Below are 52,500 nucleotides of genomic sequence, written 5' to 3' on the forward strand. Positions count from 1 at the left end.
TTACACTGTTACATCACAAGTAAAAATTTTCATTTCCAGAATATAAAATAAAGTATAGTTTGGTTATAACTATGTCAAAACTATTTGATGGAAATTAAAGGAACGGATATGTTCATCTAAGGATACACAATTTTAGGTAGTTTACAGTAGATTTCTAATCCTCAAGTGAATTTAATTGTTAGTTTTTTGTAAACTTAATTTTTTAAAAGCCTAACAAGGGAGAAGGGCCCTGCCGATGGCCCTTTATTTTTCCAGGGTCTTCAAGAGTGGTGAATGGAAGAAAGGTATTCTCAAAACAAGAGACCTAACATGAATGCATACAGCAGAGAAATCCTCTGCTAAAAGCATCCCAAGGGCCAGATGATGGTGTTGAAAAAGGTGATAGATTAAGTCTGCAACCCAGGGAGGCAACAAAAAAGATTTGAACTCAGATCACAAAGAACCACATTAAATACTACAAGGAATCTTGTCAAATATATAATTCCATGTGACCACCACCTCAGACTGGCATTTTAATTATCGACCCTTGCATAATAAAAATCAAAATTAATCTCAGCATGATTTGAACTCAGCAGACAAAGAGTCAGTATAAATACCACAAGGTATTAAGTCCAACGTTTTAACGACTCTATTAATTGATCTTTTTCTTCTTTCAATCAATGAAATTTTTTAAACTGTTTTTTTTTAAATTTTAATATTAATCTTTGAATATAAATGGAATTGTTCTGGTGATTTCATTTCTATTTTATATCTTGAAGCAAACAAGAAGAATTGTTTAAATATTAAACAATTTGGTGACAACATACATTTTCTCTCTCAGCACATCTTTATCCTACATCAACATTTTAATGTGCAATGCATTAAATATGTTTTCTCACCATCTTCAATATTATTTACAAGATGGATGGCTTCTGAGAATTATTTCACATTGTCTGCAATTATTATAAACTCTATCACAAAACCAATAACAAAGTCCCAAAAATGCCCCTAAAGACATGTCAGATAATAACAACTTATGGGTGGGGTCATGGATAGAATGTCTGACCATAGGGTTACTAGATAAGAATTAACTTTCAGTTAAACATCAACAACAGAAACCATAATTTTAATTCATTTTAAACAAATATATTTGTTACATTTCAAATATTCAGTTTATAAAAATAATTTTAATATTTCAACTTTATAAATTGTATTTTGACGTTATGAAAGTTAAACATTGTATTAAATTTAAAAAGATTATATTTTTGATATATTTTTATAAATTACATTTAAATATTGTATTTGAAGGAATAATTTATGTTATATTTTGGTAAATTTAGAAATATTCTTGGAGATTCCTGTGGAATTATCAACTTGGTTGAGAAATAGAATAGTAATGTTTTTTTTTGTTTTTTTTAAAGTGTAGATTTGTGGATGAGAAAGACATGAATAATAATTGAAGAGGGGGTGTGACATTTATAGAGAGATAGGTTAACAGATTAGATGGTGGTGGTCATGGTGGTGGAGAGATTTCAAGTTATGTATGTAATGTGTGGCTGATGTGTTTTATTCCTTTAGTTATTGAACCATGGCCATGCTTGAGCATTGCCTTCATGCATTTAACTGATCATATTAGCACCAGTATTTCTTTTTTAAGTCTGGTACATATTTTAACTATTTGTGGATCAGCTAGGTTAGGAAATGAAGTTGATGTTTTAATTAAACAGCAAGTACTAACACATTTTTAGCATGATTAAATGATGGAAAGAATATATATATATATATAAAGTGAGAGATAGAGAGATACACACTTGCATACATACATATATACACACACTCTTCACATTTGTGCTTATTTCCTCCTACCGTTTTATAAACTATAAAAAATGTGTCCAGGATTTCAAATACTTTTACAAGAAGAGAAAGTTCATATTTTCTTGAACAATCTCAAAAATATTTGATGAATTCTAAAGAAAGAAAATGTAAATTCTATTTAAGGACAAAAAGTTTTAGATTTTATGTTTCATGGAAAATTCAAAATTTGTAAATCAATTTTACAGAAATAGAAGCAAAGAAATCAAATAGATACGTAATTGTGTCTCTATTTTTGTCACACCAACATTGCTTGGCAACCAATGTTGGTGTGTTTACATCCCTGTAACTTAGAAGTTCATCAAAAGAGACCAATAGAATAAGTACTAGGCTTACAAAGAATAAATCCTGGGATCCATTTGTTTGACTAAAGGCAGTGCTCCAGTATGACCACAGTCAAATGAGTGAAACAAGTACAAGAGTAAAAGAATATATATATATATATATATATATATATATATATATATATATATATATATATATATATATATACACACACACACACACATAATGCATACATGTTAATGTAAAAGAGGGGAAATAAAATGTTGAAGTTGATATTTAAAAGGGGACAGTGAATATGAGAGAAAGAGAGAGAGAGAGAGAGATGTAAGTAAAAGAAGAGAAGGACATATGAAGGATACAAAATAGGAAAGGTAGGGTTGTCATCATCATCATCATCATCATTATTATTATTATTATTACTATTACATTAGTATTGTTGTTGTAATTGTTTTTTTAATTTTATTTATTATTATTATTATTATTATTGTTATTATTATTATTATTATTATTATTATTATTATTATTATTATTATTTGGGCGGTGAGCTGGCAGAATCGTTAGCACGCTGGGCCAAATGCTTGCCAGTATTTTGTTTGCCGCTACGTTCTGAGTTCAAATTCCACCAAGGTCGACTTTGCCTTTCATCCTTTTGGGGTCGATTCAATAAGTACCAGTTATGCACTGGGGTCAATGTAATTTACTAGTCCCCTAACCCCAAATTTCAGGCCTTGTGCCTATAGCAAGAAAGGATTATTATTATTATTATTATTATTTACCAAAACTGCTGCTACTGCTACTACTACTACTATTACTACTACAAAGAGCTGGCAGAACTGTCAGGATGCAAAGCAAAATGTTGAGCAGCATTTTGTTCATCTTTACATTCTGAATTCAAATTCCACCAAGGTTGACTTAGCCTTTCATCCTTTTGGGATTGATAAATTAAGTACTAGCTGAGTACTGGGGTCAGTGTAATAGACTGGCCCCTTCCTTGAACTTGCTGGCCTTGTGCCAAAACTTGAAATCATTTTCATTGCATTAAAAAAAATAAAAGAAATCATTATTATTATTATTATCATCATCATTATTATTATTATTATTATTATTATTATTATTATTATTATTATTATTATTATTATTATTATTATTATTATTATTATTATTATTAATTAATTAATTAATGTGATGAACAAGCAGAATCGTTACAAAATGCTTTGCATCATTTCTTACAAGTTTACGTTTTGAGTTCAAATTCTGCCAAGGTGGACTTTGCCTCTTGTCCTTTTGGGATTGATAAAATAAGAACCAGTTAGGGGCTGGGGTCAATGCAATTGACTAGCCCCCACACCTAAAATTTCAGGATTATTATTATTATCTTCAAAATATCACCAAAAAATAAGATTGGGTCATGGCTGTAGGGTTAAGGAATTCACTTCAAAACCTTGTGGTCTCGGGTTCAGTCCCACTTTGCAGCACCTTAAAGTAACTTCTGCTAATGTTCCCGGTTGACCCAAGCCTTGCAAGTGCATTTCATACATGGAACTGATAAATCCTATGGTATATATATGTGTGTGTGTATATTCATGTGTGCATATCTACATTTGTACTTGTATGTGTATGCATGTGTGTGTGTGTGCGTGTGTGTGTGTGCGTGCACACATGTCTGCCCATGTCCCCTTGTCTTGTCATCAGCTGCTAATTATAAACAAATGTCCCGTCACACAAACAGTGTCGTTTGTTTGCAGTGTTCCACCAGAAAACATATCCAACCATTGTGTTGTTCATGTTTGAAGAACTTGGTGAAATACTCTCTTGCTTGTAACCAGGTGAGGATTGGTGACCTTCATCGAGTGTAGTCATACACTTGACTGAGTGGGACTCACAAGAACCTGGCAAGAAACAAAACAAAATTATCAGAGGGAAAATAGAGAAGAGAAAATACATCATCTGATGTATTATAAAGGTTTTGACATCCATTTTCCCAAACTGGCATGGGTAGGACAGTTGAAGAGGAAGCAGTGAGCCAGAGGACATTGGTGAGCTCCAATGAAAGATTTGGCAAGATTTCTACAGTTGGATGATCTTCCTAACACCAAATGCACATACACACATGTGTGTGTGTGTGTGTATGAATGTATAAACATGGGTTTACTTATGTTTGATTGTACATCTGATTTTGCATGCTAGCATGGGTTAGATGAATATATTATTGCAGCATTGTTTTACAGACAGACAGCCTTCCTATTGCTCACCCAAAACCATTTTGCAACAACAAAAGTTCTTATTTCCCATGTCTTCCAAGGAGGGGGTGATTGGTTGACAGATGTGTCTGCTTGGAGCAACTTAAAACAGATTGCAAACATAAACAAATGCACAGACACCTACACACACACACATACTCAGCTCGAGTTCACTGCTTCCTGTAGCAGAAACAGCTGGAAGCTAATGGAAGTGATTACATAACTCATCTTCTTTTGTTGTTCATTGATTCATATCTATAAACATACATATATACATACACAGACACAAACATTTATACATGGGTATGTGAAGGTATATTCATATAATTACATGTGTGTCTATGTATATGTGTATGTATGTGTATATATATATACATGTGTGTGTGTGTGTGTGTGTGTGAGTGTATAATATATATTAATATACACATATACATATATATAATATATATATATTAATATTTAGCAGAAGTAACAGAGTGACCCAAGATCCAAAAAGTTTCGTTTATTAGCATTTATCAAACTAGTTCTTTGGAGGTAAATTCCCAAACCACCAAAGAACTAGTTCGTTGAGTCCCTACTGCCATGCCCCTATTACCCCTACCCCTATCTTTCATCTCTCAAGCTCTCTCTCTCTTCTTTTTACTCTGCTATCTTATTGTTGTGACAAGGTATATGTGAAACCAAGAGATTGAGGAGAACCTTTACTTTTGTCAAGGACATGGCAATCGTCTCTAGTGACGGTGCCATAAGATGCACCCAGTGCACATTGTGCAGTGGTTGGTGTCAGGAAGAGCATCCAGCTGTAGAAAGAAAACCAGAAAATGTAACTTCAGGCAAGACATTCTTTTAACCATCCAACCCATTCCAGCATGGAAAGTGGGGGTAAAATGATGATGATCATATACATACGGACATATGGATGTATAAATATACATATGTGCATCTTTGTGTATATATTATACATATTCTTTCATATATATGTATGTGTATATAAATACATATACAATTAGATTAAAGTCTAATATAATTATTATCAGAGTTTTTGTAGGTTTTTCTTCCCCCAAAATAAACCAAGTAGAATGGCACAAGTGAAACATAAACACTAATTCCAATTTAATTTTACAGTTGAAATATTTGCAATTATCTGGTTTTCTCTTTATAAACTTTGTTGTCAACAACAACACCAATAACAACAACATAGCCTTATCCAGCTTTTTCCAAAAATATGTTCTTGTTTAGTCCATGTATATTCAAAGAGCTGACATCCTGAAGAAGGTCACTTTTACTTTTCATTCCTCCTGGGGTCAATAAAGTAACAGTCATTATTTTATAGACCAAGGAGGAGGTGGAGGATCATTCTGATGATGATGAGTCACTAGAATGACATTAATCACCCCACTAATATTTCCTAATCCACCTCATTAAACCCCCAATACTTCATAATAAACTACACCAAGTTATATCTCCTCACCTAACACAAAACAAAACACACTTCCCCTGCCAAACCCCTTTTTCATACAAACACATCTTTCTCATTGCTATCCAAACATTGTCCCTTATATTAGAGATAATTTAGATGAACCTACCTTTCATTAATTAAGCTTATTCATTAACCAATCTTTATCTCAATCAGGAACAAATAATAATGATCCTCTCAACATGCTGTGTATCAGTGTGATTATATGAAAGCCCATCTTTTGATAAGCTTTCCAAGTTTAATCAATGTTGTCTATGATAATTGTGTGGATTATATTGGAATGTTGAGAGATTTACAGCATTTGTCAGGTTAAGAACCAGTTTCAACTCCAGCTTTATTGATATCTCTTAATCCAGGTAAATATGATGGAAACCAAGCCAACCATGACGGTCCCATCATTTGCAGTGCATATAATTCTTATTCCTGATTTGTAGGGATGTGGTATTTCATTATGCAACCATAAATTACTGTAAAATATAATATTAAATCGTTTTATAAGTCAACACCACATTCTACTGTGTTAGCAGTGTTTTTCATATTATTCTATTGATATTCCATAGAAATTATAGTTGGCTCTGATTTTTAGCTAAACCGTTTCGTATTGAGATGTCAGATGTAAACAAGCAATGAGATAAACAACAAGAACAAACAACAAATGTTTTTGTCTTTGATCTCATTGTTTGTTTCCGTGTGACGTTTAGATATGAAATGTTGTAGCAGGAAATCAGTCCTGGCTATAATTTCTATTGATAATATCTGTAGAAATAACCTCAACAAAATATTTATATTCCTTCTTACTACAGAACTTTTCACCATCACTTATATTCAGTCAATAAAGATAATGGTGTATTTATATCTTCAAGTTGTATTTCTAAAATGATTATTCCATTGAAAATAGTTTAAATGTTTAACTTCACTGTCAAATAATCAATTTTTTAAAATATATTTAATGAAATGTGTGTTTTCCTTGAAATTGTTTGAACGAATCAAGTAAATATTATTTTATCAAAAGCTTTTCACAAAACTAATAAAGTTTTCATTCTATTTCAGCTTTGTTGTAAAAAATTTGTGAATTTTGAAGAGATAAATTGTATTCGAAAGGAAGAAGACAAAATCAGGAGAAAAGAATATATTTAACAGAACAAGATAATAATTTTATATTCATAAAACGGAGAAGATTAACGAAGAAAACAAAATGTTGGCTCTCATTCCTGCCACAGACTGTGATATAACATCGATTTATAGGGAAACTACACCAATTTTTTCCCAAATATTACATACACAAAACACAAAAAAAACCAGAAGAACAGGAAACAAAAGACACAAAGAAATCTGAAGAATGGGAAATGTCCATGTTACCAACTTTTTTTCATATTGTGACATGTTACCGAACAATAATCAAAATAGACCACATCAATACGTTTATAGATTATGTAAAAGATGAATGTAATCACATGGACTCCATGGGTTTAGATGGATCTTGTATTTTACGTAAAATCAAACGTAAAATGCAAAGATTTCTGAAATATGCAAAACAAAATAATGATTTTGTTCACCAAAACCTTGATTGGTTTCAACAAAGACTCTTTGACATTTATGTCACCTGTAACCCATACAACCACCAAAAATAGCAATAAAATATCGTCCTCTTTGCTCAGTTGTGACCAGAGAAGCAAAGATTGAGGAATCTGGAGAAGAATGTGACAAACTCACAATATCCAATATTATTGTAATACAGGGGGGAGTGATTACCTATTCCCACCATTGTATGACAATATGTTGTGTGACAAGAGACGGTGACAGAAATGATGTCCATTGTCCATCTTCTGTCACCAGTTTCACCAGAATTGGTCAAGACATGGTTCTAGCAACCCTCCCCTTCCAAGAAATGATTCTCATTATCAGCCCCACAATTTTCGAGATTAAAAAGATACAGTTGGGGTTGTATATGGTGAGTTACTTGGAACATTCTACACTTATAGGTGTAGAAATGTTTGGTAAGACAGTTTACCAAATTGATTGGGAGAGTAGTAGAATTATAGACCAATTCATTACCAAAGAAACACCTACAGATATTGCTGTAGGGGTCCACAATATACTTTTAATTACATTTTCCAGTATTAACATAGTAATCTGTTACAATATGGATGGCCAACAGTTATGGGAGGTAGAGACCCATTCTCTGCACCTCCCAAGTAAAATCTCTCTCTACCAAAGCTATTTCTATGTCCTCCAGGGACAAATTATTTACAGGATTTCGGCTAAAGGTGGTGTGACAAAGAGGGACATTGGCAGGAAATGCCACTCTATTTCTGTTGGTAAAGATACCATTTTGGTAACAGATTATTTTGGCAAACCACATGCCATTCAAATAAATAAAGACTTTTGGCCCAAACTGTCATACAACCACCAGTTACATACCCCCAGCTTGAAAGACTATATTGATATTAAGGATTTCTACAACATTACAAATATTCTACCTATGTCTACATCTTCTATATTAATAATTTACAAAAACAAGAAAGCTAAACTATTCACTGATAATGGGGAAATAATTAACCAAAATAATTTAGTTTTCCTTGAGCTTCCTTCTTTCTCTTGTAGAATAAACGCAAACAGATTCCTGGTATTTTATCGTGAAATGAAAAGATTTCAGTGTATCACCTGTCCTGAACTAAGAAAAGGCCCTTTAATAAAGGTCCAAACTGATTACATGAAAATATGTCATATTGTATCAAATAAGTGTTTAGCTGTGACCACCACTAAAAACAAAAATGAGATCCATATCCTTTTGATCAACGAAGATAAAGTTGACATTGACAAAAGAATTTCTCTGGGACATTCTAATGTCGCCATTGCTGCAACTCCAATTAATTTTGTAGTCGTAGATGGAAGGGAAAATAAAATGGTATTTTATTCCACATGTGGTGAAGAACTTTTTCAAAAATACCTTCCATTCTATGGCTACCCTCATCACATCTACTCTGATAATGTTTATTTTTATGTCCTCTTCAAGAGACACTCTATTCTGATATGTTATGATATATATGGAGAAATGAAATGGCAGTGGCAACTGCCTTTCCCTGTTCACTCTCACATTGCTGTTTTCCAAGGGACTGTTTATCTACCGGACACTCAACTCAACAGGGTCCTTCTTTACAAGTATCAGGACCGGCCGTCTGGCTGTTGTTTACACCTGAAAAATCCTTATATCAGAAATCTAAATCTACGACTCAAAGAAAAGGAGAAAGACAAAAAACTTGTCATTGGCGAAATATGTAATCTGGCGAATGGACAGTTGGTGGTGTCTGACATCAACCATGATTGCTTGTTATACATTTCTAATGAAGGAGACATTGTGTCGGGATTATCTCTGCCGTCTCCAGCTACGGATATATGTCGATGGGATTCTAATCATATAGGTGTCACATTACCCCTACAGAAACAATTAAGGGTCATTGGAAACCTATCAAAGACAGTGAGAAGTGTATCATTAAGGCAGCCTTATGTACGGGTGTGTAAGATGGGTGAAGGTGAAATTGTTTGTTATTGTGATAAACCATCACATTTAGATATTTTAGCCATCAATTATGATAATCAAGTTGAAACAATTAAGACAATTAATATCCCTTTTCTAGTAAAAGCATTAGCAATAGAAAATGAAACACAAAAGCTATTAATTGTTACTAAGAGAAAAGCTTTTCAGTACAACACTAGAAGAGGTGGTGGTGGTCATGGCATTCGTCAGATGGTCCCCAGTGTTTTAATGTCCCAAGTGAAACGTCCCCCCAATCTCTACGGTGGATCTATTGACCAAATGTTTGTGTATCTTGTAGACAGCAGCCGTATGTTTGCTATAAACGATCATAATTTGTTGGTTAATGATCTCGTTACAAATAATCAACTTAATTATTATATCGACCTGGTAGATGTATTTTCCAGAAACATTTCTCTCAGTGAAATGTTGTCTTCCTCTTTATATCTACAGGATCTGACAGTTTCTGATAAAGGCAGACGTATTCCTCTCCCTCAACATTTGGGAAACGAAGGACCAGTGAGGATTAAATCTTTGGTTATAACTGAAAATAATCTGATTGCAGGATGGGACAGGAAGAATAGAAACATGAAGATATTCACATTGGATGGTCAACTTTTGGATTCAATCAAATCGAATGTTTATCAGAATATTAAAATGTGTCGATGGCAGTCAAACAAACTGGTCATTACGAATTTGGATCATTATTATGATGATGATGTTGATTACGATGATAAATACCAACTGTTGACATTAAAAGTGGAATTTCCATTGTCGTTGGTAATTTACCAAACGAGAAATAAATATAAATGTGTGGCTTCTTTATCAAACAATCAACTGGTTTTTAGTAAATGGGGAGATGGAAGTCATTTGTATTTTGTGGATATGGATGAAATACATTCGAGTGTGGAGGAAATAAAACAAATAGACATACCTGAACCATTAATATGGAGAGACGAATATGGAAATTATTATTCTAATGACATCAAGGATATTAAAGTTACTGCTGAAGATGTCATCATTGTCTTCCACAGAAGATTCATCATTTTCTTCAACAGTGATGGTCAATATTTACATTCAGTCAGACACTATATGTGGTGTTATTTTGGTTATGACATGATGACAATTGATGACAGTTTTTTGTACATTCATGGTGAATGGGAGAAACATTTAGGTTCATCTCGATATAAAAACATCTTCTGTTTGACCCAGGATGGGGAATACAAGAGAATATTTTTAAATGAAAGAATTTATAAAGATGGAGTAGAATTCTCCAGTATAGACTGTAAAGGACCAAGGTTTGTTGGAAGCCCCTGGAGGGGAAGGAATGAATTGTATGTTGAAGGGTTGTTTATGGTGAATCGAGAAAGGTTCCCGGTTGCTCGTTTACAAACAGACGAATTTCCTGTTCAAGTAAAAGATTTTGATATTTCTGATGAAGGAAAGACAGTTGTGTGTGAAAAAGCCAATAATGGAAATGTTAAAATATTTGATGAAGACGGGGAGCTGCTATGTCACAGAAATGTGGCAAGTTTAGTTGGTGGTGTGTGTTTTACACAAGGAAAACACATAATGGCCACGGTTCCCAAAAGAAAAGAAATATTTCAACTGAATGGAAAAGATTTGAAGAACTCTAAAGCTTAGACAAGTCTCATCCCTTATGGTGTAATATGGAGAAAAGTGGGGGGTATTTACTGGTGTCAACATATTGAATTGATTGAATGTCATTGCATAAAGATTGATGGGGACCAAGTGAAGGTTCTGGAATCTGTGTCGTTATTAAATCTTGATTCTGGTCTTTGTTTCCCTTCCATTACATCTCAGACAAACAAGGAAATATTCAGTAATGAATTAATTAATAAATTGGAATACAGAGGAGGAGATGGAGATGGAGGAAGAAGAGGTGAATCAGGTGAAATAATTAATAAAGGTAGATTAAAGGTGAGATGTGGTAATTACATAGCGGAGATTAATAATTCAGGAATTGATGAAATATCAGTGAGGAGACTTCCATATAGAACAGCAATGGTCCCTTTTTCCATTCCTGCATTCGAGGAACCTGTTTGTTATGATTATAGGGACATTAGGGACCAGAACAGTAAACTAATTAAGTTAGATGAGAATGTGAGTGTGTTGATGTTTCGAGAAAGTTTCACATTAATCAGAACAACAACAACAACAGTGGACATACTTCAACATGAACAACAAGAAGAACCACTGGACATTTGTCGGTGGACAGATGAATGTTTCATTGTCGCCTTTGGGAGAGAAATGAGGGTCTTCAACAGGGATCTCTGTCGTTTAAAAACCATCAGAACTGAGAAATACTACAACAGGATTTATAAATACAAGGACAATCAACTCGTGTGTGGTGGTCATTATATTAGAGACATGACTCAAGAAGAGAGAGAAGAGAAATACAGAAGAATATGGGAGAACAACAAGGATTACTATTATTGGAAAGACCCCGACATCTTTGACTCTTATTATGTGGATGTGGTTGATATGGAAGATGGGAAATGTAAAGATGAAGTGTGTTGGGGGGAGATGGGGAGAAAGGGAAGGTTTGAGGGAGATGAAGGGGTGGATGATGTGGGAGTCACATCTTTTGGTGATGTTGTTGTTGTGAGGAGGGAGGAGTTTGGATGGTGGAAAGATTTGTGTTTTGTGGAATGGTTCAGGGAAAAGTCTTTGGTGAGGAGGATAAGAACAGAAGGAAGATATATTAGTGAGGAATATTATATTCCAAGACCTCATTTAACCATAAATGGTGAATGTGTTTATATAAGAGATAGAAGAAACAATATTTACAAAATACCTGGACATATTGAAGAGGAAACATCTGAAGATGAAGAAATCCTGATATTTGAAGATAATCCAAAATATTTACTCCTCAGTTGGGATGAAAATGAAGTCTTTGAAGTTCTTGGTTTGGATGTTTCAGAAAATTCTTTGATGGTTTTTGGAATTATTCTTGGACTTCAATCTTTTGCTTTTTTCTATTTTGACAAATAAATATTTCCAGAAATATTAAACTTCATCTTCATTATTATTATTATTATTGTAAATGGGTTCACCTGGGAATCGAACCTGCATCGCATACATTGCATTCTACACATTCCTCATGTGTGTGTATATATGTATATATGTGTGTTTATATACAAGTGAGTGTGTATATATATGTGTGTGTTTATATATGCATATGTGTTTATATATATATGTGTGTGTGTATATATGTATGTGTTTATATATACATGTTTGTGTGAGTGTGTATATATGTATATATGTGTGTGTGTGTATATGCATGTTTGTGTGTGTATAACCGCCGACACTGTTTCCCTTCAAAATGGGGGGAGTTTATCCTGTTCAGGCTTTATTATTAGCATTATTCTGCGATTGAGAATTTAAAATCACTTCTTTAACTTTCTAAGACATCTCAAAGCTTCTGAAAGCAACCTTCGTTTGTTTGTTTACGTTCATCGTAATTTGAATTTATATACATACAATATATATACATATATATATATATACACACGTATATATATATATGTATATATATGTATGTATACGCATGCATGTATGTATAATGTATGTCTGGTGGCAAACCAGTGACTTTCGTATCATTCATTCTCCATTGAAAAGCAGACGACCGAAAGCAACAACGGAAACATCAGCAGCAGCAGCAGACGACAACCGCCACCACCACCACCACCACAACCACCCCCACCGCCTGCTACCACCACCACCAGCGCCGTCGAATCCTCCACCACCACCACCTCCATCGCCGACTGCCACGACGATGACGACGACTACACCCACCACCACCGACGCCGCCGATTGCCACTACCATCATCATCATCATCATCATCACCACCACCGCCGCCGACTACCCCCACCACCGTCGCACCCACCACCACCACCACCATCACCGTTGTGTGTGCGTGTGTGCAGTCTGCATCTGACAGTTTTTAACGTTTAATAATAAGATTGTTGTTGTTGTTGCAGTGACCTTTCAACTGCACACACGCACAAACATTGCCTTTCCTCCTCGCAGGGTTGTTGTTGTTGTTGTTGGGGTTCATACAAAATAGAAGGACACTTTAAGAAGCATTTATTAAAAGCTTTCCCATAGCTGGTCATTTTCCATGCTAGAAATAGAAACCAAGTCACTTCAAATTCACTTTATTTTTCATATAAAATTTGAAGGACAGTTAAGACCCTTTTTATAAATGAAGTCGGCCTGTATAAAATCTCATTTCATGCTAGAAAGAGCTACCAAAACCGTCACATTTTAGTTTTATAACAAATAAAAATCGAAGGACAATTTACAAAGCATCCATGTCAAATATTCTTCTATAGATGGCCTAACATAATGCTAGAAATAACAGCCAAATACTCTTAAATGTGTATCGTTTTTCATAAAAAAGTGAAGGACACTTTCAGAAGCAACTCTAAAAATATTGTCCTGGGGCGGTTTAAGTGTAATCTTAATATATAAATCTGAAATTGTGTGTTTGTGTGAAGCCTTTTTGAAAGTTTATAGAAATCCACATTTTCCACTTTTTCGTAAAAAATTTTACATCAATGGAATTTTCTCGATCTGAACTTTCCAGTGCAGTAATTAGATTTTTTAAATTCCGTTTACTTTGTGTGATTTAAGGGAGATTTGGCTGTTGTTTCTAGCAACTTTTATATTTCATCGCTGCTACCTGGAACGCCATTCTTACACACGCGCTCAACATAAAAATATAGAGAGTAAGAGTAAAAGAGGGAGAGAGAGAGAGAGAGAAAGTGATACATACAACGTCATAGATTAAACTTTCATCTCAGTATTCTTTACCTATTTTTCATAACATAGATACATAAAAACACACACAACCACACATACATGACCTGTGACAACAACATACACATTGCTCTCAATCTCTATCCATTTCTCCTCCTCTTCCTCTCTCGCTCTCTCAAACGTATACACGTGCAAGTAAACACAGTCATTCACATCGTGGTATATTTACAAAACATTGATGGCATAACTACAGAGTTGTATCCCCCAACTTTGGAAGGTCATAACTTTCATAAAAATGAATATTTATTTATGAAATTTTCTATGCATATATTATTTATTATGTCGATTCCAAATATACAAAAATTTTCGGTGAAAGTGTTTTGGAAGGGGGTGGGGTACAATATTCGGAAATTCCACTTAAATTCCTCTTAACCTCCAGGAAAATGAATATTTTTTCATAAAATTTTGTACAAATGTACCTTGATGTATGTACATTTCAAGCATGTAGGAATTTTGAAGGAAACAACTGCAGGTTATTTTTGAGAAGTGTTCCCCACTCGGTGGTGTTTCGGAGCAAGTCGTCCATATTTGTTTCATTTTTCTCTATTATGTGCTTATGTGCATCCTTAGATTTCTAATGAAGTAATAGGCAGTGAAGAGAAGCAGTCATAAGAAAACTTTTAACTACCCCTATTCCTTTCTCTCCCCCTCTCTACCTCTTCCTCTCTCGCTCTCTCAAAAGCATACACGTGCAAGTACACAATCATTCAGTAAAATATAACTCATGTTCGTCAATGTTTTGTAAATTTACCACGATTTTCACTAGGGTGTTAGGGTTAGGGTTTTAGGGTCAGGGTTAGGGTTTAGGATTAGGGTTAGGGTTTAGGGTTAGTGTTAGGATTAGGTTTAGGATTAGGGTTGGGTAATCGTGCGGATGTTAATCTGAAAAATTACAGATATGTGAAAAGTATCGACCCTGCCATCTATTATAACTTTTGTTGTTCTGTTTAATATATACATAGATTATGCCTCCAAAGAAGAGAGTTTGCTGGGGAAAGACAGCAACCGGTTTAAAATGACAGCAACAGACTGCAGTAATGCACCACATTCCAGAAGCTATTTTGAACATAATGCAAAATGGTGCATCAACATCTTCTGCCCAATCTGATAGAATTCTGGCAAAACTGTGTAGCAACAGATCGCCAGCAATTGCTTCATCAGAAATTGCCGTCCTAGCTCCTGCTAAAAGGGATTACCCTGCTATGTATAATCAGGGCAGCACAAAAAGTTGTTTTGCACAAGCATTTCTATAGCCAATTACACGGATGAAATTTACGTATGCTTAATAATTTTACGCAAAACAGCCTTCAGACTTTCCCTATTAATTTCATCGTCTTTTGAATTATGAACATATTTACATCATAAGGGTTTTTTCGTTGTAAGGCTTTCTGTTTTTAGTTGATTTTCAGCTAGCAAGACTTATCGTAGATGGCGTAATAAGTCACACCCGGACAAGGTCGGGTTATACTGCTAGTATATTATAAAAGTATGCATCTATGAGTTTTATGCGTTTAAAAAACATAGCAAAGACATGTGTGTGTATATGTGGGTTTATATCAATATACATGTGTATAAATGTTCCTTTATGGTGTATATGCTTCTTCCCTAAGAACTGGCAGAAAAATGGATATTCTTCATGGAATTTCCTACAAATATGCTTCACATGCTGTAGATTCCGATTAATATGGGCATTTATTGGAAAAACCATTTTTTTTTCTTTCATAACAAAAGGCGAATCTTGTGAATTTTCTAAAACTGCTTTTCCCACCCAGGGACAAACGGTTTTCACAATGAATTCCGATTGAATCGGAATCTAAACCATCCGAAGAATATTTGTAGAAAATTTCATTAAAAAAATACCCATTTTCATGAAAGTTATGAAGGGGAAAAATGTCGTAGAAGTTTCATTAGAAAATATCCATTTTCCGGGAAGTTATGAGGAAACAAAGTCGATGGGGTGTACATCTGTACTTATGCCCCAAAGTCAGTGGGGCACAATTCTGTTGTTATGCCGAAATATTTATAAAAGAGGATGTATATAAAATTGTGTAGAAACGTATGTGTGTATATATATGTTTGTGTATAAATTATACATGTATATGATTAAGTTTCAAAAAGAAATATCACAAGATATTAGAATATTTAATGTATTGGATAATTTCCGACTCTATTCTATAGGATTGCCGATACATTAATATAGACGTAAATATATAACCTAAAATTATATACACAGGAAAGCAGAATATTATATATGCATACATATTTATATATACACTCAGATATATATACACCTGCAGACATATACATACAATTATACATTCTTATACAAAGCTTTCTTGCACACACATAAGCATTCAGTCCCACTGAGTGGCACCTTGAGCAAGTGTCTTCTACGATAGCCTTGGCTCGACCAAAGCCTTCTGAGAGGATTTGGTAGACGGAAACTGAAAGAAGCCCGTTGTATGTTTGCGTTTGGCCCCGAACATCGTAACTTAGCGATTCGGCAAAAGTCACCGATACAATAAGTACAAAGAATAAATCCGGGATCAGTCTGTCCGTCTAGAGGTGGTGCTCCAGCATGAACAACAAGAAGAACCACTGGACATTTGTCGGTGGACAGATGAATGTTTCATTGTCGCCTTTGGGAGAGAAATGAGGGTCTTCAACAGGGATCTCTGTCGTTTAAAAACCATCAGAACTGAGAAATACTACAACAGGATTTATAAATACAAGGACAATCAACTCGTGTGTGGTGGTCATTATATTAGAGACATGACTCAAGAAGAGAGAGAAGAGAAATACAGAAGAATATGGGAGAACAACAAGGATTACTATTATTGGAAAGACCCCGACATCTTTGACTCTTATTATGTGGATGTGGTTGATATGGAAGATGGGAAATGTAAAGATGAAGTGTGTTGGGGGGAGATGGGGAGAAAGGGAAGGTTTGAGGGAGATGAAGGGGTGGATGATGTGGGAGTCACATCTTTTGGTGATGTTGTTGTTGTGAGGAGGGAGGAGTTTGGATGGTGGAAAGATTTGTGTTTTGTGGAATGGTTCAGGGAAAAGTCTTTGGTGAGGAGGATAAGAACAGAAGGAAGATATATTAGTGAGGAATATTATATTCCAAGACCTCATTTAACCATAAATGGTGAATGTGTTTATATAAGAGATAGAAGAAACAATATTTACAAAATACCTGGACATATTGAAGAGGAAACATCTGAAGATGAAGAAATCCTGATATTTGAAGATAATCCAAAATATTTACTCCTCAGTTGGGATGAAAATGAAGTCTTTGAAGTTCTTGGTTTGGATGTTTCAGAAAATTCTTTGATGGTTTTTGGAATTATTCTTGGACTTCAATCTTTTGCTTTTTTCTATTTTGACAAATAAATATTTCCAGAAATATTAAACTTCATCTTCATTATTATTATTATTATTGTAAATGGGTTCACCTGGGAATCGAACCTGCATCGCATACATTGCATTCTACACATTCCTCATGTGTGTGTATATATGTATATATGTGTGTTTATATACAAGTGAGTGTGTATATATATGTGTGTGTTTATATATGCATATGTGTTTATATATATATGTGTGTGTGTATATATGTATGTGTTTATATATACATGTTTGTGTGAGTGTGTATATATGTATATATGTGTGTGTGTGTATATGCATGTTTGTGTGTGTATAACCGCCGACACTGTTTCCCTTCAAAATGGGGGGAGTTTATCCTGTTCAGGCTTTATTATTAGCATTATTCTGCGATTGAGAATTTAAAATCACTTCTTTAACTTTCTAAGACATCTCAAAGCTTCTGAAAGCAACCTTCGTTTGTTTGTTTACGTTCATCGTAATTTGAATTTATATACATACAATATATATACATATATATATATATACACACGTATATATATATATGTATATATATGTATGTATACGCATGCATGTATGTATAATGTATGTCTGGTGGCAAACCAGTGACTTTCGTATCATTCATTCTCCATTGAAAAGCAGACGACCGAAAGCAACAACGGAAACATCAGCAGCAGCAGCAGACGACAACCGCCACCACCACCACCACCACAACCACCCCCACCGCCTGCTACCACCACCACCAGCGCCGTCGAATCCTCCACCACCACCACCTCCATCGCCGACTGCCACGACGATGACGACGACTACACCCACCACCACCGACGCCGCCGATTGCCACTACCATCATCATCATCATCATCATCACCACCACCGCCGCCGACTACCCCCACCACCGTCGCACCCACCACCACCACCACCATCACCGTTGTGTGTGCGTGTGTGCAGTCTGCATCTGACAGTTTTTAACGTTTAATAATAAGATTGTTGTTGTTGTTGCAGTGACCTTTCAACTGCACACACGCACAAACATTGCCTTTCCTCCTCGCAGGGTTGTTGTTGTTGTTGTTGGGGTTCATCATACAAAATAGAAGGACACTTTAAGAAGCATTTATTAAAAGCTTTCCCATAGCTGGTCATTTTCCATGCTAGAAATAGAAACCAAGTCACTTCAAATTCACTTTATTTTTCATATAAAATTTGAAGGACAGTTAAGACCCTTTTTATAAATGAAGTCGGCCTGTATAAAATCTCATTTCATGCTAGAAAGAGCTACCAAAACCGTCACATTTTAGTTTTATAACAAATAAAAATCGAAGGACAATTTACAAAGCATCCATGTCAAATATTCTTCTATAGATGGCCTAACATAATGCTAGAAATAACAGCCAAATACTCTTAAATGTGTATCGTTTTTCATAAAAAAGTGAAGGACACTTTCAGAAGCAACTCTAAAAATATTGTCCTGGGGCGGTTTAAGTGTAATCTTAATATATAAATCTGAAATTGTGTGTTTGTGTGAAGCCTTTTTGAAAGTTTATAGAAATCCACATTTTCCACTTTTTCGTAAAAAATTTTACATCAATGGAATTTTCTCGATCTGAACTTTCCAGTGCAGTAATTAGATTTTTTAAATTCCGTTTACTTTGTGTGATTTAAGGGAGATTTGGCTGTTGTTTCTAGCAACTTTTATATTTCATCGCTGCTACCTGGAACGCCATTCTTACACACGCGCTCAACATAAAAATATAGAGAGTAAGAGTAAAAGAGGGAGAGAGAGAGAGAGAGAAAGTGATACATACAACGTCATAGATTAAACTTTCATCTCAGTATTCTTTACCTATTTTTCATAACATAGATACATAAAAACACACACAACCACACATACATGACCTGTGACAACAACATACACATTGCTCTCAATCTCTATCCATTTCTCCTCCTCTTCCTCTCTCGCTCTCTCAAACGTATACACGTGCAAGTAAACACAGTCATTCACATCGTGGTATATTTACAAAACATTGATGGCATAACTACAGAGTTGTATCCCCCAACTTTGGAAGGTCATAACTTTCATAAAAATGAATATTTATTTATGAAATTTTCTATGCATATATTATTTATTATGTCGATTCCAAATATACAAAAATTTTCGGTGAAAGTGTTTTGGAAGGGGGTGGGGTACAATATTCGGAAATTCCACTTAAATTCCTCTTAACCTCCAGGAAAATGAATATTTTTTCATAAAATTTTGTACAAATGTACCTTGATGTATGTACATTTCAAGCATGTAGGAATTTTGAAGGAAACAACTGCAGGTTATTTTTGAGAAGTGTTCCCCACTCGGTGGTGTTTCGGAGCAAGTCGTCCATATTTGTTTCATTTTTCTCTATTATGTGCTTATGTGCATCCTTAGATTTCTAATGAAGTAATAGGCAGTGAAGAGAAGCAGTCATAAGAAAACTTTTAACTACCCCTATTCCTTTCTCTCCCCCTCTCTACCTCTTCCTCTCTCGCTCTCTCAAAAGCATACACGTGCAAGTACACAATCATTCAGTAAAATATAACTCATGTTCGTCAATGTTTTGTAAATTTACCACGATTTTCACTAGGGTGTTAGGGTTAGGGTTTTAGGGTCAGGGTTAGGGTTTAGGATTAGGGTTAGGGTTTAGGGTTAGTGTTAGGATTAGGTTTAGGATTAGGGTTGGGTAATCGTGCGGATGTTAATCTGAAAAATTACAGATATGTGAAAAGTATCGACCCTGCCATCTATTATAACTTTTGTTGTTCTGTTTAATATATACATAGATTATGCCTCCAAAGAAGAGAGTTTGCTGGGGAAAGACAGCAACCGGTTTAAAATGACAGCAACAGACTGCAGTAATGCACCACATTCCAGAAGCTATTTTGAACATAATGCAAAATGGTGCATCAACATCTTCTGCCCAATCTGATAGAATTCTGGCAAAACTGTGTAGCAACAGATCGCCAGCAATTGCTTCATCAGAAATTGCCGTCCTAGCTCCTGCTAAAAGGGATTACCCTGCTATGTATAATCAGGGCAGCACAAAAAGTTGTTTTGCACAAGCATTTCTATAGCCAATTACACGGATGAAATTTACGTATGCTTAATAATTTTACGCAAAACAGCCTTCAGACTTTCCCTATTAATTTCATCGTCTTTTGAATTATGAACATATTTACATCATAAGGGTTTTTTCGTTGTAAGGCTTTCTGTTTTTAGTTGATTTTCAGCTAGCAAGACTTATCGTAGATGGCGTAATAAGTCACACCCGGACAAGGTCGGGTTATACTGCTAGTATATTATAAAAGTATGCATCTATGAGTTTTATGCGTTTAAAAAACATAGCAAAGACATGTGTGTGTATATGTGGGTTTATATCAATATACATGTGTATAAATGTTCCTTTATGGTGTATATGCTTCTTCCCTAAGAACTGGCAGAAAAATGGATATTCTTCATGGAATTTCCTACAAATATGCTTCACATGCTGTAGATTCCGATTAATATGGGCATTTATTGGAAAAACCATTTTTTTTTCTTTCATAACAAAAGGCGAATCTTGTGAATTTTCTAAAACTGCTTTTCCCACCCAGGGACAAACGGTTTTCACAATGAATTCCGATTGAATCGGAATCTAAACCATCCGAAGAATATTTGTAGAAAATTTCATTAAAAAAATACCCATTTTCATGAAAGTTATGAAGGGGAAAAATGTCGTAGAAGTTTCATTAGAAAATATCCATTTTCCGGGAAGTTATGAGGAAACAAAGTCGATGGGGTGTACATCTGTACTTATGCCCCAAAGTCAGTGGGGCACAATTCTGTTGTTATGCCGAAATATTTATAAAAGAGGATGTATATAAAATTGTGTAGAAACGTATGTGTGTATATATATGTTTGTGTATAAATTATACATGTATATGATTAAGTTTCAAAAAGAAATATCACAAGATATTAGAATATTTAATGTATTGGATAATTTCCGACTCTATTCTATAGGATTGCCGATACATTAATATAGACGTAAATATATAACCTAAAATTATATACACAGGAAAGCAGAATATTATATATGCATACATATTTATATATACACTCAGATATATATACACCTGCAGACATATACATACAATTATACATTCTTATACAAAGCTTTCTTGCACACACATAAGCATTCAGTCCCACTGAGTGGCACCTTGAGCAAGTGTCTTCTACGATAGCCTTGGCTCGACCAAAGCCTTCTGAGAGGATTTGGTAGACGGAAACTGAAAGAAGCCCGTTGTATGTTTGCGTTTGGCCCCGAACATCGTAACTTAGCGATTCGGCAAAAGTCACCGATACAATAAGTACAAAGAATAAATCCGGGATCAGTCTGTCCGTCTAGAGGTGGTGCTCCAGCATGGCCGTAGTCAAATGATTGAAACAGGTAAAAGAAAAAAAAAGAATACCTTATGATATGCATAGAGAAATGGTAAGGGGAGGAATGAAATCCATCTGTGGCCACCCATGCTTAAGGACATTTGATGATATTTCTGGTCTGGCATCACACAAACTGCCCAGTCTGGAGTCTCCGCCGCATCCCGTTCAAATGTGTCTGTCCGTTGCCTAGCAACAACAATTTGAATAAAAAAAAAAGAAAACGCGGGAAAAAAAAGGCGGAAAATCCGAGCTTATTTTTAAGCTCTGTCTAAATGATTTATTTTCGGTAAAACAGACATTGTCAGCATTTTTGTGAATTAAGAAATGTTCAAAGAAATAAAATGTGTCACAATTAAGTCATAATTAGGAATTATAATGAATTTACACCTGAAAAAAACAAAGGAAAAAACCTTGATATGAACGGAAGACGAGTGAAGTAAAGAAATGACTGCTGCATTTGGGTGTGTGTATATGTATGTATTTATGTATGTATTTATGTGTACGTTGGCTGGTAAATATATATAAGTGTGTATGAATATTTCTATATAGTGAGAGAGACAGATAGTGGAGAGAGTGATGTATATACATACTAGCAGAAGTGCCCGGCGTTGCTCGGGGCTTAATTGTTGTAAAGTATTGTTGATTCTACTCAATTATGATTATTGAGGGAAAGATTGCTATAATTTGAAAACCAACCAATCAATTTGCAACTGGACAGAAAGCCTTGCCTAGAGCATTGCAGCACTCTGAGAAGTGGGTAACAATAGAATGTGAGGTGGCCCTGAAAAAGCTGTTTTATTGTTCTCACAATTGTAACAATGTCTTAGCAATGCAGATGACTTAAGACACGCACGTACTGTATCAGCTGTATTCCCCTTGGGAATAACTGGCAGTGTTTGCCTGAAGTCCCCTGAAAGAAGAAGTGTTATGCCTCCCATGGGAACTGTAGAGTCTTTGATGTCTCTCAGAGATCTATGTAGCGCCACAAGAGCACCTCTGTGGGCCATTGTACATTCATCCCAAACGATAAGCTTGCATCGTCTGAACACTTCTGCCTGATCTGAGCTGTTACTGATGTTGCAAATTGGTGTGTCCGTCTTCGCTAAGTCAAGCGGAAGGTTGAAAGTGGAGTGAGCTGTCCTGCCGCCTGGCAACAAAGTAGCTGCAATTCCAGATGATGCCACAGCTAAGGCAATGCCTTGTGTTCGCCTAATCTCAGCCAATATTAATTTTGTGACAAAAGTTTTGCCAGTTCCTGCAGGAGCGTCGAGGAAGAAAATCCCACCAGCTTTGTCCCGGACAGAATTAATAACGGAGTTGTAAGCGAACTTCTGTTCTGGAAGGAGCTTTGGCTCATTGTTCGCTATGTACTGGGCAAGTTCGTCAACATTATAACATGTCTCACGCAGCAAATCGGAAGACAGTGTGTTTGGGCGTTCCCGGTTTGTTGAAGGTAGTCCATACACTGGCAACGCACTCCCGCCCATATTGAGAACAGTATCTTTGATTTCAAGCAGCGCTCTGTTGTAAATGAGGTGACTGTACTCGACGTCGATTGATGGATTTAGCAAGTGAACCTGATGCAGGAAATCTTCAGACATGTAATTTTTGTAGGTCAGCCATAAAGAGGCGGGATCACCCAAGTCGCACCATAGGAGTAGAATAGCGAAAAGCGATCTTAGTCTTTTAGGGGATTTTAACAAAACGCCCTCCGCCATAGTGGCGGCCCATTGTGAATCGTCCTCCAAAAGTCCGCGCCTGAAGCAGGCTTCGCGGAAAGTGTCACATAATTCACTGTCAACAGTTCTTATGTCTTGAAAGCTTTGTGGGCCGACAACGTCATGAAGGAGAAGGCGAAGGTGAAAACACTCATGCTGGTGGGGAGGCCCAGTGTACACTCTTCCTAGACAACTGTTAAACTTGACTTCCTACGCACCCAAGTGTTCTTTGACCACACATAGTAGGACGGAACCGGAGGGTATAAAAGCGTTTTGGCAAAGCCTAAAAAAAAACAGTCAAACTTGTTTCTTTTCGATTGGCCGCCAATTGAGCAGCAGTCTGTTCAGTAAAATAAGTCCGCTGGCCGTTTTCCAAATGAACCGCGAGTTGTATGATGGCGGGGTTCCTTTGGTGAAGCGGAAACCCGAATATCCGCCAAAAAGCTTCACCACTGCTGATATATCGACCTGCCAAGTACTGCGACACCTCGTCCATGCTATTGTCCTTTTGAAGGCCGAACATGGCAGCATCCGAACCCTTGTTAACATAAGTACTGAATGACAGATCTCCACATTTATATGAGCGTTGAAAATTGTCATCAGTAATGGACAGTATGGGACCACCCATCTATTATCAACTTGATGACCCCGTAAGGTTATAGTGAATCCCCCATTCTCAGGCCGCCTTCGTCTGTACAGTGGATATCCATCACCAGCGGTCTGGGTCTCGTCCACGAAACTCTTTGGGTATCGTTTAGTGCACACATGGTCTTTGTGGCATAAGGAGAATTTTTGAAAACCGGGACCGCACGGACCATGCACCATGTGTGCCTTGACAATTTCGTACAGCTGTCGGTCAACAGTGGGGTTTGGGATTTGTGCTTTGATGATTTCATCTATAAGTGTAGGGTCTATTTTGGTGACCAACCAAACCAAAATGAGTGCGTGTGGCAATCCTCTCTTCTGCCACTCAACAGTATACATGTGACACTTAACAGGGCCAAACACCTGCCCTTTTTTGATGAAATCAATTAGCGTAGTCAGCTTCTGCTTGAAAATCCTGGCAATAAGATCATGCCGATGGCAGTACTGCTGGTGTGGGAGAAGTTCCCGTGTTACCTCAACCCACTTGGGGTTACATGTAAACGTGATGAATAAATCAGGGCGTCCATAGTGCCGAACGAAAGTCATAGCGTCTTGTGTTCGCTCGTGCATGTATCGTGGCCCCCCTGTATATGTTGAGAGGAGAATGCACATTTTGCCGATGTGTCTTGGGTCAGCGTCATTATTGATGCCATCACGCAAATGGATGTAGGAATCTGATCGCAGCTTCTTCTAAGTGACAGGTATTTGCATGTACCTGTGTATTTGTATGTAAGTGTATAGGTGGCATTTCATGTGCGGAATAAAAGGTGAAAGTTGTTATAGAAAGAGGAAATGACATTGTGTTACAGGGGAAAATATTTATTTGACTCTCTTTTTCTTTCGTTTCTCTGTTAGGGTTTAGTTCCCGCCAATTAGAATGAGGTCATTGGTAACCATAGGTACATATATATGTGTGTATTTACGTATGATTGGCAGTGTGTCTGTTTATTTGACTCTCACTCCCCTTCGTTTCTTTGTCTTTTTTCTTGGATCGTTGGTAAGCGTTCATAAGAGAAAGTAGCAATTGAAACGATGTGTAAGAGGAATAGAAATAGTTAATTTTAGAGGGGCAAAGTAATTATGTATGTAGTTTTAGTATCTGTCATCACAGTATCGAAATGTGATTGTTTCAGTTTTGATAGTTTTCTTTTTCTCCTTCCTTTCTTTTTGCATTTGTTGTTGGAATTTTCGTAAAGCTTCATAAGAGAAAGTAGGAGTTGAAAGGATTTGTATTAGAAAGAGGAAATTCGATTTTATTAGGGAGAAAATGTTTACCTCCGTAGTTTTACGGATTTTATTCATTATTAGGAAAGTTTTGGAGTGAAAAAATGACGCAGTGACCTAACTTATTGTATTTAGAATATTAATTGCGATTGTTTAATCGAAGAAATTTTGAATTGTGTAAATGTATTAATTTTAAACATACACACACACAGAGAAAATTTGCCTTTTATAGTATAGATATACACACATACATATCTATGAGAAGTGGGGGTGGGGTAACGATGAATGCAGCCAGAGGCTGGTGTGCATCTATGTGGGTGTGGAAGACAAAAGCCCCCTACGCCGAAATCCCTACGGACAAAAGCCTCGGAGTTAAAGTGGGAAAGTGGACAAAAGCCCCACGATTATATTTTTCCATTATTTTTTTTTACTTTTATTCACCTTTTACTTGTTTCAGTTATTAGACTGCAGCCATGCTGGGGCACCACCTTGAACAATCTTGATTCAAATGTAACAACTCCAGAATTTTTTCTAATCGTTTTCAACCAGCGAATGAAGTTAAGCCTAGAAGGTATCTCCACATGCTAGAAACAACAGCCAAATCTCTTCAATTTTTTAAATAAATCCCTCGGTCTTGTTTCAGTCGTTGGACTGCGGCCATGCTCCCCCTCCCCAAAAGTCCACCTTTTTTTTTTCAAATTTTTTTTTTCTTTTTCGACACCCCCCTCCTTTTCGGCATCAGGGAATACGAATCTACAAAAAAATTGGCAAAAATCGGCATTCTTCAATTACCACCAACACCATTTCCTTCATTTTTTTTAGGAATTTCTTTTTTTCAAAATATGCAGAAAAATACGGAGATTATGATTCGGACAAAAATTTCAAAACATTTCTGTATTTACGGTTACGGCTTTAGGGTTAGGGTTGCGGTTGGGGCTTAGGATTAGGGTTTTAGGGTTAGTGTTGGGAAAAAAAGTCAAAATTGAAGAATTTGGTGGGGAAGGGGGGAAAATTTAACAATGCCGATTTTTGGCAATTTTCCGGAACCTCTGTATCCCAAAACGGGGGTTTCTGGCAAAAAAAAAATTCAAAATTAAACAAAATTGGGAGGAAATGGTGGGGCGGACGGGCGGAAGTTTTCCTCATTTTTTTTTACAACCGTAATTTCCGTTTTTGTTTCGTGATATAATAAAAATATATATATTTGTAAGATTTGGCTGTTATTTCTAGCATATGGAGAGACCTTGTAGGCTTAACTTTATGTCCTCGTTGAAAATCACCTAAAAAAGATTCGGGGGTATTCAACTAAAGTTTCTAAACACGAGAAAATGACCAAAAAATACAACCATAGGGCTTTTGTCCGAGGCCCTTTTTTCCTAGGGGGCTTTTGTCCGGATCCCACAAGACGTGTACGTCTATCTGCTTGTGGTCATATTTGTGTATCTATGACATATGTATAACAAGGTATAATGAAAACATTTTAGGATTCTATTCTAGGACTCAACCAACTAGAAAATACACAGTTTATATTATATATCCATACTTGTTTCACTCATTGGACTGCGGTCATCCTGGGACGCTACATTGAACGGTTTTACAAATGTAATTTAACTGCTATTTTTAGCGTACTTTGTTTGTCTCACAGTCTTCATTTCAGGCCTTTATTTAATTACGTTTATGAAATGACAATTAAAAGTCTTATTCAAACAAGAATTGAAATTTAAGATGCAATCCTGACCTTGTAGAAATAGAAGCTTAATCTGCCTCAAATTACTGCCAACTGGGTATATCTATCTATCTATCTATCTATCTATCTATCTATCTATCTATCTATCTATCTATCTATCTATCTACCTGTCAATCTGTCTGTCTCCCTGTCTATCTATCTGTCTGTCCATCTATCTACCTATCTGTCTCCCTGTCTATCTATCTATCTATCTGTCTGTCTCCCTGTCTCTGTATCTATCTATCAAGCGCGACCCAAAAGTCTGTTTTGGGGTTCAGTACGGTCTCTGGTATGCAAGAGTTTTTCAGGATTTCCATGCATTCGGCTATGCATAGTTTGCAGTGTACGGACTCAGACGGTGGAGGATTTTCCATGATACCGAGTATGGAATTCCATCTTCCTCCAGTTGCCAGATATGACTGGCCAGCGATGTCACATACCTCTTTTCGGAACCCCGAAGGAGGATCTATGGTTGGAAAGACGTTTCTTAAAGGAACTTCCCGTGCATCCAATGTGTTTCCTTGGATGCGTGCAGCTAGTGTCGTGCCTACTGTTGCTGTTGTTGCGTTTTTAGTTTTCGATGTTGCTGCTGTCGTTGGTGCAGCTATTGTTGCTGCTGGGGCTGCTGATGGCGTCGCTTCTGGTTCAGGAGCTGTTGATGGTGGTGGTGGTCGCATGGGTAGTATTACTACATGCGTTGGCATTTTCAAGTCTGCCGATGTTGCTGCTGCTGCTGTTGTTGGTGGTGGTGCTGTCATCGTCGATGATGTTGGTGTTGGCAAAGGTGGGGTGGTGGTGGCGACGTTATTGCTGGACGTGTAGGGGGCGGTGTTGATGATACCATTGTAGCAGTAACAGACCAAACTATATTGGCTGCACCAACAGCAGCAGCAGTGTCCATAGCAGAGGCACCGGCATGGACATGAATAATGGTAGACGTGTCGACGAAAACGACCCCGCCTCCCAGCCTCCACCGGAGATGAGAACAATAATAACATTTTCGGTTACACCATTGGCAACAGTAGTAATGTCGACCACCACCCCCTCCACATCCGACTATAACAGCAATAATATCACCAACGCCACCACTACCGCCACCTTCGCCCAACACCAACACCAACGGCCCCACCAACATCATCAACGACAACACTGGCAACATCGTCGACCCCTGGCAACATCATCATCCTCAACAGCAATAGTGTAAGGGAGGAGCAGCACTGTTGCTATATTTCTGGTAGTGCAACTGCAGGAGAAATACCTCGCCAAAGACAAGCCTCTGTACTTAGATTTTGTTGACTCAGAGAACGTCTTTGACAGGGTCCTCCAACCCCTTATCTGGTGGTCAGTACGAAAGCTAGGGAAAGGCACGTGGTTGGTGAGAGCTGTACAAGCCTTGTTAAAGGGCTGCTACCAGTAAGGTGATGGTGGGCAATGAGTACAGCAAAGAATTCAGGGTACAAGTAAGGGTTCATCAAGGAGTGGTCCTCAGCCCCCGTCTTGTTCATCATAGTCCTCCAGGCAATAACAGAGCAAGTTAAAGCAGGCTGCCCCCTGGGAGCTCCTCTATGCTAAGGACCTTGCTCTTATAGCTGAATCATCTGAATTAGGTCTAGAATCAAAGGGACTTAGAGTTAACCTAGCAAACACCAAAGTCGTAGTAAGTAGGAAGGCATACAAATCATAAATCCCTAGAAACTTCATAAGATGCACCGAGGGTAAGCTTTGGACATATAAAAGGTGCAGCAATAGCAGAGGAAGGTTAACTGGGAAACTAGCTTTTGTATGTGGAAGATGAATGGGTACAATAAACGCTGAAAATATGCAAGGGGGGGGGGGGCATGCTAGAAGTTGTAGATAGCTTCCGTTATCTGGGTGACCAAGTTAGTAGTGGAGTTGGATGCTCCGAGAGTGTAACTATGAGAATAAGATTAGGCTGGGAAAAGTTCAGAGAGTTCCTACCTCTGTTGGCAACAAAGGGCCTCTCTCTCTCTCTCTCTCAGAGTGAAATACAGATTCTATGATGTCTGTGTGTGAACAGCTATGCTACATGGCAGTGAAACATGCACTGAGACAGCTGAGGACATGCGTAGGCTTGAAAGAAATGAAGCCAGTATGCTTCGCTGGATGTGCAATGTCAGTGACCATGTTTGACAGAGTGTAAGCATCTTGAGAGAAAAGCTGGGCATAAGAGGCATCAGATGTGGTGTGCAAGGGAGACGACTGCACTGGTATGGTCATGTCATGCATATGGACGAGGACAGATATGTAGAGAAGTGCCGATCTCTAACTGTGGAGGGAACCTGTGGTAGAGGTAGACCCAGGAAGATATGGGACAAAGTGGTGACGCATAATCTTTGAACTTTGAGCCTCACAGAGGCAATGATTAGTGACGGAGACCTTTGGTGATATGCTAGGCTTGAGAAGAGCCGTCAAGCCAAGTCATGGCTGGTGTTGGTGTCATGTAACTGGGACCGATGTCAGTGGCGTGTAAAGAGCAATGTTCGAGCATTGGGCCTCACGGAGTCCAAACGGCTGAGGTCCTTTGGAGAGTTGGGCCTCGTGGAAGCAATGACTGAGACTTTGGCATTATGTTCTGCTAGAGAAGAAGACCCAGCAAAATCACAGTTATGGCTGAGGCAGGTGTCATGCAAAATGCAATCATGCTGGTGGCACATTAAAGCACCCACTACACTCTCGGAGTGGTTGGTGTTAGGAAGGGCATCCAGCTGTAGAAAACTATGCCAAATCAGACTTCCAGCTTACCAACACTGGTCAAACCATCCAACCCATGCCAGCATGGACAACGGACTTTAAATGATGATGACATCTCATACTGAATATATACGACGCAGTAAATATTTTCTGCAGATATATTCCTGGAATTAGCGCACCAAAACGAAGACTTTTGAATTTTACCATTAAGCTGTAATTAGCAGAACCATATGCACGCGCACCCATGGCGGTGGGCAACTCTGTATACGATTCTGATGATTACGGTTACATTACAAATCAGGCTGATGAGGAATAGACAAATGGTAAGAATTTGTGAAATCCGAAACCTGGTTCCTGTTTAATAATGATTTTTAAGGTTATTTTAGATGTCTTGCCCGCTCACGTTTTTGGTATGCTGCTATATTTCATGCTGAGAACAATTTAGGTCTTAATAGACACAAGATGTGATCTATTTCTAGCGCATTAATTGTCCACGTTAGTGGTCGACGTTATTTTTTAAAATGTACCTTAATCCCCTGAGATTGCAGATAATATTTCTGAATCTCTTTGATTCTTTAGATGTGCTGGCCTCCTGATAATTAATCGATATTAATTAATATATGACTAATTACCAGATTTTATAATTATATATATATATAGATATATGTGTGTGTGTATTTTATTAAAATTATTAATTTTTATAATAATTATTACCTATAATGTTTTTATTCCCATACTGTCCACTTGATATGATCAGTATTTTAAATAACGATCTAATCCTTATATATATATATATATATATATATATGACGGGCTTCTTTTCAGTTTCCATCTACCAAGCCCACTGACAAGGCTTTGGTCAACCTAAAGTTATAATAGAAGACATTCTGTGTTCAGTGGGATTGAACCCAGAGCCATGTGGGTGGGAAGCAAGCTTCTTAACACACAGCCACGCTGTGCCTATTATTTATACATATGTGTGTATATGTATATATAGACACATACATACACATATGGCATAAATATACACTACACTGCAAGCAGAAGCACACACACACAAATCAAATATATTATATATATATATATATATATATATATATATATATATATATATATATATATATATATATATATATATATATATATATACATATAGGGTGTGTGTGCGTGTATTTAATATAAAGATATATATTATATATCTATCTACACACAGATAAATGTATGTACGTTTATATATGTGTCTGTATTTGTTTTTCTAAGTATTTTTCTTTTTGTAATTGTAGTGGGAACCTAGCACACTCACAAACACACAAACATACATATATATGGGCATATATACATATATATACACCTAAACACACACATGCCTGGCATTCACTGTTATAATTGGTGTCAAGGACTTACGATTTGTCTAGGTGATCAAATACATAGCAGATCGTGTGCTAGTTTCAGACACACACACACGCACACACACACACACACACTCGAGTCGTTAACGCCCACTTTTTCCTGCATACAAATAGGCCTTGTGACTTGTGATTTTTACATTTCTGCTACTCTTTGCTACGAACTGAACTCAGAGACGAAGACTTCAGGCTGAGATTCAAACACAATTATTGACTTTGGTAAGTCATCTTTTGATAATTATTTTCATTAACAATTTAGTAACGCATTTACTTTGTTAAATATGCATTAGACCTATTTCAAACATAAATATACTGTTTTATAGAAAATTATTTTATTTTCAAGCAGTAAATTATACACGAGAAGCTGTTAAACTTTGCCAGGATTTGAACCCAGAATAAATACCTTAGGATAACTGCAGTATTACTTTTTTAGTCTGGTAAATAATTTAACTGTATCTAATTGTCGAACTGCTAGCTTTGGAAATATACCAGATATTTTAATTGAATTGTTAGTACTAAGACATTTACAGTATGTTTGAAAGACGGGAACTATGTCTATCTATCTATCTATCTATCTATCTATTATATGATTGAAAAAATTGGAGTCAACAAGAAGAAGCATGGTTGAACATTTATTTTCATTCACTACAATTGTTTCTGTGCAATGTAGTTCTCCAGGTATGCAGGTATTTGATTATACAACCGTTTCCCTGCATTACGCAACCACATTGTTCTGGGTTCAGTCCCACTGCGTGGCACCTTGGGCAAGTGTCTTCAACTATAGCCTCGGGCCAACCAAAGCCTTGCGAATGGATTTCGTAGACGGAAACTGAAAGAAGCCCATCATACATATAAAAGAATACGTATATTCATGCACACAGTTACATTCACATTTGTATTTAGTTTCTCATATCATTATATAGACTATATCAAATATGTATTTGATACAGTCTATATATATTTTCACAGGAGACAAAAGATTTCTCATCATTTTTGTTCTACTGCCTCCTCAACTATTTCTTTCTTTCTCTGTGGAAGACATTGACAGGGGTTACGCATGTACAGAGAAAGGGATCTTTCAGATTTAAAATACCCTAAACACACTGTATATCGTCACATGGATACTTTTTCAGCTCCATTAGTTGTTCAGAGCCCAAAAAAGGGTATTAAATACATGCATACACATGACTATCAACATCATCGTTTTTAATGGTCACTTTTCTCTGCTCCCATCGGTCAATTGAGACTTCATTGAGGCAGTTTTTCTATGGACAGATGCTCTATTTCCAAGCAAGCTAATATTTTCTCTAGCCTAGCAAACTACAGACAGCCAAACTGTTAGCTTTGGTTACTAATCACCAGACACAATACAAAACAACTACATACTTACTCGTATACATCCAACACACACACACACACACACGCATGCATTATTCCTACGCATATACATTCAAATATTTGTTATACATTCAAATACTCTTAGTCACAGCCACCCACACACAACATAGTGGTGTGAGAAGAGGGTTGTGTAATGGGATGGGAAAGGCCAGTGTGGTGGTGGTGGTGGTGGTGGAGTAGCGAGGCAGTGTGACGTGGAGGAAGGATTTGCTACGGGAGGGTAAGGTTTGTTTTTTTCACCTTAAACTGTTTCTCGTGATTTTAATTTCTCATGTCTTTTACTTTTAGACACCATTATCTTTCATTATATTATTGCTCCCAACAGGAATTCATTACATATTTATTGAGCTCTGTCTTAACACATCTCAGGGTTTACTCTTAACGTTTTTGACAAAATTTTGTATTTTAGAAGTTATTTCGTCAGAACTTACAGAGTGACAATGGACAAATTTGTGTTTGATAAGCACCAATACACGAAACTCTCGGCTTTTGACTTACTCTCTAACTTCTGCCGATGATATATATGCATATTATACATATATTGTAAAGAAAATCTCATCAAGCAAGCAAACCAATGAAAGAGCCTCTGCCTGGTCGTTTGACACGCTAAAAATAGCAGCCAACGTATGCCCCTACCCCACTATCCCCTGGAAAAGTACAGGACAAGTTATTACACCTGGAAAAGTATAGGACAAACTATTACTTCAAATAAAGAATAAGAAACTTTTTACTAAAAATATTGCAGCTAAAATTAAAATTTTGAATATTAAAACTTATTTTATTATAGTTTACAAATAACACTATACTTATTTAATTAGAATTTGGCTAATTTATCTCCTTAAATACAGAAAAGAGTGACTAATTAGACAAACATACAAATTAACTGAACAGTTTTGTACAATAAATTTAAAAGATGAGAATTGTAAAGAGTGATAAATTAGAAGAACTGGCATTCTTTGCCAAAATATTTTAAGTAAAAAGTTTCTTATTCTTTACTTTACTTGAAGTAATAGTTTGTCCTATACTTTTACAGGTGTAATAACTGTCTTGTACTTTTCCGAGTTTATAATCTTAAGAATATTACTTTTCAAGCTTGCATTTTCCCATGTAATGATATGTGTGTGTGTGTGTGTGTGTGTGTGTGTGTGTGTGTATAATCATAAGATTTACAATTTTACCAACAAATCTTCAGGTTCTTATTCAAAATATTCTCAACTTAATTTTACATCACCTTAAAACTAAGCGTTAAATTAAACATTAAAAATTAAAAAATTGAACTTTACAAAATTAAGAATTATAAATCATAGATTATAAATTATAAATATAAATTAGCATACATTTGTCAAACTTAGAAAGTCAAGTATAGAATGTCAAATATAAAATATAAAATTATACATCAGAATAAAGGTGTCTGTGATTAAATGTGAAAAATAATGTGAAAAATAAATATACATCTCCTCTCTTGATAAAGTCAGGATCTCATTCCAAATGTGTGTGTCTATATATATGTGTATGTATGTGTATATATATATATATATATATATATATATACTTATTAATAATTAGCAGAAGTATCTACCTTTCATCTCTCAAACTCTCTCTCTCTTCTTTTTACTCTGCTATCTTATTGCTGTGACAAAGAATGGCAGTAAATCTCTTCTCTTCACCATTCTTCCAATGAAACTAGGGATGTTACTGGACCTCCCTAAGTCTCTCCCCATCACTCAACCCCTCCTTTCCATATATTTATTACCCTCATCCCAAGGTATATGTGAAACCCAGAGATTGAGGGGAACCTTTACTTTTGTCAAGGACATGGCAATCGTCTCTAGTGACGGTGCCATAAGATGCACCCAGTGCACATTGTGCAGTGGTTGGTGTCAGGAAGAGCATCCAGCTGTAGAAAGAAAACCAGAAAATGTAACTTCAGGCAAGATATTCTTTGAACCATCCAACCCATTCCAGCATGGAAAGTGGGGGTAAAATGATGATGATCATATACATACGGACATATGGATGTATAAATATACATATGTGCATCTTTGTGTATATATTATACATATTCTTTCATATATATGTATGTGTATATAAATACATATACAATTAGATTAAAGTCTAATATAATTATTATGAGAGTTTTTGTAGGTTTTTCTTCCCCCAAAATAAACCAAGTAGAATGGCACAAGTGAAACATAAACATTAATTCCAATTTAATTTTACAGTTGAAATATTTGCAATTATCTGGTTTTCTCTTTATAAACTTTGTTGTCAACAACAACACCAATAACAACAACATAGCCTTATCCAGCTTTTTCCAAAAATATGTTCTTGTTTAGTCCATGTATATTCAAAGAGCTGACATCCTGAAGAAGGTCACTTTTACTTTTCATTCCTCCTGGGGTCAATAAAGTAACAGTCATTATTTCATAGACCAAGGACGGGGTGGAGGATCATTCTGATGATGATGAGTCACCAGAATGACATTAATCACCCCCACCAATATTTCCTAATCCACCTCATTAAACCCCCAATACTTCATAATAAACTACACCAAGTTATATCTCCTCACCTAACACAAAACAAAACACACTTCCCCTGCCAAACCCCTTTTTCATACTAACACATCTTTCTCATTGCTATCCAAACATTGTCCCTTATATTAGAGATAATTTAGATGAACCTACCTTTCATTAATTAAGCTTATTCATTAACCAATCTTTATTATCTCACTCAGGAACAAATAATAACGATCCTCTCAACATGCTGTGTATCAGTGTGATTATATGAAAGCCCATCTTTTGATAAGCTTTCCAAGTTTAATCAATGTTGTCTATGATAATTGTGTGGATTATATTGGAATGTTGAGAGATTTACAGCATTTGTCAGGTTAAGAACCAGTTTCAACTCCAGTTTTATTGATATCTCTTAATCCAGGTAAATATGATGGAAACCAAGCCAACCATGACGGTCCCATAATTTGCAGTGCATATAATTCTTATTCCTGATTTGTAGGGATGTGGTATTTCATTATGCAACCATAAATTACTGTAAAATATAATATTAAATCGTTTTATAAGTCAACACCACATTCTACTGTGTTAGCAGTGTTTTTCATATTATTCTATTGATATTCCATAGAAATTATAGTTGGCTCTGATTTTTAGCTAAACCGTTTCGTATTGAGATGTCAGATGTAAACAAGCAATGAGATAAACAACAAGAACAAACAACAAATGTTTTTGTCTTTGATCTCATTGTTTGTTTCCGTGTGACATTTAGATATGAAATGTTGTAGCAGGAAATCAGTCCTGGCTATAATTTCTATCGATAATATCTGTAGAAATAACCTCAACAAAATGTTTATATTCCTTCTTACTACAAAACTTTTCACCATCACTTATATTCAGTCAATAAAGATAATGGTGTATTTATATCTTCAAGTTCTATTTCTAAAATGATTATTCCATTGAAAATAGTTTAAATGTTTAACTTCACTGTCAAATAATCAATTTTTTAAAATATATTTAATGAAATGTGTGTTTTCCTTGAAATTGTTTGAACGAATCAAGTAAATATTATTTTATCAAAAGCTTTTCACAAAACTAATAAAGTTTTCATTCTATTTCAGCTTTGTTGTAAAAAATTTGTGAATTTTGAAGAGATAAATTGTATTCGAAAGGAAGAAGACAAAATCAAGAGAAAAGAATATATTTAACAGAAAAAGATAATAATTTCATATTCATAAAATGGAGAAGATTAACGAAGAAAACAAAATGTTGGCTCTCATTCCTGCCACAGTCTGTGATACAACATCGGTTTATAAGGAAACTACACCAATTCTTTCCCAAATATTACATACACAAAACACAAAGAAAACAGAAGAACAGGAAACAAAAGACACAAAGAAATCTGAAGAATGGGAAATGTCCATGTTACCAAATTTTTTTCATATTGTGACATGTTACCGAACAATAATCAAATCAGACCACATCAATACGTTTATAGATTATGTAAAAGATGAATGTAATCACATGGACTCCATGGGTTTAGATGGATCTTGTATTTTACGTAAAATCAAATGTAAAATGCAAAGATTTCTGAAATATGCAAAACAAAATAATGATTTTGTTCACCAAAACCTTGATTGGTTTCAACAAAGACTCTTTGACATTTATGTCACCTGTAACCCATACAACCACAAAACCATTCAACCACCAAAAATAGCAATAAAATATCGTCCTCTTTGCCCAGTTGTGACCAGAGAAGCAAAGATCGATGAATCTGGAGAAGAATTTGAGAGAAGCATAATATCCAATATTATTGTAATACAGGGGGGAGTGATTACCTATTCCCACCATTGTATGACAATATGTTGTGTGACAAGAGACGGTGACAGAAATGATGTCCATTGTCCATCTTCTGTCACCAGTTTCACCAGAATTGGTCAAGACATGGTTCTAGCAACCCTCCCCTTCCAAGAAATGATTCTCATTATCAGCCCCACAATTTTCGAGATTAAAAAGATACAGTTGGGGTTGTATATGGTGAGTTACTTGGAACATTCTACACTTATAGGTGTAGAAATGTTTGGTAAGACAGTTTACCAAATTGATTGGGAGAGTAGTAGAATTATAGACCAATTCATTACCAAAGAAACACCTACAGATATTGCTGTAGGGGTCCACAATATACTTTTAATTACATTTTCCAGTATTAACAGAGTAATCTGTTACAATATGGATGGCCAACAGTTATGGGAGGTAGAGACCCATTCTCTGCACCTCCCAAGTAAAATCTCTCTCTACCAAAGCTATTTCTATGTCCTCCAGGGACAAATTATTTACAGGATTTCGGCTAAAGGTGGTGTGACAAAGAGGGACATTGGCAGGAAATGCCACTCTATTTCTGTTGGTAAAGATACCATTTTGGTAACAGATTATTTTGGCAAACCACATGCCATTCAAATAAATAAAGACTTTTGGCCCAAACTGTCATATAACCACCAGCAACACACCCCCAGTTTTAAAGACTATATTTATATTGAGGATTGCTACAATATTACTAATATTCTACCGATGTCAACATCTTCTATATTAATAACCTATAAGAATAATAAAGCTATATTATTCACTGAGACTGGAGAAATAATTAACCAAAATAATTCAACTTTCCTTGAGATTCCTTCTTGCTTTTGTAGACTCAACTCAAACAGAATTTTAGTGTTTTATCATGAAAAGAAAGAACTTCAGTATATCACCTGTCCTGAACTAAGCAAAGGCCCTTTAATAAAGGTCCACACTGGTTACAGGAAAATATGTCATATTGTATCAAATAAGTGTTTAGCTGTGACCACCACTAAAAACAAAAATGAGATCCATATCCTTTTGATCAACGAAGATAAAGTTGACATTGACAAAAGAATTTCTCTGGGACATTCTAATGTCGCCATTGCTGCAACTCCAATTAATTTTGTAGTCGTAGATGGAAGGGAAAATAAAATGGTATTTTATTCGACATGTGGTGAAGAACTTTTTCAAAAATACCTTCCATTCTATGGCTACCCTCATCACATCTACTCTGATAATGTTTATTTTTATGTCCTCTTCAAGAGACACTCTATTCTGATATGTTATGATATATATGGAGAAATGAAATGGCAGTGGCAACTGCCTTTCCCTGTTCACTCTCACATTGCTGTTTTCCAAGGGACTGTTTATCTACCGGACACTCAACTCAACAGGGTCCTTCTTTACAAGTATCAGGACCGGTCGTCTGGCTGTTGTTTACACCTGAAAAATCCTTATATCAGAAATCTAAATCTACGACTCAAAGAAAAGGAGAAAGACAAAAAACTTGTCATTGGCGAAATATGTAATCTGGCGAATGGACAGTTGGTGGTGTCCGACATCAACCATGATTGCTTGTTATACATTTCTAATGAAGGAGACATTGTGTCGGGATTATCTCTGCCGTCTCCAGCTACGGATATATGTCGATGGGATTCTAATCAAATAGGTGTCACATTACCCCTACAGAAACAATTAAGGGTCATTGGAAACCTATCAAAGACAGTGAGAAGTGTATCATTAGGGCAGCCTTATGTACGGGTGTGTAAGATGGGTGAAGGTGAAATTGTTTGTTATTGTGATAAACCATCCCATTTAGATATTTTAGCCATCAATTATTATAATCAAGTTGAAACAATTAAGACAATTAATATCCCTTTTTTTGTGAAATCATTATCAATAGACAAGAAAACAGAAAAGCTATTAATTGTTACTAAGAGAAAAGCTTTTCAGTACAACACTAGAATAGGTGGTGGTGGTCATGGCATTCGTCAGATGGTCCCCAGTGTTTTAATGTCCCAAGTGAAACGTCCCCTCAATCTTTACGGTGGATCTATTGACCAAACGTTTGTGTATCTTGTAGACAGAAGCCATATGTTTGCTATAAACGATCATAATTTGTTGGTTAATGATCTCGTTACAAATAATCAACTTAATTATTATATCGACCTGGTAGATGTATTTTCCAGAAACATTTCTGTCAGTGAAATCTTGTCTTGTTCTTTATATCTACAGGATCTGACAGTTTCTGATAAAGGCAGACATATTCATCTCCCTCAAAGTTTGGGAGATGAAGAACTGTTAAGGATTAATCGTCTGGTTATTACTGAAAATAACCTGATTGCGAGATGGGACTGGCGGAGTAAAAACATTAAGATATTCACATTGGATGGTCATCTTTTGGATTCAATCAAATTCAATGTTTATGGAATTCTTAAAATGTGTCGATGGCAGTCAAACACACTGGTCATTACGAATTTGGATCGTTATGATGATGATAAATGCCAACTGTTGACATTAAAAGTGGAATTTCCATTGTCGTTGGTAATTTACCAAACGAGAAATAAATATGAATGTGTGGCTTCTTTATCAAACAATCAAATGGTTTTTAGTAAAAGGAGAGATGGAAGTCATTTGTATTTTGTTGATATGGATGAGATACATTCGAGTGTGAAAGAAATAAAACAAATAGACATACCTGAACCATTATTAACAAGAAAAGAAGATGGAAAATATGATGATTACATCCAGGATATCAAAGTTACTGCTGAAGATGTCACCATTGTCTTCAACAGAAGATTCATCATTTTCTTCAACAGTGATGGTCAATATTTACATTCAGTTAGACACTACATGGGGTATGGTGTTGATGATGATGACAGAATGACAATTGATGACAGTTATTTGTATGTTTATATTAGGTGGAATAAATATTTAGGTATGACTAGATATAAAAACATTTTCTGTTTGACCCAGAATGGGGAATACAAGGGAATATTCTTAAATAAAAGACTTTATAAAGATGAAGTAGTTTTCGCCAGTATGAACTGTAAAGGTCCAAGGTTTGTTGGAAGCCTTGGGAAATGGGAAAGAGAGAATGTATTGTATGTTGAAGGGTTGTTTATGGTGAATCGAGAAAGGTTCCCGGTTGCTCGTTTACAAACAGACGAATTTGCTGTTCAAGTAAAAGATTTTGATATTTCTGATGAAGGAAAGACAGTTGTGTGTGAAAAAGCCAATAATGGAAATGTTAAAATATTTAATAAAGACGGGGAGCTGCTATGTCACAGAAATGTGGCAAGTTTAGTTGGTGGTGTGTGTTTTACACAAGGAAAACACATAATGGCCACGGTTCCCAAAAGAAAAGAAATATTTCAACTGAATAGAAAAGATTTGAAGACATCTAAAGCTTGGACAAGTCTCATCCCTTATGGTGTAATATGGAGAAAAGTGGGGGGTATTTACTGGTGTCAACATATTGAATTGATTGAATGTCATTGCATAAAGATTGATGGGGACCAAGTGAAGGTTCTGGAATCTGTGTCTTTATTAAATCTTGATTCTGGTCTTTGTTTCCCTTCCATTACATCTCAGACGAACAAAGAAATATTCAGTAATGAATTAATTAATAAATTGGAATACAGAGGAGGAGATGGAAGAAGAAGAGGTGAATCAGGTGAAATAATTGGTAAAGGTAGATTAAAGGTGAGATGTGGTAATTACATAGCAGAGATTAATAATTCAGGAATTGATGAAATATCAGTGAGGAGACTTCCATATAGAACAGCAATGGTCCCTATTTCCATTCCTGCATTTGAGGAACCTGTTAATTATGATTTTATGGACATTAGAGACTGGAACAGTAAACTAATTAAGTTAGATGAGAATGTGAGTGTGTTGATGTTTCGAGAAAGTGTCACATTAATCAGAACAACAACAACAACAACAGTGGACATACTTCAACATGAACAACAAGAAGAAGAACCACTGGACATTTGTCGGTGGACAGACGAATGTTTCATTGTCGCCTTTGGGAAGGAAATGAGGGTCTTCAACAGGGATCTCTGTTGTTTAAAAACCATCAGAACTGAGAAATACTACAACAGGATTTATAAATACAACGACAATCAACTTGTGTGTGGTGGTCATTATATTAGAGACATAACTCAAGAAGAGAGAGACAAGAAATACCAAAGAAGAAGGTACAACAACAAGGATTACTATTATTGCAAAGACCCTGACATCTTTGACTCTTATTATGTGGATGTGGTTGATATGGAAGATGGAAAATGTAAAGATGAAGTGTGTCATGGGAAGATGGGGCGATATGGAAGGTTGGAAGGAGATGCAGGGGTGGATGGTGTGGGGGTCACATCTTTTGGTGATGTTGTTGTTGTGAGGTGGGAGGATGGATTAGAGTTAGATGATTTCTGTTTTGTGGAATGGTTCAGGGAAAAGTCTTTGGTGAGGAGGATAAGAATAAGAGGAATATATATTAGTAAGGGATGTTATATTCCAAGACCTCGTCTCACCAAAATTGATGAATGTGTTTATATAGCAGATAGAGACAACAATATTTTCCAAATACCTCAACACGATGAAGAGGAAACATCTGAAGATAATGAAATCCTGATATCTGAAGATAATCCAAAATATTTACTCCTCAGGTGGGATGATAATGAAGTCTTTGTAGTTCTTGGTTTGGATGTTTCAGAATATTCTTTCATGGTTTTTGGAATTATTCCTGGACATCAATCTTTTGCTTTCTTTCATTATGACAAATAAATATTTCCAGAAATATTAAACTTGAATCATGTAGTTGTTGTTGTTGTTATTATTATCATTATTATTACTGTAGATAGGTTCAGCCGGGAATCGAACCTACATTGGATTCTACATTACTGTTGCAACATTCCTCAACACACAATCTTTGTGTTTGTGCACATTTATATAAACTATATGTATGTGTTTATATATATATATGTTTATATATATATATATGTATATATATATATATACACACATATATATATACACACATATATACACACACACACACACATATATATATATATATATATATATACATACACACACACATATATATATATGCATACATATATCTATGTATATGTGTGTGTGTGTATTTATATATATACATATATATATATTTGTATGTACATATATATATATATATATATATATATATATATATATATATATATATATATCATCATCATCATCATCATCGTTTAATGTCTGCTTTCCATGCTAGCATGGGTTGGACGATTTGACTGAGGACTGGTGAAACCAGATGGCTACACCAGGCTCCAATTTGATCTGGCAGAGTTTCTACAGCTGGATGCCCTTCCTAATGCCAACTACTCCGAGAGTGTAGTGAGTGCTTTTACGTGCCACCAGCGCAAAGGCCAGTCAGGCGGTACTGGTAATGCCCATGCTCAAAATGGTGTATTTTACGTGCTACCTGCACAGGAGCCAGTCCAGCGGCACTGGTAACGACCTCGCTCAAATGTTTTTTCCCGTGCCACCAGCACAAGTGCCAGTAAGGCAATGCTGGTAATGATCACGCTCAAATGTTGCTATTTATGTGCCACTGGCACGGAAGCCAGACAGCTGCTCTGGCAATGATCACGCACGGACGGTGCTCTGAGCGCTCCATTGGTACAGGTGCCATCACAATTTCGATTTCAGTTGCCCCAACAGGTCTTCGCAAGTCGAGTTTAGTGTCCAATGAAGGAGAGGTACGCATAAGTAGGCTGGCAGAGGCCTCAGACTATGGTCTCACTTGGCTTACCGGCTCTTCTCACGCACAGCATATTTCCGAAGGTCTTGGTCACAAGTCATTGCCTCAGTGAGGCCTATTGTTTGAAGATCGTGCTTCACCAACTCATCCCAGGTCTTCCTGGGTCTACCTCTTTCACAGGTTCCCTCAACTGCTAGGGTGTGGCACTTTTTCACACAGCTATCCTCATCCATTCTCGCCACATGACCATACCAGCACAATCGTCTCTCTTGCACACCGCAACTGATGCTTCTTATGTTCAGCTTTTCTCTCAAGATACTTACACTCTGACGGGTATGCACACTGACATTACACATCCATCGGAGCATACTGGCTTCATTCCTTGTGAGCTTACGCATGTCCTCAGCAGTCACGGCCCATGTTTCACTGCCATGTAGCATGACTGTTTGTACACATGCGGCATACAGTTTGCCTTTTACTCTGAGTGAGAGGCCTTTGTCACCAGCAGAGGTAAGAGTTCTCTGAACTTTGCTCAGACTATTTTTATTCTAGCAGCTACACTTTCAGCGCACCCACCCCCACTACTAACTTGGTCACCTAGATAACAGAAGCTATCAACTACGTCTAGTTTTTCTCCCTGGAATGTGGCAGAAGTTGTTTTCTGCACATTTTCAGTGTTTATTGCTCCTGAACATCTGCCACATACAAAAACTAACTTCCTAGTTAGCCTTCCTTTGATATTGCTTCATCTCTTATGTGTCCATAGCTTGCACTGGGTACATCTTATAGAGTTACTACCTATGCCTTTTCTACAGATCGAGCAGGGCCATCTACCTGAAGGGGTTTTGTCTACCTTCCTACTTGTTAGGACTTTGGTTTTAGCTAGGTTGACTCTAAGGCCCTTCGATTCTAGTCCTTGCTTCCACACCTGAAACTTCTCTAGTTCTGATACTGACTCAGCAATTAGTGCAAGGTCATCAGCATAGAGGAGCTCCCAGAGGCATCCTGTCTTGAATTCCTCTGTTATTGCTTGGAGGACTATGATAAATAGAAAGGGGCTGAGGACTGAACCTTGGTGGACCCCTACCTCTACCTGGAATTCTTCACTGTACTCGTTGCCAACCCTCACCTTACTGACAGCGTCTCTCTCTCTCTATATATATATATGTGCGTGCATAGATGTTTAATGTGTGTGTGTATGTTTTGTTAGCTGGCAAGGTCAAATGGCAGATCAGAGCCCATTCCTTCTGTAGATCGTCCCATATCAGTGACTTTCGTATCATTAATGCTCCATTGAAAATGTTGAGGTTCAAACCCTTCCTGAAAGACATGAGCAGAGAAGATTCCAGTGGGACGATGTTCTGCGGGCGGAAGGACTGGCTTTAGTACTTAGGTGTCAGAGTTTGGACACAAAAGGGGTGACATACGCTAAACGTGATAGATATAGCAGCCAAATTTTCCTCAAAGTATAACTTACTGCTTTATGTATGTATATGTTTATTGGCCATAGTTGGACATTCAACATTTTAGATGGTCCTAATAGAAATAGCAGCTAAATCACTTACTCCATACTAAACTCTTCTTGAACTGACCATTCATTGCTCACTTCCTCACTAAACAATTCGTTGAAAACACTAATTGAAAGAAAACTAATTGAAATACACCTCATCTAAAAACATTACCCTATATATCGATACAATGAGACATACAACGCCATTATTTTAAAATCTACCAATGTTCACCATCGAAAGATAAATCACATTCTACAAACGCACAAGTCCATCACAAACAACCTAAATCACAAAAAAGTCTACTGATAAATGCGAAGCTATACCCAACAACGACGAAACCATTATCTAAAAGATGCGGGCATCGAAATAGGGGAGCATGCCTCCCATTCTACTGGAAGGCTCGCAATTCCATTTGAAACAAGGTCAGGAATTTGCAATTAACCCATTCCTCCCAATCATCCGTTTAATCTGACCCTTAATTTATAAGGGTATAAAACAAATACTTGATACAAATTGTTGTGTATGATCTGTATCAAAGAATGAACCAGGTTCTTAACGCGTATGCAGTCTGTATCAAACGGATTTCAATGAAATTTTTTTCGGTTGTTATTTAGGTCAAAATAATAGTATCTGTGAATTTTCGGGCAATTTCATTCACGAGAAAAATTTCAACACGAACGGGTTAAGACCAATTTCACTTGTGCATCCGAGAATTTAATATGTTTGACAACTCGTTCAGGTTGTCGTCACAACTATGTAGGCCAAACAAGGCTATTCCTTAGACGGAGAACTTCACTTTATAAGAAACAGATACAGCAGGAATGGTGCGGCTGTCAGAAGATTCTTCCTCTGAGGAGAAGGATATTATCCTCTTGTACATCAGCGGGAGAGAGGTAGAAAGGCTACTGGGTCGTGCATGCAGCCGGGAGAGATCCTTTTCCACATGCACAACAACAGCAAGGTGGCCGCGGATGTGGTTACCCGCACCATTAACATGGTCAAGGCCACCTGCAAGTGAAAGGATTATTTGTATTTCCCAAATAAAGTAAATTATGATATGAATTCTTGCCTGATCATCAGGATTGTTGATGGAGGAATATTGACTGTTTAAATGATAATTATAATGAACCAAGGTTTTCGAGGGGTTGCCGATCGGTGGGCGTCGGTGACCCTCTCCCTTTCATCCATTCCTTGTAATCATCTTCATTCGTTAATGTATTTGTCTAGCCCTTGCTTCTGGCAACTCTATGTTAGGCTGTATTATTTCAATTCTATGAAATAAAGAAACAGATACGTTTGCCAAGGTATGGACAGATAGCAGTGAGTCAACAGAGAGAAAGCTGTGCTGGGAAACCAAACTTCACGGTTTTCCCCAACTACCAGTGAAAGGAAACAATTTTTGTACAAGAACGATGAAATAAAGAAAATGTATTTATTGAAACATACAAACCGCACCTGAATATCAACACAGAACTATTTTGGGTTTTGTGAATATTCTAATTCATGAAACGCTTAACCAAAACTCGATATATTTCATTTCACTACTTCATGAGTTTCAGTGAAAAAAAAATTTACCTTCCAAAGGAGTAATTACCTCCCCTTTCCCAGAAAAATAACAATTACCAATTACCTCCCTTAGATTTGTACCGCATTCTGATTCATTTCCAAACCCACAAACATCATGGAGCAAATACTTCGTGAGAAAATACAAAGCTGCAATATTTTCACCAATTTCACTGCCATGATTGGCGAAACCCGTCATAATAATCAACCCTTTAAATGTATATTAAAAGCGTATATAAATTATCTGCATTTTCCTTCCTTTGTTGTATATCTTTTGACTACAACTCACGACTTGGAGAAAATCTCTTTAATGAAATTCTGTTATAAGGAGTGGCTGTGTGGTAAGTAGCTCGCTTACCAACCACATGGTTCCCGGTTCAGTCCCACTACATGGCACGTTGGGCAAGTGTCTTCTACTATAGCCTCGAGTGGACCAAAATCTTGTTAGTGGATTTGGTAGACGGAAACTGAAAGAAGACCGTCTCGTATATATATATATATATATATATATATATATATATATATATATGTGTGTGTGTGTGTGTGTGTGTGTGTGTGTGTGTTTATGTATGTATGTATGTATGTGTGTATATGTTTGCATATCTGTGTTTGTCCCCCCCCCCACCACCATCACACTTGACAGCCGTTGTAACTCAGTGGTTTGGCAAAAGAGGACTGATAGAATATGTATTAGGCTTACAGAAGAATAAGCTCTGGCGTCGATTTGTTCGACTAAAGGCAGTGCTCCAGCATGGCCACAGTCAAATGACTAAAACAAATAAAAAAATAAAAGAAACACAGGCATAACTCGGCTAAAGTTGTTCTCAATTATACGTCGGTTTTGAAAAACATCATCATCATCATCGTTGTGGTCGTTGTCGTTTAACGTCCGCTTTCCATGCTAGCATGGGTTGGATGATTTGACTGAGGACTGGTGAAACCAGATGGCTGGAAAAATACAAAATCAAGTTAAGTCATCTTGTTCGACTTTCCGTCTGTCTGCCACAAATATTGGAATCGTAAAATCACTAGAAAACCATTAAAAGCACTTAAAATCATGTCACTGTACAATAAATAAAAATGAAAGCGAAATCGTGACGGCACCTGTGCCCAGCGTCACCTTCCTGGCACTTGTGCCGGTGGCACGTGTAAAGACATTCGAGCGAGATCGTTGCCAGTGCCGCCGAACTGGCTCCTGTGCAGGTGTCACGTAAAATACACCATTTTGAGCGTGGCCGTTGCCTGTACCACCGGACTGGCCTTTGTGCCGGTGGCATGTAAAAGCACCCACTACACTCTCTGAGTGGTTGGCGTTAGTAAGGGCATCCAGTTGTAGAAACTCTGCCAAATGGCTGCACCAGTCCTCAGTCAAATCGTCCAACCCATGCTAGCATAGAAGGCGAACGTTAAACGATGATGATGATGATATATATATATATATATACTAGCAGAAATACCCGGCTTTGCCCGGGTTAAAGAGAATAATGAAATCTAAAAACGCCGTCTAGACTACGCAACCCTCAACTGTTAGTAGCTACGATACCATATTTCTACATTAATAACTCTCCAATCCATGCCAGCATGGAACATAAACATTAAGTGGAATGCCAGTCTCTCATCTGGGAAGGCCTTGAAATCAATGTTACCAACTGGGGACTATGTGTGTCGCAGTGATAATAAAAAGACTCAAAGGAGGTTTACAAATAATGCTCATCTGTTATGTTCGGGTTAAAATTTCATCAACATCAAAGATATATGAATTTTCATGGGAGTTATGGCCGTTATGCATAGAATATAATTTCCAAATTTCATAAAGATCCATTCAGTACTTTTGACGTAGTTTTGGATAAGAAAACAAATGACTAATGTGTGTGTTTGTGTGCATGTGTATGTGTGTGATGGGTGTATATATGTATAGATATCTGTATGCATGTATATATATGTACATATTACATGTACATCTATATATATACATCTACACATATGTATACATATACATGTATGCATATAGACCTATATCTATATATATATCTTTACATATACGTGTACATATACATCTATATGTATACATATACATCTCTCTCTGTCTCTCTATCTGTCTCTCTCTGAAAGTATCTGTCATTACAGTATCGAAATGTGTGGGGACTATATGTGTCGCAGTGGTAATAAAAAGACTCAAAGGAGGTCTGCAATGAAATAATTTTACTCATCACTTTGCAAGTGAATCAGTGGAGGCAAAGATGAGTCTCATTTACTTGACAATTTATGCACCACATTGCAGAAATCACAATGTAAGTATATCTGAAAGGATAGTCTTACACTGTTGTACCGTTGAATTACAAATAATGCTCATCTGTTATGTTCGGGTGACCCTATAGCTACCAATGGTACAACTGTATTCGTCTTTGCTTAGGAAAAATGACTAAATTGTGGGCGTGAAGTCCCCATGAAGGGGTCTTTGTAACTTCTAAGAAGAAAAAATTTTAGAAATATTACTTTATTTGTGTGTAATCTGTATGGTTAAAATTTCATCAACATCAAAAATATATGAATTTTCATGGGGGTTATGGCCATTATGCATAGAATATAATTTCCAAATTTCTTAAAGATCCATTCAATACTTTTGACGTAGTTTTGGATAAGAAAACAAATGACTAATGTGTGTGTTTGTGTGCATATATATGTATGTGTGTGTATGGGTGTATATATGTATAGATATCTGTATGCATTTATATATGTGTACATATTAGATGTACACCTATATATATACATCTACACATAAGTATACATATACATGTATGCATATAGATCTATATCTATATATATATCTATACATATACGTGTACATATACATGTATATGTATACATATACATCTCTCTCTCTTTCTCTGTATATATATATATATATATATATATACACAGACCATTAAAGTGAAAGTATCTGTCATTACAGTATCGAAATGTGATTGTTTCAGTTAGTGGAATAGTTTCATTTTTAAAGTGAAAGTATTTGACATGAGTGTTTTTGTTTCACTTTTGACACGTAATACTTAAATAGTGGAGGAGATATTATGTTGCCGTGGGCTCGAACTCTGCAAGAAGTTAAAAATTTTTTTTGACTAAAACAACTGGAACCCTAAGTAAGACATGTGTAAAATTTGAATGAAATTGGTTGTGTAGTTCTCGAATTTTAGGGAAACACACACACAGACACACATTCTCATTTTTATATATATAGATATATATACATATATCGCCAGGTAAGGGTCCTTGAACGCTTTCATCAGAATTGCCTCAGACACATTCTCAATGTTGGCTGGACCTCAAAAATTGTATATATATATCTATATATATAAAAATGAGAATGTGTGTCTGTCTGTCTGTCTGTCTGTCTGTGTGTTTCCCTAAAACTCGAGAACTACACAACCAATTTCATTCAAATTTTACACATGTCTTACTTAGGGTTCAGGTTGTGTTTTAGTCAAAAAATTTTTTTAACTTCTTGCATAGTTCGAGCCCACAGCAACATCATATCTCCTCCACTATTTAAGTATTATGTGTTAAAAGTGAAACAAAAACACTCATGTCAAATACTTTCACTTTAAAAATGAAACTATTCCACTAACTGAAACAATCACATTTCGATACTGTAATGACAGATACTTTCACTTTAATGGTGTGTGTGTATATATATATATATATATATATATATATATATATACAGAGAGAGAGAGAGAGAGAGAGAGAGAGAGATGTATATGTATACATATACATGTATATGTACACGTATATGTATAGATATAGATCTATATGCATACATGTATATGTATACATATGTGTAGATGTATATATATAAATGTACATCTAATATGTACACATATATAAATGCATACAGATATCTATACATATATACACCCATACACACACACATATATATGCACACAAACACACACATTAGTCATTTGTTTTCTTATCCAAAACTACGTCAAAAGTATTGAATGGATCTTTAAGAAATTTGGAAATTATATTCTATGCATAATGGCCATAACCCCCATGAAAATTCATATATATTTGATGTTGATGAAATTTTAACCATACAGATTACACACAAATAAAGTAATATTTCTAAAATTTTTTCTTCTTAGAAGTTACAAAGACCCCTTCATGGGGACTTCACACCCACAATTTAGTCATTTTTCCTAAGCAAAGACGAATACAGTTGTACCATTGGTAGCTATAGGGTCACCCGAACATAACAGATGAGCATTATTTGTAATTCAACGGTACAACAGTGTAAGACTATCCTTTCAGATATACTTACATTGTGATTTCTGCAATGTGGTGCATAAATTGTCAAGTAAATGAGACTCATCTTTGCCTCCACTGATTCACTTGCAAAGTGATGAGTAAAATTATTTCGTTGCAGACCTCCTTTCAGTCTTTTTATTACCACTGCAACACATATAGTCCCCAGTTGGTAACATTGATTTCAAGGCCTTCCCAGATGAGTGACTGGTTGTTCTAAGACATTTATTGATTGTAAATATTTTCTGCCCAGTTACCTATCGGTAGAGTGGTCATTTGCAAACTCCAGAGGCGACCACTTTCATTTCCCTTTACTCCAAACGTCACACATTGTTGTTTGTATTGAGTCATGGCCTTCCAATTACTATAGATCCATAATGCATCTTAAAGCTGTACCTGTCACCTGTATGGTGAGGAATCCTACATTGGGGAGTAGTAACGACTAGGCTTAGGTAGCTGACTGATTATCGTGATCATTCGTCTTCTGCTTTCCTGTAGCTTTGCTCTCTTTTACAAACCCAGTGAACATACATATATTTCCTATTTTAAAGAAATTCAAACAATACATATTACACACAAGTTAAAAAGATTCCCAACAATTAAACTTCTCTGGTTGACATTAATACACTCATCACCAATAGGGGCCTTAACTCCCACAATTTTCAGCTCCATGAGCTCCATTTTTCAGGAGCAAAATTCTTTTAAGGTCCATGTAGTGTCTTAGGCCCAAAAAATTTTTAACTTCCTGCATAGTTCGAGCCCACAGCAATATCTTATCTCCTCCACTATTTCAGTATTATGTGTCAAAAATGAAACAATAACATCACTCTACTGTAATGTCAGATACTTTCACTCTAACACTGAAACTATTCCACTATTTCAGTATTACCTGTCAAAAGTGAAACAATAACATGTCGCTACTGTAATTTCAAATATTTTCACTTTAATATTTTCAATTTCATACTGAAACTATTAAAGTGAGACTATACTCTCACATATATACAGGCATACTATAAGACCCAAGTAAAAACATTCCCAACAATTCAACTTCTCTGGTTGACATTAACACCCCCACCCCCAATAGGGGCCTTCATTCCCACATTTTAGAGCTCCATGAGCTCCATTTTGCAGGAGCAAAATCTTTTTTACAGGTTTCAGAAGACTGAAATTTTGGAATATGCGCATAAAGATCAATAGTATGGGATACATGTCTCATGATTAGAATTTTTTTAGGGTGTGTAAAGAGGGAAAGAACCCTCATGTGCAATTTTGATGAAATTCGAATCATATGTATTCCAGTTCCTTACAGAAAATATAACAGAAAAGTCTCATTTTTCAATTGCATGTAACACGGGCAACGCCGAGTATCTCTGCTAGTATACAATAATCCTTTGAGATCTCAGATATTTTTTCTGAATCTGCCTGATTCTTGTTCCCTGGTATTAAATTGATATTAATTAATATCCAATTCTTTACCCTATTGTTTAATTTAATTAACCATAACCAAATTCTCAAAGTTGGTATATATATTGTTGTTGTTGGCACTCCGTCGAGGGTTCCAGTTGATCCGATCAACGGAACAGCCTTCTCGTGAAATTAACGTGCAAGTGGTCGAGCACTCCACAGACACGTGTACCCTTAACGTAGTTCTCGGGGATATTCAGCGTGACACAGAGTGTGACAAGGCTGACCCTTTGAATTACAGGCACAAAGTAAGAGTGAGAAAGATTACAGCAGGGTTCGCCACCATCCCCTGCCGGAGCCTCGTGGAGCTTTAGGTGTTTTTGCTCAACGGTCACTGACCATGTAACATCTCAGCTCGTAAGTTACCCCATCATTTCGCTTTTGTCTTGCTACTACATGTTTTATTATGATCTCCCTGATGAGAAACAAGTGATGATTCCAGCAGCCCTTTCTTTTTTTTGTGAAATGGCCATCACTTGCTTCGAAACATATATGTAGGAATTAAAGGAACTTTCATCGACATGCGTTTTGCTCCATTTGTTGTTATTATCCATATATTCTCAAAATGTATCACGTTAACTCGGTATATCAACCTGTAAATCGGCTGGGATACCTTGGTTTTTAGTGTAATTTTGCTACCCCTGGTAACCATTAAC

At 36.3% G+C, this 52,500-nt stretch overlaps 5 protein-coding genes and 1 long non-coding RNA gene across 7 annotated transcripts; 4 read left to right on the forward strand and 2 right to left on the reverse strand.

Annotated features, from left to right (window-relative positions):
- Positions 1-3,696: 3,696 nt before the first annotated feature.
- Positions 3,697-6,087, reverse strand: LOC149130470 (uncharacterized). Its single transcript, XR_016238877.1, has 2 exons — positions 5,963-6,087; positions 3,697-4,025 (listed from the first exon to the last, which is right to left on the reverse strand). It is a non-coding gene; the product is annotated as an uncharacterized LOC149130470 (long non-coding RNA).
- A 1,112-nt stretch (positions 6,088-7,199) lies between these two features.
- On the forward strand, positions 7,200-12,423 carry LOC149130471 (uncharacterized). The gene is given in 2 exon segments (XM_089344782.1): positions 7,200-7,473; positions 7,476-12,423. Coding segments are annotated over 2 exon segments (3,831 nt in total). The 3' UTR covers positions 11,033-12,423.
- On the forward strand, positions 11,414-12,423 carry LOC149130472 (uncharacterized). The gene has a single exon (XM_089344781.1). The coding sequence runs from the start codon at positions 11,414-11,416 to the stop codon at positions 12,401-12,403; it is 990 nt and encodes a 329-aa protein (XP_089200907.1). The 3' UTR covers positions 12,404-12,423.
- A 4,373-nt stretch (positions 12,424-16,796) lies between these two features.
- LOC149130473 (uncharacterized) lies at positions 16,797-17,650 on the forward strand. The gene has a single exon (XM_089344822.1). The coding sequence runs from the start codon at positions 16,887-16,889 to the stop codon at positions 17,628-17,630; it is 744 nt and encodes a 247-aa protein (XP_089200948.1). The 5' UTR covers positions 16,797-16,886; the 3' UTR covers positions 17,631-17,650.
- Positions 17,651-22,790: 5,140 nt separating this feature from the next.
- Positions 22,791-23,780, reverse strand: LOC149130474 (uncharacterized). The gene has a single exon (XM_089343769.1). It carries the CDS (start codon positions 23,778-23,780, stop codon positions 22,791-22,793), a length of 990 nt encoding a protein of 329 aa, XP_089199895.1.
- A 7,851-nt stretch (positions 23,781-31,631) lies between these two features.
- On the forward strand, positions 31,632-42,048 carry LOC149130475 (uncharacterized). Of its 2 annotated transcripts, none has more exons than XM_089344778.1 (2): positions 31,632-31,712; positions 36,520-42,048. In XM_089344778.1, the coding sequence occupies exon 2, from the start codon at positions 36,638-36,640 to the stop codon at positions 42,020-42,022; it is 5,385 nt and encodes a 1,794-aa protein (XP_089200904.1). In that variant the 5' UTR covers positions 31,632-31,712; positions 36,520-36,637; the 3' UTR covers positions 42,023-42,048. The 2 variants fall into 2 exon arrangements, with proteins under 2 accessions (XP_089200904.1, XP_089200905.1); XM_089344779.1 differs by lacking the exon at positions 31,632-31,712 and adding an exon at positions 32,251-33,111.
- Positions 42,049-52,500: the final 10,452 nt, after the last annotated feature.

This window comes from Octopus bimaculoides, chromosome 28 (assembly GCF_046866305.1).
Source record: "Octopus bimaculoides isolate indiv1 chromosome 28, ASM4686630v1, whole genome shotgun sequence".
Classification (NCBI taxonomy): domain Eukaryota; kingdom Metazoa; phylum Mollusca; class Cephalopoda; order Octopoda; family Octopodidae; genus Octopus; species Octopus bimaculoides.

What these genes read in the sequence shown, in the direction of transcription:
- LOC149130473 (XM_089344822.1), top strand. Translation starts at nt 16,887, where the DNA reads ATGAGGGTCTTCAACAGGGATCTCTGTCGTTTAAAAACCATCAGAACT.
- LOC149130475 (XM_089344778.1), top strand. Translation starts at nt 36,638, where the DNA reads ATGGAGAAGATTAACGAAGAAAACAAAATGTTGGCTCTCATTCCTGCC.
- LOC149130474 (XM_089343769.1), bottom strand. Translation starts at nt 23,780, where the DNA reads ATGGCGGAGGGCGTTTTGTTAAAATCCCCTAAAAGACTAAGATCGCTT.
- LOC149130472 (XM_089344781.1), top strand. Translation starts at nt 11,414, where the DNA reads ATGGTCCCTTTTTCCATTCCTGCATTCGAGGAACCTGTTTGTTATGAT.